Genomic DNA, 72,089 nt, shown 5'->3' with positions numbered 1-72,089 from the left:
TTAACAACTGAGACTGGTTAATATAAAGCAGAACGCTCTGGGTCTTTGTCCTGTTTCAATATAAATGCAACAAGGGCAATTCTCTTTTTGGAAAATTCTTCAAAAAATTTTTTCTTCACATTTCTTCCAAATTTCTACTGATAAGCAAACAGCTCCTGGGGATTTACCAGAAATATTTCTGGCTAATTCATCATTCACCTTCCTCCTATTGAATGAGGGCTGTTAACTGCTCCATCTGTTTATCAACATAAACAAATCTACCTTGCTCAAGTAATTTCTTGTCTATTCTAATAAACAATGTGTATCCAAATATGAAGCATAAAGTCATACATAATACTCTCTAAAAGGATCTAAAACATCTCTTGGATTTATCACAAATTTCTGTTGGCAGAGTGTCTAAAAGTAGTAGTCATATAGCTAGTTATTTGCTCTCTTAACCTGACTGTTAGAAACTTTGGAGCAGATAGAGAGCTGGAAAAGAAATTTATGATGCAATACTCTACGCAAGAGCCAACTCCCTGTTGAGAGACTAGAACAGTATTTAGGGAAGGATGCAATATTTGCCAGACTCTCAAGAGCTAGAGAGTCTAATGGAACAGAAAGGGATGTATAAGCTCCCTGTCTGTTCTATTAACCTCTTCAGCTCTTCAGAGTTAAACTAACATAGTACTTTTCACTAATTGTTATGTAATTTGGGGTACTATTAACGGTCTTAACTTATTTTCTAATGGTACAAATCTCCTTTGTGCTTTCCTTTGTCTATTCATATCATAGCACTGGATTGGTAGTTTTAACAACTCCTTCCACTTATCCAGTCTAATAGATGCCTCATCACAGATTCATGCCGATCCATCAAAGGCAGTTTCGATGTAAACAGATAAACTGAGACCAGTTCACCAAAATTGCCTTTAGCGAACATTGAAACAATTTTTATTTTTGCAGGGGGATAGCAACTCCAAGGTCACACAAATTTAGAAAAAAGGCAATCTCTACTTTCATTGAAGTCGGTTTTGGTAAACTGGCTTTGGTTTCTTTGTTTGCTGAAATCGCCTTTAACAGATTGATATGCTCTCCCTCATCACTATTCCCCCTTTAGAACTCAGCAATTATGGTTATATTATTTCTGATGCCAGCAATCAAAACCATCTCCTTTACAGTAAGACAAATGCAACCCACACCACTTGGAGAACAGTGTTTGAGTAGGTCTCAAATTAACATTTAATGGAACATGATAAAACTATTATACTGTCTGAAAATTCCCAACCGTATGCATAAATTCTTTGCTTACAAATATTGTATTTATTCTAGAGAGGCTGTTGAAGCAATATGAGAAACTGGTTTAACCAGGGTCTCCACCTTGTTTCATATAATTTAAATCCACAAACTTCAAAGTGATTAAGTATCTAAATAAAAAATAAAACAAAAATGCCAAAGGGGACAGTTTAGGGCCTGAATGAACGTCTCCTAGATATATAATTGTATTCCAATCCCCTGCTGAGACTGAACATCCTTTTGTAAATGCTATTCAGTCTCCCACCCGGGGGAGGGTGTATAAAACTTCCCTTTTGATGCCAGGCAGTTGTAAACAAAAGGACTTTAAAATTTAAAGCATTCAAGTCAGCCTTTACAAAATATATAATTACACTGTTTATCTGCTACAACCACATGAATGAAATATACTAAGTCCTTTCTAATGAGAATGCATACCCCTCAATGTTTCCTGTACTGCAACAAGCATTGTAAATTTCACTATGATCGTATTAAAGCAGTTTGATATGTACAGAGATCTCCTGTAGACGGCAAACATTATGTCTAAAACATTTTACCTTACCAAATATATTAGTCTTCTTCACTGTAGAGCTTAATCCACTTACGGTCCAAGAAGACACCCTACAGCTTCCTTTTTGTTCTTTCATCTTATATAGTGATATAAATCACGAGGAATCTACAATCCAGAAACAGCAGAAAATCTTACAGTTTTATTAACAAGACCAAAAAACAACCTACTCAGCTGACAAACATAAAAAACAGCAATTATCCAAACATTTAAATCCAAGCATATTTAAACTACACCAGTTCATGACCACATAATTTCTAGTGATACTTGGAGCAATCACTTCATTAACACTCAGTTTCACAGAAGAAAACATTCCCATCTAGATAAAGTTCCATTCCAGACAAACTCCAGCTTACACTGACATTTAAACCAGTTAATGCAATAATTTGACAAACACTTGTTTGACAAACACGTGGAATATCTCTCAGATAAAACAATTAGCAAAAACAAAAGTAATCTAGAGTACAGTTAAGTATGCTGACAAGCTATACTCACTCTATGAACGAAAAATACCACCAATGATATGGTGTATCCCATGGCATCTTATTGAAAAACCTAGCTGACAGCAGCACAATTATTGCTAATAGCAATCTGTTAGCTCAGTCAATAATGTACATGAAGCTGTTACAGCACCCCCTAACCATACCTCTTTGTTTAAGAAATCTGGACAACCCCTAAAACAATAGGGGGAACAAAGGCCCAAAAATTGGGACAGATTTTAAAAATTCCTCTTACAAATTTAGAAAGTTGCTAGAATATCAGGATTTGTCTTAGCATGAATTTTCTGGAAGACAGGAAGCCTGAAACTCAAATGTATGCAATTTTTAGTGACATAAGTCCTCAGTGATTTACCAGAAAACCACAGATTTTATGAAGAGCAGTCCAAACATATGAGGCAAATAATCTGGACATCCTGCAAAAATCTGTAAAGTTGAAAGTTATACCCTAAGTCCGAACTTTTAAGTCCTGCTCAGTGGAATTTCTAACAATAGTACAATTCTGTAAGTTGAACTTACCATGACAGTAGATGTTCGAATAATCACTGCTGCAGTAGTCCTAGCTATATGGGTTATACCCTGCCATGGATATATCAGCTGGTCAGCTTCTAAAGTTTCAGAGCACCTTCATGCACCCAAACTTTCAAGTAGCTCAAGCTGAACTAACTTAAAGACAAGTTTGGGTGCATAGCCCTTTAGAACTTTCCGGCCAGCACAGAGAGGGAGGCTGAGTCCTGAAAGGATAAGACTAGAAATAACAAAGAATAACTGTCCATAGCCTGGCATAAAAAAACACACCAAGAAACAAAGGGGATGGCGGGAGGAAATGACTACTGAATTAGTGATCATTCAAATATCTACTGTTATTGTAAGTTCATCTTAAACAACCTTATTATATTCTTCATATTGATCACTGCTGCAGTAGCCTTAGGTATATGGGTAGATTACCATACCTAACTATATTTGGGAGGTGGAAGAAGAAGGGTCCATGAGCCCCTAGAGAATGGTCCTAGCAACGTGTGATCTAGACCTAGAGAAGGAATCAAGTTTGTAGTGTTTATTAAAGTATGTACAGAGAACCAAGTAGCAGCTTCTAGAATACTTCTAGAATCCAACCCTTGTCAAAAAGTCATAGAAGAAGCCAAGGCCCTCATAGCGTGGGCCTTGACCCTGCCTGGAATAGATTTGTCATGGTGAGTATAACAAAAAGTAATAGCCTTAAACAACCATTTGGAAATAGTCTGTTTTGACATTGGTTGTTCCTTCTTCTTGTCAACCTCCAACAATTCATGTAAGTAAGGCCGGGTGCATGGCAAAAAGACCAGTTAATATACACCAACACAGAAGCTAGCACTTCTCACACTGTGGTGCATAGATCGTTAATAAATAGCAAAATTCCTTACTAAGTAAACATAACTTTATTCTGCCATAGCAGCATACCGGCTTTGGCTTAAATAGCCTTCATCAGTGCTTCATTACCAACAAACAATGTTACAAGGCTTAAATACATACCCTTTGCAAATGATTGGTCTCTTACAAATTCTCATTAATTCCAGGAGGGAACAAGGCTCCCAGCCTGATAATCCAACCTTTCTCTTAATTATTTAACATAGTGTGACAGCCTCCTTTGTTATCTCTGTTTAACACAATCTTATCAATAATAACAAAATGAAACATTGCAGTTTTGTGCTGTAAAGTATGTTTATATAAAAAAATGAGATCCTTTGACACATCTAATGTCACTAAGATGTTCAGAAATCCTGAGTTTCAATGAACGTGAAGTTGTCCAACATAGAATGCTGAACACCTGCATGTGGCCAAACATATAACCCAGTCTGTATTACAATTCCCAAAAATATTAATTTGATACACCTTTGATGTATTAATAGATGAAAAGCATGCAGCCTTAGGAATATATTTAAAAAAACTACAATGACAAGGATGGCAACCTTTCACTACTGCATTAATTCACTTTTTTATAGTGATTAACCCATTGACCCAAAGTCTTGACCCTTCTAAAAGAATCACCCCATTCTATTATTAGGAAAAATAACTTAATTAAGGTGGAATGGTAGGCTATGAAAAATGTGGCTTCTATCAAACAAGTTTTTATTAATAAGGCAGATAAAGAGGGTACTGTAGTTGTATGGGATTGGGCCATGTACTATACAGAAGCCAAAAACAGTTAACAGGCCATCAATATTATCAAAGAATGTACCTGGATCCAATTTCAACATTTAAGAATTTTTTGAGGTTAGCTGTAGAGGAGGGTATTATCTCCAGAGAAATATTTTTTTCAGTTGACAGTACAGGATCCTATGAGATAATATCTGTATCTTTTACCTAAGATTCACAAGAATCCAAATTGTCCACCTGGTAGGCCCATTGTTTCTGGTAAGGGGTCTTTGACAGAACCATTAACTGTATTCCTTATGTATTATTTAAAACCTTTGTTGAAAATGGTACGATCTAGGATTCAAGATACTATTGAATTTTTGAACATTACTGAACATATGCAATTAGATCATGGTTGGTTATTGTACACATTGGATGTAAAAGCTCTGTATACCAACATTCCTCACTGGGCAGGCTTGTTGGCCTTAGAATATTGGTTGAATAGGGCCTTAATATATAGCCTGGGTTTTAACACATTCTTATTATGTTTGCTGAACATGTTTTAACAAAAAGTGTGTTTTATTTTAGAGAGGAATGTTATTTATAACTTAGGGGTACAGCTATGGGTGCATCATTTGCGCCCATTTATGTTGGCGCCTTTATGGTTTTTTTTGAAGAACAGATCATTTATGATGATTCCCACAATTGAAAAACAGATAATTTATGATGAGTCCCACAATATTTATTTAGGATCTATGGACATATGGAGATGTTATTTGGATGACTGTTGGTTGGTCTGGAGGTCTAAGGTTACATATTTGTTGGAGTTTGCGGAATACCTTAATGATAATAAATGGGGTGTCCAATTCAGTATACATCATGATCCCAGACAGATCACATTCCTGGATGTCTTAGTTACTATTGAAGAAGATGGGACTTTGAGTAGTCATATCTTTAGGAAGTTTTCGCAGGTAAATACTCTTTTGCGAGTGAGTAGTTGTCAACCCCCCACCCCCACCCCCCACACACACATAAGAAATACAACAGAATCTCAGTTTAGGAGATTAAAAAGAACATGTTCTTCTGACTAGGTATATAATACTGAAATGCAGGACATGGTGATGAGGTTTTGTGACAAGGGATTTAAGCAATCCGATATACAGAATGTCTGCGACTCAATAAAGAAAGTTGGTAGAGAGCAATTATTACAATACCAGTCAAGAAAAGATTTGATTGGACCTCCTACTCTTATCACAAATTTTGGTTGTAATACTAGTTTTTTTATAGATCTGGTTCAAAAATACTGGTACATTCTATTCACAGGTTGGTACTAGACTATCAGCCCTAGGGCCTATACAAGCCTAGCCATAACAATTCCCTGGCTATTTCTTCACACACTATTTACTTCCCTGGACACCTATCTAGTAGGGCAACTGACGTGATCCCCGGGGTGAATTTCCTTTCTCCCATCCAATCATCAAGGTTCCTTTTGAAGAGGGCCAAGGAGGCTCTCTGCTTGACATGTATGGGTAGTCTATTCCAGAGTTTGTGGAGTCTCTGGGTCAGGAACCTATCCCTCCAGCATGTTTTGTTTATTGTGATGACAAAGTTTAGATCCCTGGAGCGTGTGGCTCTGAGGGATTGGGATTTCTTTAAGTGTAGCATGTCCAACAGCTCTGGGTTTGACATGGCCTTGTATGTTAAGCAAAGATTGCCTCTGAGTAGACGATATGCAACAGAGTATAGCTGGAATTTTTTTAGATGGTCAACATAGGGTATCTGCTTTAGGGCTGTGATTCTTTTAGTGAGGTATTTCTGCAGCCTTTCCTGTTGTTGCAGATGTGTTGAGAGGTACATACCAAATGGGGCATTGTATTCTATAATGGGTCTAATGAGGGATGAGTACAGTGGGCCAATTACCTCCTTTTTTCTGGATGAAAAGCCCTTAGTGATGAGGTGTGCCACACAGAAGGATTTCCTGACTGTTGTGGCGATGTGGTTATTGAAGGTGAGACCACTGTCCACCTGTGTCCCTAAGTCTCTTATCACACTTTTGGTGTTTAGTGTACTGCCACCTATGTGGTAATTCACAGGTACATGTTTTTTTTCCCAAAGGGGATAACTATACATTTCTTGGCATTGAGCTTGAGCCCATGGCTCTGGCACCAAGCATCTGTTTCTGTAAGGCCCTTTTGTAGAATATCCACATCATTTGGGAATTCAATAATGGCTCCCAGTTTGCAGTCATCTGTGAACTTTGTTAGCCAGAGTCCCTTAGTGTTAGCCTGTACTTCAGAGAAGTAGATGCCAAACAAGAGCAGTCCCAGGACTGAACCCTGAGGTACTCCACTTGTCACTTGTCTGGAGCTGGATTTGGAGTCCGCTACTTTTACAGTGTGGGTTCTGTCAGTAATGCAGTTGGCTTACGAGTGACGTAGGGATTAATGCCCAGCTTAGTAAGTTTATCTATGATTCCAGAGTGGGGGATGGCGGCAAAGGCCTTGGCGAGGTCCAGATAGGCTGTGTGGACTGCCTTATGGCAGTTCACACACTGATGGATGACCGTTTAAAAAACTTATTACCTGGCCGATGACTTTTTTCTTTCAGAAGGGGCAAGACTTTGAGTGAAAGGTGAATTAGCTAAACTATCTTTGGGACAGTTGACTTTTAGGGCCGTAGTAGTGAAAGGTTGCCATCCCTGTGGTCATTGCAGTTTTTGTAAAAATGTTCCTAAGGCTGCATGATTTTCATCTTCTAATACATCAAAGGTGTATCAAATTAATATTTTTAGGAATTGTGATACAGTGGGTTATATATATTTGGCCACATGCAGCTGTTCAGCATTCTATGTTGGACAAACATCATTTTCATTGAAACTCAGAATTTCTGAACATCTTAGTGACATTAGATGTGTCAGAGGAACTAATTTTTTTATATAAACATACTTTACAGCACAAAACTGCAATGTTTCATCTTATTATTGATAAGATTGTGTTAAACAGGAATAACAAAGGAGGCTGGCTCACTATGTTAAATAATAAAGATAAAGGTTGGATTATCAAGCTGGCAGCCTTGTTCCTTCCTGGACTTGATGAGAATTTGTAAAAGACCAATTATTTGCAAGTATGTATTTAAGTCTTGTAACATTGTTTGTTGGTAATGAAGCACTGATGAAGGCTAATTAAGCCGAAACCGGTATGCTGTTATGGCAGAATAAAGTTATGTTTACTTAGTAAGAAATTGTGCTATTTATTACCTATCTATTCACCATAGTGTGAGGAGTGCTGGCTTTTGTGTTGGTGTATAGTAATTGTTCCTTCTTCTTACATTCACAAGAAATAAGCAAATTATCCGATGATCTGAAAGATTTAGTTCTGTCAAGATAGTACCTGAGTTGTCTGTGGACATCCAAGGTATGGAGTATTCTTTCTCCCTCTTTTAGGTTCAGGAAAGAAAACAGTGAGATAGATAGTTTGACTTAAAGTAAACTTGGCTAACACTTCAGGCATGAAAGAAGGGTTAGTTCTCAAAGAAACCCTGTTCTTGTGGAAAATGAGGTAGGGTGGGTAGGGTTGAGTCACCATAACAGCTTGCAATTCATATACCCTTCTTGCAGAGATCAGAGCAATCAGTAACACTGTTTTCCATGTTAAGAACTTCAAGTGAGCCAGATTAGTTAGTTCAAATGGAACAAGTGTTAGTTTCTCTAACACAAAATTAAGATCCAAAGGAGGGGTCATCGGTTTACTTGGAGGCCTCTTATGCAAAACCCCTTTCAAGAACATTTTGACATGCAACTGCCTTTAAAGAGGAAAATACATGGGCAGACATGTTGAAAAGGCTGATAAATGAACTTTGATAGAGGAATAAGAAAGGCCATAGGATAGTAATTCAGCCAAATGTTGTAAAAACAGAGAACAACTGGCTCTGCATGGGTGCTGGTTATGTTGTTGGCACCAACTACAAAACCTTCTCTATTAGCTAATATATGATTTTCTAGTAGCAGGCTTTCTTACCTCCATTAGTACCTAATTCAATTCATCAGAAAATGGGTGCCTAAAAGGAATTAAGACCTTGTCATCCAGGAAGGCAATTGAGGATGATTGATGCTGGGGTGTATCATACACCCCTGTTCTTGTGTGAGTAGACTCATTCTGTGAGGAAGCTTGTGGTAACTGCCCATGGCTATTTTCAAAAGAAGGAAGAACCACATTGCCTGGGTCAGAAGAGAGACAACACAATGATCTTGGAGGGATTCCTTCTAACTCTTCAGAAGTACCCTGGATATTAGTGGAAGGGGTGGAAAGGCATACAGGGACATTCCTTTCCAAAGAAAAGGCACCTGTTTTCCAAGCCTTCTTGCATGGAGTCCTTGATCAGGATTTTGCCAGTTGAGGAAGTCTCAACAGATGCCTTGGTCCTACTCAGTTTGTCTGCCCCACAATTTTGTTCTGATGGAATGTAGGATGCCTGTAGAGTGAGACTGTACTGTGAAGCTGTATTCCAAGCTAACATGGCTAGTCTGCAAAGGAGGTATAACCTGGTTACCCCTTGTTTGTTGATGTATCACATCACTATGGTATTGTCTAGATCACTTGAAAGGGTCTCAGGGACCAAAGATGGTTCAGAGAATTGACAGCCTTGATCATGGTAGCATCTCTTTGATATTTATGTGCTTGCATCTGTTCTTAGTGTCCCACATTCTCTGCAATTTTATCCCTCCTGAAACTGATCCCCAAGCAAAGCCTGAAGCATCTGTGATGACTGACTGTTTTGGAGCATGGAGGGAGAAGGGGAAACTTTGATTTAAGGATATATGTTGGCTTTACCAAGTGATTTCTTTTCTGACAAACCCCAGAACTGGGATCTGAAAAGATAAAGGGTGTTGATGCTGGGAACAAAGAGATTTCAGATACCACTTTATTTTTCATATGTGGAGTCTTGCCAGGAGTATCATGAGAATCACTGATGCCATGAGACCCAAAATCCCTGAGGTCTTTCTTCACAGTGATTGAAATCTGAGTGGAAAATTTTAGAAGCAGATCTAAGTAAGGATCTATTTTCTCTTGTGCAAGAAAAGCTGTTTAAACTGAGGTGTCTAGTTGACATTCCAGGAGCACAATCCTGTGCGAGGGAGTCAAGAAAGATTTTTGAATGTTCTCTTGGAATCCTAGCTTGTGAAAGAGATCTCTCACCCAAGAGAGAGAGTCCTGACATTTTGCAAAAGAGATTACAAAGATAAGCAAGTCATCTAAATACAGAAATATGTGGATACCCTGTAGCCTGCAATGAGTTATAACTGGAGCTAGACACATTGTACTGCACCAAGAGTGTACACATAGTCCAAAGGGTAAGGCAAAGAATTGAGAATGTGATCCAGACACTCAAAACCTTAAAAAACACCTGAAGTTTGGATGAATAAGAATGTGATAAACATCTTTTAAATCTAGTGTTACTAGGAAATTTGAAAGATCAAGAAGAGGCAATAAGGTGTGAAGTGACATCATTTTGAATTTGGGCACTATCACAAACAGCTTTAGGAAAAAAAGATCCAGAACTGATCTCCACACGTTTTCTTTCTTTGGGACTAGGAACATCCTTGAATAAAACCCCTTCCCCACCTGGGAAGGAAGAACTGGTTTTAACACTCCTTGGAATAGCATGTGATGAAAAACAGGAGGAAACAATACAGTCTTATGTGGAGGATGAAGAATGATGCCCTGGAAAGGAGGAATTTCCTCCCACTGCCATCTGTAACCCTGATGAATGATTTTCAGAAACAATTAATCTGAAACAATGTGTTGCCAAAAAGAAAAATGTAGATTCCAACTTTCTGGAAGAGACAGAGGGCCGGGGTGGGAGGGAGTCACAAGATCGCTTGAATAGTCATTCAGACTTCTTGGAATGTCTATGGTTTTGGGTGGTTTGAGACTTCTTTTTGGAACCTCCTTGCCACTTTTTTTAAAACATGTGTTCACCTGAATTCTTTTGAGACTGAGTATTCTGTTTTTTGCTAAAACTGGATGACGAGAGAGAATATCCCTTGGACAATTTGGAAAAGCAGGGCTATAAAATCTCAGAGATTCCCTGGATAAGCTTGCCCCTTTCATAACTCCTTTTGATCACCTGTGCAGTAGAAGGGCCAAACACTAAATCTCTATCCAAGGGAGACTTTAAAATCTAATTTTTAATATCATCTGGAAGGTACTGAGAATGCAGCCAAGCAAACCTCCTTAAAACCGTACCAGGAGCCATAGAATTACTAGCAAAATCTTGCACCTGCAACATGGAAGTGTTCATATTTCCAACCTGAAATGTCAAAAATCAAATCTACAAACATAAACATGACCGAATGAGGTATATCAGAAAAGTCGACATCTCAGGACTGTTGACTTTACAGAAAATACACTTCTGGTCATGCGTAATGAACATTTTTGCAGGGGGGCAAGCCCCCCTGCTACTTATATATTCAAACTCCAAGATCACACGACAGTGAGGGAAAGGGTACATTTCCTGATCCCCACTATAGTGCGGTCTGCATTCAAAATGTTGAATCCACAACAGTGACTGCTAGGTTGCATTCACTGTTGTGAGTTCAACATTTTTTTTCCGTTATTTTCAAATGTTGAACTAGGGCATTCGGTGTTTCCAGTACTAACGTAGTCCGATCGCCCTTTTGATAGTAACCAGAGCCATAGCCCTGGAAGAAGAATCAACAGAGTGATACACACACTGCAAACAATGTGTAGCGACCTGTGCAATAAAAGAAACTAGTTATTTAAAACAGATTTTTCTTCACAAGAAGAAACTGTAGATAAAATATTCCTCATACTTCCACAATATGTCAGAATAAATTTTAACATATGAGCCTGACAATTTAAGATTCTGAAATTCAAAGTTGCAGAAATATGCACTTTTTCCCCCGTATCTGTCAATAATTTTCCCATCCTTATTAGAAAGAGTAGGATAGCAATTAACCAAGTACTTAGCGGAGTCAACTAAGGCTATAGCTGCTGGGTCAGGTTTGGGAATAGTATATAAAAATTTAAAAGACTGAAAAACTTCATATGCATCCTATCTGACTGTCAGGAAAATTGCAGGCATTAAGACATACATCCTCTAAAGCAGACAGGACAGGAGGAATGGGTGTAGGTTCTGGAAAATCTTTCTGTAACAACTCAGTATGTTTTGAGGGCCTGAGAAACATCAGTATTCTTACACTGAAAACACTGGGACATTCTAGCAGTAATCTCAGAGAAAGAGAAACCCCCACATGAAGAATCAGAAAGAAAGCTCTCCTCTGAGTCTGAATCAGAAATCTGAGGACAAAACTCTGAATCCATCCATGCATCTTCCTGTTCAGATTCAGAATCTTGAATCTCTTCAGCAAAGGTAGCATCCCCTCTTTCTTTTACCAGAAAATGCTCTATAAGGAGGATCAAAAGCCTGAATCAAACCCTGAGGCAGTCCCAATAAACTACTCCTATCCAAAGAAATTTGAGGAGGAGTAGATACATGCTTGGATTTCTGTTTCTTTTTAACAGGAAAAATGGGGTCAACCATGCTATTAATGACAGCTGCTCCTTCCCCAAGGACGGGCACAGCATTTTGACAGAATAGGGAAACCTCCTCTATTCCCTCTTCCAGGACCAACAACAGTGATTCTCCCCTGTCCACTGAGGGGGCCCCAACAGCCACAGAGGACATGGCTAACCCCCTGTCCATAGTGGCTGTAGATGCTACACCAGAGGGATTTGGGGTAAAAGATGAGTGGTCTAAAGTACAACAAATGGCCACAGCAGTCACCCACCTGTGGCTGAGGCAACTTGCTCTCCTGCTGTGGTGACAAAGTCTGTTTGCTTAACTTTTTCTTTTTGTGGGTGAAAGGACAGACCATGGGAGTGAAAATCTGTTCCATGATCAAGCTAAAAATTATGCTTCTATCCCGGGAAAAACAATGGCAGCAACACCAGTAAAGCTAACAGTCTCCAAAATGTATTTTTTTTTACAGAAAGAACACAGTAAAATGCATTTTCAAACACTATGGCAGCCCCACAACCTTAAAATAATTATAATGTTTCCACAGGAAAAAAGTTAATCAGTTAGATAACACTAATTTTAAACTAACAGAAGCAACGAGTGCTCCATTTAAAAGTATGTTACAGTCTCGAGACAATCTGTTAAAACACAACACTCCTAACTTTAAAATAACTTTCCTGAAGAGGAAAGTAATAAAACATTAGTAAAAATAAGAAAATGGAAGTTTTTACCCAAAGGGAACTTATCTGCCAAGTTAATGAAAGCAGAAGCCAACCGTCAATCCTCAAATGCCTCAGAGGAGCTTACTCTTTGGCATCAGTAAAGCTCTGAAGGGCTTCGGACCCAAACTTGTCTTTTAGTTATCTCAGCTCGAGGTGCTTGACAGCTTGGGTGTATGGAAGGTGCCCTGAAGCTTTGGAAGTTGGACCACTGTTATATCCTTGGCAGGATATGACCCATATAGCTAAGGCTACTGCAGCAGTGATCAATATGGAGAACATCATATTTTACATTAAGTCTTATCACTTAAGTATTTATTGTCCATGCCTCAAATTCTAAAGAACCTCCACTATAAAAAATGGCAACTAAGCCAGCTATTTCTCATGGTAAGTTTGAGTAATTTAATTTATGTTCTATAACAATGGCTTTAAAAATCAAGATGAAGTATTTATATCCTTCAAAATTACTGTCATTCTTACCATATTCCCTGCCGTAGTGGAGGGTTCTGCTTTCTCCCATTGTCTAATTCTATATTTAAGCACTGGAAAGGGTTTGAGAAGTCTCGATGGTTCCCTTGAAAAAGGTTTTTATACGCAGCTGATGTCCATTATCATTAGGGTGACTGCTAGTCAAACACTCTGCTTATGCTATGCTGATGAGGTCATAACAAGGCCGAAATATGCATATCCATAGCTAGTGGGATTTTGCTTTATTGGCCTGAAATTGTCCATTAAAACGACTTCAAATGTAAAAGTCATGGGCAATCAGAATCGCCATATAGCTGAAACACCTGATGTTCATAAGGGTCATTTGCATATATCCCATGTGCCTCTGTTGCAGGAGGTTTGGGAGGTCACTCATTGGAAGTTCTAGCTTGGCTGGAGTTTTCATTTAGTTTTTTTCTGATTGGTTTTTCAGTGTGACCTTCTAACTCTTTGTTTTAATTTGAAAAAAGGTTTTTGGCAAGGCTTGTAATGGTCTGCAGACTGATTGCCTAGTACTTACTAATGAAACTTTCACTGATGTATATTCTGGGTCCTGAGTCTGTGAGGCTTGCTGCAACTTTGCCTGATCCATGTCATGATCTCCCAATGCACGTTTTATATGTTTATAAATTCATAGATGTGTACTAGACTAACGACCACAAGGGTCTTTTTAAGCCTAGCCATGCATCCCAAATCTCTGACAAGTTCTGGTACCCTTGATAAATGTTAAACATGGGCCTGGGAGATGAACAATTTTACAGGTTACCTGTGTCTATTAGAGATATAGGTGCCAAACCAGGGATGAATTTCCGGTATCCCATCCAATAGTCCAAGTTGCATTTGAATTGGTTCAGGGAGGAGTTCTGCTTCACATGGATGGGGAGCTTGTTCCATAGATACGTAGTCTCTGGGATACATACTTATCTCTCCAACAGGTCCTATTTATATCACAGGCAAGGTTTAAGTCTTTAGAATGTGTAATTATGGTGCTGCTTGTTTTGTGGATATACAGGAGGTCCATCAGAGTGGGGTCTGGCAATGCCCTGTATTATGCCAGGCATAGATCTCCCCTTAAAAGCCTATAGGAGACACAATACAGGAATAGTGCCTTGAGGTGGTCTGCACAGGACATTTTACTTATGCCCTGTATTCTTTTAGTGAGGAACCTCTGTGGATGTTCCAGTTGTTTAATATGCCTGGTTAGGTACATACCAAAGGGGGCATTATACTCAATGATAGGTCTGATGAATGCCAAATACAGTGGAACAATGGCTTCATTGGACTTGGATGCCATACCTTTGTTTATAAGTTGCGCAATATAGAATGATTTCCTCACCACTGTAGACACATGATGATCAAAGGCTAGATTACTATCTGTGTGTGTCCCTAAGTCCCTGACTACTGGGTCAACTCTTAGGTGTGTTGTCAATATGATAGTTATCAGGGATGGATGACTTCCCAAAGGATACTATTATGCATTTTTTGGCATTTAGTTTTAGTCCATGGCTCTGACACTAGTTGTTTGTCTGTCAGCCCCATCTGGAGAACATTTGTGTCAGTGTGAGATTCAATGATAGCTTTAAAAGAAGGACGGCTTCCTCCAGATCCATAAATGTTACTGTACCTCCTGTTAATGCTACTCTTAGTAATGCTGGGTAGAGCAGCCCGAATTTAACTTTTACCTGCCTGCAGATCTGAATTTAGCGGAGAAAAGAAGCCCTTTGTTTTTTTCAGTCAAGCTCTGTAATCACTATCACACAAGACATAAGAATTCTCCACTCTCACAGTATTCCCAGAGATCTACATTGCAGTTAAAACGTGCACTGGATGAGAGGAAAGATCAACTGTCAGTTATTTTTGTTAGTTCCACCATTATTAATTCAAAATTACTTCTCGTTAAAGACTGAGAAGCCTTCTGGGCCACAGGCTACTTTCCTCAAATTGCTATTAAAGGTTTCATGGGCCAGCTACATGAACTTGCCAAAACATTCTCATTCACATTCTTTAAGTTATTTTTTTGCTTGGAGGCATGAAAAAAGGACTTCCAAATGCATTCATTCACTCACCATAAAACACCTTTGACTGCTGGGCTTACTAAAATGTATTAAATTTATATATTTTTGGGCCAGAGCTTCAGCATCTGAGACACTAATCCATCCCATCCTGACCAGAAGTCTGAAAAGAATGTAATTTTACACAGGTTTTATTACCAAAGAGTCAGTCCTATCTATGTTTAATTTACCAGAGACATAACTACTAAGCACTATATTTCTTCACAAAGAGACTTTTATTCAGTTTCGTAACAGTGTACTCAGTCAGAGCTGAAATCATATCTATCAGTTCAGGACAGCAATACCAAACCCATTACATCACTTCACATTTCTGAGTGTAGTTGTTGTTGTCTTTCAGCTTTTCCTGGTTAGGGGTCGGTCGCCACAGCAGAACTCCAGTCCGTTAATGATTGGCAGTAGATTTTCATGGTGCCGAGTTGCCAGCTCGACGCCCAACCTTCAACGAAGGCACGCCCATTCACGCATGTCTTTCGGAACGCCACTCGACCCACAGGGAGGACATGCAGACTCCACACAGAAGGCACTCCCCGCACACTAGCTGAGAATCGAACGGGAGAACCTCTTGCTGTGAGGCAACAACACTACCACTGCACCACTGCGGAATACATTTCTGAGTGTAGTACACTGTTTATTCAGTTTATCACAAACACATAAGCAATCAAAACATGCAGCTGGAAGATCTGAAACGAGTCATTCTGTTAAGTGCACCTGATAGCAGAAATAAAGGTGAGAAAATAACAAAGATTTCCTTATTCCTCAATCTGATATGTAATAGCAAGGAAAAAAAAATGATGGAAAGCTTAAATGAGGTTTCCTCATTTTTTACTCTTGGTGTGGAAGAGCTTCTTTAATAGACAGTTATGTAATTCCTCCAACATGAATACATAAACATCATGTATGTAAGTTTTGTTTCCTAATAGAGAGAGTTCTTCATAAAATACAAGATGGTACTTTTACATTTTATTCTTTTTGTTTAAATTCTTGTTATTACATTACTAGTGAAACTTGCCTTTTTGATAGAAAACAATTTTGAGCATTATCTATGAGAAAGGTATGTATATTTGGTCATGTTTCATCTCAGGAATCTTTCAAGTGCTGCTATGGACTTTTTTTTTCTGTATCTCTGTATCTGAAAATAAACATATTTTCTTGTTGTTTGAGATAATATGTGTACTTATATGTTATCTACCTGTTGTTCTGTCTATCTAATCTATTTGCTGCAGGAGACTTTGTTTTTAAGTAGAATAAAATGGCATAATAAGAACCCTTTCCAAGTGTGCACCCCCCTACATGGGGTGTACAACATTCTCCTACAGACTACTCCTCATATTCCTTTGCTTGCATGTAACACACACGTCAGACATGTCAGAGCATGATTTTGGCACTGGTTATGGTGATGATTCTATGTTAATGTTCTCTGGTAATTTCCTTGCAGCAGTAGACCAGATCTAGCTGGCTGGAACAGCATTCTTTAAGTTATCCAAAGTGTTACCTATTCATATTTTCCTTGACAAACTTCCAAATCTGCAAAGCAACCTCTATACTTGAAAGTGCTTTCACAGCAATGTGCCATATTGTTGGTGGAGAAGAATGACATAACTGTGTCTGTTTCCCTCTGTCATTCTATTCCATTTAGGGCACGGGTATCCCAGATATTGTACTGGGTCATTCCCAGTTTTCAGTCTTTCTAAATGATATTTGGTTAAAGTATTAGAAAAAGTGATACAAAGTCAATTGTTACAATGGGTTTAGTATCATAATGTTGAATGGCAAAATGTATTTTACTCATAACATCGACTTTGTCGAATTTGGTAATACCAATAAGGTGGAATGTCAAAAATGGAAATTGTAATGGTCGACATTCGCAATAATTCGGAACTACCATAAAGCAGTGAAAGTGTAACCAATGACTCCTGCACTTCAGTTAAACTTACTCTTCATCTGTACTCACGTCTGTAAGGTTTATGTTAGATGTTCGATTGTCCAGACACTCGAACATCAAACAAAGACAAACACAAACACAAAAATCTACATTGGATTATGTTTTTACAGGGGTCAAGCCCCCTGCACCCCCCATGTGGGGGCTCACACTACTCTGAGCTCAAAATACAGTGATGAAACGGGTAAATTTCCTGATCCACACTGTACCCCCCAACCCCCCCCCTGCAAATTATATATACAAACTCTGAGCTCACACTACAGTGAGGAAAAGGGTAAATTTCCCAGTCCTCACTGTACTGCGATCTCCATTCATAACGTCAACTTCATATTAGTGAATGGAGACTTACTTTCATTAACATGAGGTTGGAATATTTCATTTTGGCATTACGAAATGTTCAAACAATGCATTCGACCAAACCATGTTCAATTAACTGCCATTCCACATTATGATAGTAAACTGTTACAATGTGCAGATAATGGGATATTGCTCTCTTTCCCTTCATGAGTGTAGCTTACAGATACATTTGCGACTTCAGACAGATATTTTACTCCTACTCTTATCCAGAAGACAGACAATAGTTACCTGCCATGCTCATGTACAGCCAAAGGTATCCTGTTTGGTTTACATGTTTTGAACTATTTCAAGGCCAGCTTATGGCATGCTTCTCTTTCTATACACTTGTATAGTTTATGTGACTTTAGAGTTAAAGAGTTATTGATAGCAGATATTATGAAAGTATATCATTTAATATAAATCTTCCTAAAATCAATTTCTTACATCTCCTGTTCTCCTATTAACAAGTATAAAAAGTAAATTTCTTCTGCTATTTGATTAGGGCTATTATCATTACATCGTCTGTTTTAGAAAAAGAAGAAAAAGTTAAATTTTTTTGCAAAGAATGGCAGTCGTTACTTAAATTAATACTGTACAAACTATTTAGATAACTATCCGATAAGGAAGACAGTACTATACTGCTTAAAAATACTAATACAATGGAATGTGCTCAAAAATGCTAACATATACAACCACAAATTATCTGCATGTAAAAAGTCGAACATAGATACCTCAGTAAACAAAGATAAATAAATACATACATGTATTGCAGTTATCTAGAGCAGACAACAGCTAGTACCATTAGATAAAAACAAATATGATCATAGAAATTTCATGAAATTTCAATATGAAACCAGTATTTATCCTCTATCCCAACTCCATCAAAGTATTAATCCCCTTCTGTCTAATTCCCAGTTTGTTTGAAAGGACAAAGATGGAAGAAATTCAGCTGCAGTCATTTGTAAATAAATAAAAAGACTTGTACATGAAGGACATTTATCATCTGCTTTATAATTGCAGCATGTTGTTTGGTAAATTTACTTCTTCATGACTACTGTCAGTATTTATTTAACATTTGTTTACTGGGAAAGTCCGACTTGGAACAAAGCAAATTTTCAGGGGACGCCCAGGGAGAAATGCTACAGATGCATGTCTTTGTGACGTGGGACAAAACCGGAGCACCAGGAGGAAACCCACATGAATGCAGGGAGGATATGCAGACTCCACACAGAAGGCACCTTTGAATAGTTCAGGAGATTGCTTGCCAAAGAGGAACTTATTGTTCAGGAGAGCATCCAAAATCTTGTTCTTGAAGTCATCGGGTAGGGGTTGAAGTCTGAGCCAGGAATACCTGAGTAATATAAAAGCATATGTAGCGATCTGGCTGAGGCTTCAGCAGCATCGTATCTACATTTTATGAAATGCCTGGCTACCTGTGCTGCTAAGGAAAGCTTAGAGGCAACTTGGGGCTTTGTAGGGGAATCAAGCATGGAAGAGAAGGACATCTATGGTTATGGTAAGATTTTATACAACTAATCTTTTTTGCATATTATTTGTAGTGTCTACTAACATCTTGGAATGTATGACTAACCTGAACCAAAGTGAATTCATATTTGAATTAATAATAAATGTGTTGAATTAAAAGGGAATGGATTTTTAATTGTGTCTTTAGGAGGAAAAAGAATGTTTTTATTGTTTAAGGGAAAGAAAAGAGAAAAACACTATTTCAGGTATTTTATTACATATGTGCATATCCAAGTTATTTGTTTGTCTTTTCTGCTTTTCCAGGTTAGGGGTCGCCACAGCAAACTTCGGTCCGCTAATGATTGGCAGTCGATTTTTATGGTGCCAAGTTGCCAGTCCGAAGCCCAACATTCACCGAAGGCACTCCCATTTATGCATGTCTTTCGGAAGCCACTCCACTGCAGGGAGGACATGCAGACTCCACACAGAAGGCACTCCAGCCGAGAATTGAACAGGAGAACCTCTTGCTGTGAGGTAACAAAGCTGCATATCCAAGTTATTGATCAACCAAATCTTACTGCCTCTCTTCCTAAAGGTGAACTTATATAAGCCAGAACGTGTTCCTCTGATACGAACTTTGAACATGCATCAAAAGAAATTGCAGAAGATAATCAGTAACTGATTACAGTGTGATTAAGTCAGAAAATTATATATACAGAAAGGGTAATATGAAAGTCACAGAGAAGTTATTTATTAAATCTAGGCAATTTTCATAAATTCATAAAGACCACAAGAGGAAGAATAAACGCAACCACTCTTCAGATGCTATTTTGTTTTGCTACCCAAGCATACCTCTCAACCTGCAGACATGGGAAATAGCAACAAAGGCCCTTAAAAAAGAAGAACATTCAGCTAAAAATCTGGACATCTCATTAGCAAAAAACTTGAATACCAAATAGCACATAACCTTTCCTGCTTCCAGTAGGAATGTGGGATACTACACAGAAACAAGTTTAAAAAAACAGAATGACAAAAATGTTGGAAGAAAATACAAGAACATTATCAAAGAAACTGTATAAAATGTGTGGACTTTAATGAACTCTGTCAACATTCAACCACAAAAAAATCACTTACTTTTCCTTCAAAATAAGGGAATTGTATGATGTGTGTCCTTTTCCTTTATGTTATTATTGGTTATGTAGTGTGTTTTTTGTGTACTACACATCTTCAAAAATCACATGTGATGAGAGGGACTCAGTAAATTATGTGAAGGGGTAAATCATGCCCCAAAATAAGGGCATATCTCCAAAAATAGGGACATCCTAAATCCACCTCTAACAGCAGACCTGTAACTAGTTGTGTTCCACAGGGATCAGTCCTGGGACCTCTACTTTTTGGAATCTATTTCTCCGAAGTACAAGAAAAAACTAAAGGTCTGTGGCTGACAAAGTTTACTGATGACTGTAAACTGGGAACTTTCATAGAATCTCCAAATGATGTAAACATCCTACAAGAGGGTCTTACACAAACAAATGACTGGTGCCAAAGTCATGGCCTGAAACCCAATGTGCAAAAATATCATTAATTTCGGTAAGAGCAATGTTCCTGCTAACTACCACATCAATAGCAACTCCCTAAGTGTGCACTCAGTGGTGAGAGACTTGGGCACACAGGTTGACAGCAATGTTACTTTTCATCACCATGTTTCCACAGTGGTAAGAAGGGCATTCTATATTGCTCAGCTCAAAAGTAAGGTCATTGCCTCTAGACAAAAGGAAGTTATAACTGCCCTGCACTCTTCCCTCATCAGGCCAATAATTGAGTACAATTCCCTTTTTGGTATGTATCTTTCCAGGCACCTGCCCAACTGGACAAAGCACAAAGGTTCCTCACAAGGAAAATTCAAGGTCTTTAGCATCTGTACTGTGTGGATCGCCTGAAATCACTGTCACTTTATTCTGTTTCATATAGACTACTCAGAGGCAATCTCTGCCTTGCATATAAGGCAATCTTTGACCCTGCTTTATTGGAAATGCTGCATATCTGCAAGTCAAATGATGCATGGGATACTCAGTCTAAAGACTTTAATCTGGTATGCAACATTAATAGAAGACCTACTAGAGGGACAGGTTTGTCTCCCAGAGGTTACCACACCTTTGGAACAGATTCCCACTTCATGTCAAACAGAGCACCTCATTGGTCCTCTTCAAATGCAATCTGGATGATTGGATGGGTAACTGTAATTTCACCCCGGGGGTTTCACCTGTGTGCATCCTGGACACAGGCATTAGGTGCTGACTGCGGAAATAAGGGTAGAACTTGGCTAGGCTTGTAAGGGCCCTAATGCCACTAGCCTAATAACTTCCTATGATTCTAAATCAGGCCTTGAAAATAGAAGTTATGTACTTACCATAACGTTCCATGTGGAGTGTTCATCTCGCCTTTGTTCTTACACATGGGTTCGGAGCCGATCCTCGGCTCCGTGCCGGCCTCTTGCAAGCTCTGCATCGAGAAGAAGCTCAAGACAATCTAATACCCACAATCCCCCTCTGCCTTTACCTCAGATCTAGTTTGCAAGCAAACCAATCTATATAACAGCACATTCATGCCCTACATCTATACACACATAAACAGACACATATAAGTATATGTGTATACCAACTATGTACAGAGAATAATGACAGTAGCAAAAATGCTTCTGGCCAGGCATCAAAGAACGTTCTTCCTAAGGGTGGGAGGGTGGGACTGTAAGAACAAAGGCGAGATGAACACTCCACATGGAACGTTATGGTAAGTACATAACTTCTATATGTGATAGTGTTCAATCTTGCCGTTTGTTCTTACACATGGGTAGCGTCCCTAGCTCCTAAATCCTGAGGAACTCACGGGAGGACGTTCTTGAGCACAGTGGAACCAAAGGTTGCCCTGTCCCTAGAAACCTTATCTACTTTATAATGAGAAATAAATGTATGTGGCTTAGACCAGGTAGCAGCCGCACAAATAGCATCCAGAGGTAGGCGAGCTGCATGAGCCAAAGACGTAGATATTGATCTTGTGGAATGTCCCTTGGGTTTGTTTAGAAGGGGTTGATTTGCAGAATTGTATACATAGATTATACAATCCGTTAACCACTTTGAAAGAGTTCTTTTGGTAACTGCAAGTCCTTTCCTGCTATCAGCAAAAGCCACAAAGAGTTGATCTGTTTTCCTGTGATCTTTTGTTCTATCCAAATAAAACCTTAGCTGTCTGTGAACATCCAATTTGTGTAACATATACTCCATTTTGTTGGAGTGGTTTTTGAAGAAAGTGGGTAATTCAATGGACTGATTAATGTTGTTAATAGAACACACTTTAGGGAGGAAGGATGAATTAGTTCAAGAGAAACTCTGTCAGAGTGAAAGATCAGATAAGGGTGCTTGATGGAGAGAGCCTGAAGTTCAGACACTCGTCTAGCAGAAGTAATGGCTACCAGAAAGAGAGTTTTCCAGGACAAAAATTTTAATGGGCAAGAAGAGGCAGGTTCAAAGGGGCAACATTAATTTAGATAGCAACAAGTTTAGACTCCAAGGTGACGTAGGAGATCTGACCGGAGGTCTAATATGAAAAACTCCTTTTAAAAAGGCTTTACAAAGTCTGTGAGCCATGATAGGAGCTCCACATTCTTCCACATGGAAATTCGAAATGGCAGCCAATTGAACTCTTAGAGTAGCAGGAGAAGCACCCTGATGAAATAAGTCTGTTAAGAACTCTAAAATCTTATTCAAAGGAGCTGTAAAGGGATCAACGTGGTGTGTATTCGCCCAGAATACAAACCGTTTCCACTTGCTAGTATATGTTATAGTAGTGGAAGCCTTATGCGAAGCCACTAATATATTCTGGACTGCTGGTGACAAGAGATCAGACCTGGCTAAGTTAGAATTGGAGCAGCCAAGCTGCTAGATGGAGTGACAGAAGCGCGGGATGGGGAACCCCTGACGAGTGAGTCAACAGATCCGGCTCTGGGTCCAGAATCCAGGGTCCCCGAATGCAGTGAATTTTCAGGGAGGGAAACCAAATTTGATGAGGCCAGAATGGAGCAATGAGAATTATCGTCCTGTGAAGGTTCCTGGCTTTCTGGAGAAATTTCGGTATCAGAGGAAATGGAGGAAATGCGTACAGGAGTCCCGGGGCCAATCAGAAACCAGTGCGTCCTGGGGACTTCCCTGGAGGGGTAATAGGGCAAAGTAGCTCCTGCATTTGGCTCACTGGAGACGCAAACAGGTCGCAGGAAGGCTGGCCCCATGTGCGAAAGATCCTTTTCGCCACTGACTGTTTTAGAGACCACTCGTGCGGTAGCAGAATTGCTCTGCTCAGCCTGTCGGCTATGACGTTGGATGACCCCGGGATGTGCGTTGCTATTAGAAAGCGACCCGTGGACTCTGCCCACTGCCAAATTCTCATGGCCTCTCTGCATAGTTGATAGGACTTGGTTCCCCCTTGTTTGTTTATGTACCAGACTACCGACATGTTGTCCGTCTGAACTGCAATAGTCCCTAGAGGAAGAAGGGGAGCAAAGTGTTGCAACGCTAGAAACACTGCCCTCAACTCTAGAACATTGATGTGCAGATTGTACTCCAAATTGGTCCATTCGCCTTGGACTGTCTGTCCCTGAAAGATGCCCCCCCCACCCTATCAGGGAAGCGTCCGTGGTCACCGTAACTGTGGGCGTGGGTAGCACAAACGGCCTCCCCTGGGAAAGGTTGCACGCTTGGAGCCACCAGTTTAGATCTGTTTTGCAAGTCTTTGTTATGAGAATCTCGTGTGTTAGAGGTAGTTGTTGAAATGACCATTGAGCAAACAGTAGCCATTGTAGAACTCTCATGTGCAGCCTTCCCAGGGGAATTGCAATAAGGGAGGCTGACATGAGGCCCAACACCTTCAGTACTAGTTTTGCAGGAGATTTCCTTGACAAGAGTAGAAGACGTATGTGAGTCTGCAGTGATAATATCCTTTCTGGGGGAAGCCTCAGAATTAATTGACGTGTGTTTAACTCTGCTCCTATGAACAAGATATTTTGTGATGGCTGAAGTAAGGATTTTCCGAAATTTACGGAGATCCCTAGGTGAACACACAGTTGAAGAACATAGTCTCTGGCCTGCAGCAGTTGACGCCGGGTGGTGGCTGAAAGGAGCCAGTCGTCCAGATACGGAAACACCTGGAATCCCTGACGTCTCAAGTGAGACGCTACCACTGCCATGCATTTGGTGAAGACCCTGGGGGCTGAGGTCAGACCAAAGGGCAGGGCTCGAAATTGAAAGTGACTGGCTCCCAGCCGGAAGCGCAAATGATCTCTGGATGCTCTGGCCATTTTGATGTGGTAGTATGCATCCTCTAGATCTATTGAGCACATCCACTCGTCCTTCTGTAGAAATGGAAGGATCGATTGAAGCGTGACCATTCGGAACTTTTCTTTCTTGACGAAAGTATTGAGGTAACTCAGGTCTAGAATGGGCCTCCTGGTTGGGGTGGAAAAACGGACTCCGACAGCAGACAGAGTCTTTCCCTCTTGTTCACACCGGGTAAGGGTCTCCTTTACCTTGGGGCCAAAAAGAGTGGCACCGTCAAATGGGGCGTTTGTAAAGGAAGACTTGAAGGCTTCCGCAAAGGAGCATAGGCACATCCAGGATTGTCTACGAAGAGCAATCGCTGAAGCTGCTGCCCTACTCGAACCTTCGCCGCGAGGGAAATCAGCCTCATGGACGAGTTAACAATCGATGTTAGGGTATTAAGTTGCGCTGTCACTTTCTCTGAGACAGCTGCATCTGTGGTACCCTGGAGGGTATCTCCCAACTCTTTGACTAGATCCCTCTGCAGACGTGTAAAATGGGTCAAATAGTTCAGGGACCGCATGGAAAAAGCCGCTGAACTAAAAATGCGCTTCCCATATCTATCCATCGTCCTAGAATCTTTATTAGGCGGATGGACAGACGAAGAAGACTCCGACATCTCCTTTTTCATGGCTGCAGCCACCACCATAGCATCTACTGGAACTCCTTTAGTAAGGTAGGACTTATCCTGAGATGCTGTGATGTACTTGTTCGGTTTCCTAGGAACAGGTTCCACTGTGTCAGGAGCCTCCCACGCCCTTCGAGCAATAAGTTCCATTAGTTCATCGAAGGGCGGAGTGACCCAGGAGGAGGAAGGGCGAGCACCAAATGCCTTCAGCAGAACTGACTCATCCTCAGAAGGGGGAAGGGACTGCCAGTCACCTCTCTGTTTCAGGATCTCCAAAATGTCTGAAAAAGAGACATCTTCTGAAGGTGACTTAGGGGACCCCTCTGACTCATCTAAGTCAGTATCAGATGTTATGGATTCCTGTGGAGAATCCAAGTGTCTCCTCTTACACAGTCTCTTCCTAGGGACTTCCTCGTGGAGAGCATCCGAAGAAGCCTCGGAGGAAGAGGGGCACCTCCAGGGGTGGCTGAGACACTGGTGCCCGACGCTTGGATGTGGCCGTGGGTGCAGATGAAGACAAAGGCCCTTTATGGGAGGAGAAACTGCTTCCACTGATGTGGTTGTCTGGGTAGACAACACCTTCCTCATCAGGTCGAACGCCCCGGTCCCGCATCAAGAGTCTCCGGCTCAAGAAATGGGAAGAATCCCGACATGGGCACCAAGGCATCGACCCGAGGACGGAGCCGAATCGATCCGTGCCGAGGCCCGAGGGAGAGTCGGAACCGACACGCCGGTTCGACTCGCCCCGAACCAAGAACAGACCGTCGGCTCCGAGACTCCGGTACCGGGTCCGACGGAGTCGAGGTGAGGGGAACAGACCGAGAAAAGGACGGTTCTGGACCCGAGGGCTCCACAATCAGCAGATCAGCCTCTTCCGGCTCCAAGGACTGAATCGGTCTCGGAGGAGGAATGGATGGAGATACAGGAAGGCCTTCAAGTTTCGACACCAGCTGGGTGGAAACCGAAATAAGTTTAGAGAGGGCCGAATGCTCCAGTAGCTTCTGCACCACACGATCCACATCGACATCCGAAAGTTTAGAGGAAGAACGGGTCGAAGGAACCAAGACGGAGCCGACCTCAATATGGCGAAGGAGGGAGCTCCATCACCGGTTCCAAGACTCGAGGCTCAGGAACCGACACCAGTTGAACACTCGGCCCCGAAGTCTGTGGAACCGGTGATCTAACCTTTGAAGAAGAGCTCGGAGCCGATGACTTGGGCTCCGATGTCTTCGATTCCTTAGAGGACTTCGATGCCTGGTCAGAAGCATCCAAAGCCTCTTGGAAAGCTGGTTTCAAAAGACCCCTGTCCATTAGTTTCCTGCGCCTATCTGTCATGACCCTCCCACTGAAAGAGTGACAGATGGAGCAATCCTCTTGTAAGTGGAGAGGGCCAAGGCAGTAGACACAGGAACTATGGTTGTCAGTGACCGACATTTTTTGGCCACACTGACAACGCTTGAAACCAGACTTTGCCTTCTCAGGTAAATGTCAAATCCGGTATAAATTTGTCTCAATATAGTAGTAAATGGAACGGGTGTAGGCCCCGGTACAAAAATACCGATAAAAAGGTTAACGGTACCAAAGAATTACGGAACCACAACACAATCACACTAGGTAATACTGACAATATCAAGTTAAATAGAATTCTCAATAAAATACAACAAAAAGTTATATCTTAGCTTAGAAAACCCTCGAGCTAGCTCCCAACGATGCGAATGCAGCAGTGGCAAACTAGATCTGAGGTAAAGGCAGAGGGGGATTGTGGGTATTAGATTGTCTCGAGCTTCTTCTCGATGCAGAGCTTGCAAGAGGCCGGCACGGAGCCGAGGATCGGCTCCGAACCCATGTGTAAGAACAAACGGCGAGATTGAACACTATCACATTAGGCACATTCCCTCACAATAGGGACAGTTGAGAGGTCTGAACCCAGGTCTAGTACATTCTGAATTTTGAATCAGGTTTGGAAAACGTAGTTCGTGTCAGACAAATAACTTCTTATAGCAGAAGCAGAAATTTAAGACCCAAATTTGATCACAGTCACTTTATGTTACCAGCACCTCCTAAGTAAGATTTGTTGACAGGCTCAGTACCTTCTAGTGTTCACAGCTCTGGTTCTGTTATCAGACTGTGGATACATTCACTGAGGGAAAAGTGAACCACCCAAAAAACTATTTCTTTATGTATGCCTTTGTGAATGCAGCCTCTCTCTCTCTGTTTCTCTCACACATAGTGCATTGGAATTATAAATAATTTGTTTTTCCTACAGACAGACAACAGTGCTGGTATTGCTTTGAATTTCAAGTGACTGCCCACACTGTAGGCATCTGCTGATGGTTCTAGTGTTTCTGCCTTCTGTGATAACCTGGTGCAACACCAAGCACCTATAGCCAATGCAAAATCCCCAACCCTCCTGCAAAAAAAAAAAAAAAAGAGCTGTGTGGCTACTCAGTACCATGCCCCCCCCCCCGCCCCCCCACACACACACCTTCTAAATAACCTTGTCACTAGTGTTTCTTATAAGTAAAAAGAAAAGGAGAAGCCTTTTTATTTGAAGCAATCCACCACTGTATTCCTCTAAGTATTTTACAGATGGACAGCTAACCACAACAGACTATACACTTTCTCAAAACCAATCAAAACTTGAAACAATCCTTCTTTGAGCTATAAATTAGCTGGTTTATTCAAAGTAATGAGCACTTTCATCTCTCAGATATCATCAGATACAATATTTCTTCCTGCTTTCATACAGGAACACTCCCTTTGTATAATAAGGCATACTATTTAAGTGATTTTTTAGAACCAGACTGCAAAACTTTGAGTAGTACATGCCACGCTAAAGGATAATGCTGCCCAAGATGCAGAAACCTTTACAAATGCACTCTATGAGCACCTACGAGGATGCATGGATCATTCCATCCCTAGCAAAACCAAGACTCACTCCTCTAAGAGAAGGAAACCAGTCTAGTGGACCCCTGCCATAAACAGGGTATACAATAGAAGGAGGAAACTAGTTCAGAAAAAAAGCAAATCCCAAGAAGGAAAGACATCCCTGATCAGTATCAGTAAGAAACTAAGGTCCCTCATAAAATCATCCAAGGCTAACTTCGAAAGAAAAATAGCCAAGGATTCAAAAGAAAACCACAAAGCCTTCTTTAGCTATGTTAAGAATCTAAGTGGCAACTCTCAGATATGCACTGAACTAGTGCAAAATAGCACAAAATATACTGAACCTACTGATATTGCCAACATCCTGGCAGATAGATTCAGTGCAAACTTCACCCCCCTCTCACACCCAAAAGGGCACACAATAATACTGGAAAAGTGTAGTGTCCCAGAAATCACAGACGCACAGGTGAAAATAGCCCTTGCAAAAGCCAAAAACACAGTGTCAATGGGGCCAGATGGTGTCCCAGGCTGCATCTTGCACGACCTACAGAATGAACTAACTCCCCACCTAAACACACTGTTCAACCTCAGCCTCTCCACAGGCTACGTGTCCATAGAATGGGGCACAGCAATGGTTATTCCACTCCACAAAGGAGGGGCCACAACTGACCCTGGTAACTATCGCCCCATAAGCCTGACTAGCCTGGTCTGCAATGCTATGGAGCGCATCATCATGGAACTCATTAACAAAGATATTGGGAACCTCCAAACACTTGACCCGACCCAGTTCGGCTTTGTTAAGGGCAGATCATGCCTACTAAACCTGGTTGACTTCTTCGAGACAGTCACCAAGGCCATAGACAAGGGAAAGGTTATTCACACAGCCTACCTTGACCTCGCCAAGGCTTTCGACACCATTCCCCACTTGGGTATTACAGAAAAACCCACCAGCCTGAACATAAACCCCTACGTCACGAGATGGGTTGCCAACTGGCTTACAGACAGAACTCACACGGTAAGAATAGCGGGCTCCAGGTCTGACTCTAAACCAGTCACAAATGGTGTCCCACAAGGCTCGGTCCTGGGACCCCTACTGTTCAGCATATACTTCTCAGAAGTACAGGCAAACACAGGAGGTCTATGGCTAACCAAGTTCGCCGATGACTGCAAACTGGGAGCCATAATTGACTCTCCGGCTGACATGGACATCCTCCAAAAGGGCCTTACTGAGACTGACACCTGGTGTCAAAGTCATGACCTCAAGCTAAATGCCAAAAAATGCATAGTCATCCCGTTTGGGAAAAACAAAACACCCACGAATTACCACATAGGTGGCAGCCCCCTTAATACCGAAGAGGTAATAAGAGATCTGGGGACCCAGGTAGATAGTAATCTCTCCTTTGACAATTATATTGCCAAAGTAGTTAGGAAATCCTTCTATGTGGCCCATCTAATTACTAAAGGGTTCGCATCTAGAAATAAAGAGGTTATAGTGCCCCTCTACTCGTCACTCATCAGACCCATCATAGAGTACAATAACCCATTTGGGATGTACCTCACAGGACACTTCCAACAGCTGGAGAGAGCACAAAAGTACCTCACCAAGAGGATTACTGGCCTCAAACATGTGTCCTATGCAGCCCGACTGAAAAAGCTCCGGCTGTACTCAGTGGCATATCGCTTACTCAGAGGTGATCTCTGCCTGACTTACAAAGCCATGTCCAACTCAGAATTGATGGACATGCTCCACCTAAAGAAATCCAAGTCACTGCGAGCCATGCGCTCTAATGAGCTAAACCTCACCACAACAATAAATAGAACATGCTGGAGGGATAGATTCCTGTCACAGAGACTCCCCATGCTTTGGAACAAAATTCCAAACTACATTAGGCAAAGCCCCTCACTAACACTCTTCAAGAGAAACCTTGACGAATGGATGGGTAACAGAAAATACACCCCTGGGATCACTTCATTGGCTCTGCTTGACAGAGGATCAGTTAATTAATCAACGGGGCAGCGAAAGCCGACACACTCTGGCTAGACTTATAAATGCCCTCGGGCAGATAGCCAAGTACCTACCTATGAACCTATAAGTCCACTAACATGAAAAAAAAAGCTGATCCTTTAATATATGCATGTTTGTAAATTAGTATTTTCAAATTTAATGAGGACTTTCAGAAGAAAAATGGAAAAAAAAAAGAAATGGTTTGGTATGGGCTGTCAAGTCCCAGTCAATCAATGGTCCATTTCACAGAAAATAATTTAATCAAAAAATAAGTTTGTGGCCAAGGTATATAGCATTGTTTAAGGCTACTTTAGGGGGGAAGTTTGAAATGTTCATTGAAATGCTCAGTCAACCAAACAGGACTCAACAGACCATAAAAAGTCCAAGAGAAACACACCAGATATTCTTTCATAATGCATTCTAACTAGCACAAATGAACACCTAAATTCCAAATGATCTGGGACAGTTTTGCAGTGTCTCCACCAAGGAACAACTGTTGTGTGAATCCAGCAGCATTCACATACAACCCCAAATACAGATGAGCCAAGAGGTTTACCCAATGTGGACAGCATGTAATGATTCAGCATGCGTTCACTTCTTTGACCTAGGGCACAATGTCGAAGAAGGTCTAGTGGATAGAAACTGTGGGAAAAACTGTCTGCATAGAAAGGTTGTGTAACCAAAAAAGACTATTCAGTGAAGAAATGATGTACAAAAATTAAAGGAATGAAGGACGAAAACGGTAGAGTTACATAGAAAAGTAACAGAAGACAGACATCAGATAAAAAAAGTAAACAAACTGGGAAACAAACAGCATCCCAAAAATAAGCAAGGCACAAACTAGGAAAGAAGATGACTAAAAACCTTGTATCAGTATTTGGAGCGACCATGTGTGGCACACCAGGAACACTGCCAAAACAAAAATAAACTAGGTGGCAGCCACTGTACCCTATAATATATAACAGCATGTTTTATAACTGTATGTGTGTGCAACTGGCATCTTATATCCTTGCCACCTTTTTTACATTGTGAGTGTCAGGGTACACATCATAACATGGCTTTCACAGACTGGACACATTTGAAATTTCTGGTGTGCTCCCCACCTTCACAAATGTAATCCAACTAATACTTCCTCAGAACTGTGAGCGGTAATCCACCAATTTTTAAATTATTTAGTGTGTTCACAGTGTCACCTATGAGTACTTGTACTATTCCCCATTTTCCTATATGAAACGTAGAATTGTGGAACTAGTAATTTGGAACTACCTGTTTTCAAAGTCTACTCACAAGCTCAGTATAACACCTTATTACACTGAGCATTAATTGTTTTGAACTGGAAGTCCATGGGCCAGATTCATGAACACTTACACTAAGTGTATACAATCTGTATGCAGGAACATCTTTACCAAATTTTTCTGCTGTCTATTCACTCAGAAAGATTATACTAAGTGCACATGTAGTCTACACTTTGGGGTAACCTTTGTGAATCCCCTCAATGTGTAAAGCTTCAAGAAAATCAGGAGGAAAGCTACAATTAGAAGGAAAAGGTGGGAGCTATGCTTGTGTTCATACCTCTCTACCTTGATGTGCACAAATTCTGGACAACGCTTAAAATAATGGGGGTCAAAACGCCAAAAACAGGGACAGATTTTAAATATTGCTCTTAACAACTTAAAAAGTTGACAGAATAACACGATTTGTCTTAGCCTGCAATACAAAGTCTGAAACTCAAATGTATGTCATGATTTAGCAACTTTAATCATCAGTAATTTTCCAAAAAAACACAAATTTTATGAGGAACAGAAAAAAAAAATAGGAGACCAAAATGTGGACATTTTGCAAAAATCTAGACGGCTGAGAGGTATACTTGTGTTGTCTATTCACTCAGTATGGTGTACACTAAGTGTAAGTGTTCATGAATCCAGTTCCTTGTTATAAACTGAATTAAAATATACAAAAGTATTTGTTGAAGTTTTGGAATGACTTTTTTGTTTACTCAGTTATTTAGTTTACTTATAATTTTGGTTATTCAGGACCGAATTATAGGGGCAAGTAATTAATGTGTTTGGGACTGGCGCATATCACAACCTGTGTGTTCTGTATTTTTTATGCATTTAGTATTTGATTTATTTATGGAAACCTGAACTGTATTGTGATTCTATAGTGTCCTATGGTATTTAGTCACATTATGTATGCAGGTCACAGCCAGCAACAGCTGAGCAGGGACCTGGGACATCATGATGGAGAAGGTCTAATGGATAGAAATTGTGGAAAGAACTGACTGCATAGAAAGATTGTGAGTAGAGGGCAGCCGAGTCTCTTCTGTGCTAAATATTCACTCAAAAAACATAACAGTGTGCTGCTGTGATTGGCCAGAGGGCTATTTTGATTTATTGATTTTCTCTGCCTGTATTAAGTCATCACACTTGACTCATTTACAGATATTTCAGCAACTCTTGGTGATCATGCCATTTGAAAGTGTTTTTGCCGATTTCCAGCCTCATCCAAACCAAATAAGTATTTTATTTATTGCATTGCACTTGTTCTTGATACTGCAAACTACTGTCAATATTTTACAGTTTTTAGCTTCTTTACATGATCTAAAAGTTGGAAAAGTTTGGTCTGTACTCTACTGCATGTAGAGGGCGGCCTTTTCTCTTCTGTGCTTAAGATTTATTGAAGAAACCTAAGCGTATGATGCTGTGAATGGCTAGAGGACTATTTTGCTTTATTGATTTTCTCTGCTTGTATAAAGATGTCATGTTTGTTTAATGCTTGTCATTGCACAGTGATGGCTGGCAGTGCCTTGTATAGATGCAAGTACTTAGAATCTCAATTTTCCCTAAAAAGACTAATGTCTGAATTTTCCTCAGTACTTACGTGTGTGACAAGCAATTATTTTCCACATAAAGGATTACTGCCTCACAAGTTTAGACTTAAATTGTAATCTTTACCTATATAGCACCCATGCAAGTCAGTTGTAAGCCTTTCCTGTACCCCCTTGTAGATCATGCAAGAAGCATATGGAACCATGGATATCCACTTTCCTACTATCTCTGTAGCCAGCTTTGTGGAAATGGGCACCTGAGACAGTGAAGCAAGTCTCATGTATACTGACAACCACCTAATTCTTAAGCAAACTGTTACAGTGTGTGACAGATGTAGTTACATAATACCACTAGGGGCAAGGCTCTCACAGACACTACTAAAATCAAACAGGTTGTCAGAAATACACAATACCACACTACACCCACCACACACAATACAGATCAGATACACAGTCCAACATATGCTGAGGCTCTGGAATGCAATCTATCTAAACCACAAAGGTCTCCCAGATGCAAAAATAGCAACCAGCACCCCCAGCAACCTTAAAAACACTCAACTCGGCACCACATCATCATGAAGCAAGCTCCTATAACTAACAATACCTCAGCTTGTAAATCCATAAGGCAAACCTCCACAGAACCAAATGTCCTAGTCATAGGAGATTCCACTGTGATACAGAATGATGTAGCACTCCCAAGAGGTCACTGTCAGCTGCCTATCAGCAGCCAGTAATGCATCCACTCAAGTCCTTGCATCACAAGTACACATATGATTTGGTCATAGTAAACATGGGATTAAATGGCCTGAGGCATGCCTCCCTGGACTATATGAAGAGACATAATGAAGCTCTCAGAATTTGTGTCCAAGTAAGGCATGAACAAAGCCCTAGGCAGCATTTGACCTTCTACTAGAATGATACAAGAACTTGAACAAGAATGACTGACTTAACTATTGGCTTAGCCTCTGGTGCCACTTGAAAGGAGTACAGTCTGCCATGGAGGACATGCTAGAAAGTCCTAACCTTATTGCTAGAGATGGCTTGCACTTGTTTCCCCCATCCCTATGTGCCTGACATACAAGGCCATGTCCAACCCGGAATTAATGGACATGCTCCACCTCAAAAAATCCAAATCCACCAAAACCACTAGAGCAAGCAACTTAAACCTTAGCACGGATATAAATAGGACGTGCTGGAGGGATAGATTTATCACTCAGAGACTCCCTATGCTGTGGAATAAAATCCCAGTCCATGTGAGGCAGAGCACCTCGCTGACTCTGTTCAACAGAAATCTAGACCTGTGGATGGGAGATCGTAGGTTTATCCTGGGAATCATCTCTGTGACACTGCTGGACAGAGGCACAACAAACTAATGGGCACAGTATTTTTTCATATAAGGGGTGGCGTAAGCCACAAAAATTTGGGCTAGGCTTATAAATGCCTTAGGGCAGATAGCCTAGTATAAACCTATGAACCTATGAATTTTGTACATTGGAAATAACCTTACCTAACTACATAGTACCTTTTTTTTAGTAACGTCAGTCTAGAAAAGCTTTCAACAAAGCAAAATAAAATTTGGAAAACATGAAGATATTACTGCTCAATGCTGGGAGCCTAAACAGAAAACTATACTCCCTACAGGCACTCTTTACCCGATAATGCATTCATATATGCATAATCACTAAGATCTGGTTCAAGAATATGGACAGCACCCCAAGATTTCAATACCTACCATGTATTCAGACATACTGTACTAGATGAGGGAACTTAAGGTGATGGTGTCTTTAATTCATAAAAAAGAAATACACCTCCAGACATGTAAAGCAGGGTAATGATCTGCTACTTCTCCATGTCCAAATTACTATTAACAACATCATACTGGAGCCAACTATAGGATTCCTCCATGACCCCCTTAGCCCATGACTCCCACCTAATGTGGAAGCTCTAAGCATTTAGCCAAACACCATTCTCTTAGGGGACTTCAACTAACCCTCCATTAACTGGGAAACATATATATACCCCCAAACATGAATACTTGGTGATTTCCGGACTTCATAAATACAAATTCACTGGACCAGCTAGTCTGTACAACACTGAGAGGAGACAAAATCTTGGACTTGGTCTGTACCAACATGGGGCAGCTGTGGTCCTCTTCACACACTCTGCCATTACTCCCTAGTCAAATCAGACCATAAATCAATCATATTCACCATAAGACTGAAGCTGGAAGCATCCTCCAATAATTTGTAGTCAGAGATTAGGCCAAGGCAAATCTATTAAAGCTGAGTGATAACCTGGCAAAATTCAATTTTCCCTTCCACCCTGATAACCCTGCTACAAATGCAAAATCCTTCACTGCAATTTCTTTGCACATGTAAAGAAACTACATATTGCATCTGTCTCTATACAATGCTAAGTTTTAAAAAAAAAATCTGCATGGTGGAACCCTAATATGAAAAGTTCTACAACAAAAGGAAAAAGCACATTATAAAAGCAAATCTAAATCTGCAAATGCCAAAAATGCTCTTGCTAAGGTTAACATTGAAATTCTGACCCCAATTAAATTAACCAAAGCTAGATATGAGGTAAAGGATAATCACAACGCCTTTTTAATTATGTCAGAAATAATGTTCAAAATTGCATAATAAATGATACCATGTACTCCATGCCCGAAGACATAGTCAATCTACTAGCAGATAAAAGTATCTTCAATACCCCCCATGTACTGACCTCTTATTAGAGTTTGCAACTCCCTCTAGGATCTGATCTGGGCAACTATAGGCTAATAAGCCTGACCAGCCTCATCTGCAAGGATAAGGAAAGGATCATTAAGGAATAAATAAAGACACAGTTAATCCACAAACTATTGACCTAAACTAGTTCATTTTTTCCAAGGCAAATCCTGCTTACTCTACCTGGTTGATTTCTTCGAAAAGGTCACTGGAGTAATGGATGGGGGAAAAGCTGTACACACTGCAAACCTGTACCTCACAAAGGCATTCAGCACTGCCTCTCATTCAGGCATAGTTAATAAACTCATCCAGCTAAATATAAATCCATTTGTAACTCATTGGATAGATAATGGCTCACAAATAAAACCCAAGAAATTAGGTTGGTCCGATTTACTTCCACCAATAGACCTGTCAATGACAGAGTACACCAGGGCTTAGCTCTTGGGACACTCCTTTTTGGTATCTAGTTATAGCCGGGAAAGTTTGCTGATGACTGCAAAATCAGTGCCATCACAAACTCTCCAGAAGACACAAGATTCTTCAAGAAGACCTGTTACAAACAGTTACAGTAGACTCTGTCTTATCAGGCCTCTCTTTAACCTGGCCATCAAATTTCTGCTGTAGTCCTAGCAAAAGACAACAGAGAACAACACTTCCGCCTCCTCTGGACTAAGTAATGACAGACATCATTGAACATAACTCCCCATTCGTCAAGTACCTGTACAAAGCACCTGACTCAACTTGAGTGACCACAATGTTTTCTCACCAAGAAAATTAAAGGACTGAATCACAAAAGCTACTCTGACCAACTCAAAGTCCTATCCCTCTCCTCAGTGTCCTACAGGATGCTAATGAGATATCTCTACCTCACAATATGAGCCTCTACTGACCCCATCCTTTCAGACAGTCTACATATCAGTAAGTCCAACAGTGGAAAAACCACCTGCCCTCAAGACCTTAATCTCTATTGCAACTTACATAGAACATGCTGGAGGGATAGATATGTCTCAAAGGGAATACCACTTTTCTGGAGCCACCTTCCTCGCCATTTGAAATTAAGTACTTATCTTACATTTTTCAAACACAACCTGGATGCATGGATGGAGAAACCATAGCTTCACCTCTGGTTTTGTCACCCTTGTTATTTATGGATATGGTGAAGTACACCTGTGTAAGTATACTTGCCATAACAGTAGATGTTTGATCACTGCTGCAGTACCCTTAGCTATACAGGTTATATCCCACACAGGATACAACAGCTGCCAGCTTCAAAAGCTTCCAAGGTACATTCCATGCACCCAAACCATAGCTTGAGTTGAGCTGACTTAAAGTCAGGTTTGGGTGTTAAGCCCTTCACAGCTTTTATGGCAACAGATACAGGAAGGCCACTGCCCTGAGAGGGCAAAGGCAGGAATATAAAAATAAAAAGTCCACCTCCTGGCATAAAAAATACAAAAAATAAAGGGGATGGAGGGAAAATGTGGCCACTGCAGTACTGATCATTTAAACATCTACTATTATGGTCAGTTTACTTACACAGCTGTAGTATGTTCTTCATTTAATTGCTGCTGAAGTAGCCTTAGCTATATGGACAGATTGTCATAGCGTAAATTCACTGGGAGGAGAACGGATGAGGGCCCAGAAGCCCCCCGAGAATGGTCCTAGCAAAGCCTGTCTTAGACCTGGAGAAAAGCTTGTTTATAGTACTTTGTAAAAGTTTGTTTATAGTGGTTTGTAAAAGTCTGCACAGAGGAACAAGTTGCTGCTTCTAGAATACTTCTAACAACCAACCCTTTCCAAAAAGCCACAGATGAAGCCAAGGCCCTGGTAAAGTGAGTCTTGACCGGTAATCCAGACAATGACAAAATGAACAGCACCAAACATAAAAAGAGAAACTGGCATCCAATAAAGGTTGTCTCTCCAAATGTTCCTCTTTTCAGAGGAACAACTAGTCAAAAACACTTCCACCAAACGCACACAGATAAATCCAAAACATAGATGTTTATTCCACACAACAAAATACAATTAAAGAAAATAAATATATAAAATGAATGGATTAAGCGCTTTCATCTCCCTTCAGGAGATTTCATCAGAATCAACTTCTACAAGTGCTTTACCCATTTATATCACTCAACAATACATGTCATTGGTCAAGCCATTAAGTACACCAACATAATAACTATTAAAGAGCTAATGCATACAAGTGCAATTTATAAGTTATACTACCAAGTTCCTACTTTTCTTTATAAAACAGTATATATTGTAACTAATCCTGTTCAAAATGCTTTATATAAAATTTATATATATGTATAAATAAGAAATACATATAAAAAAATTAAAAATATATATATATAAAAAATATATATATATATATATATATATATATATATATATATATATATATATATACCTATGTGCAATTAATGTTGAAGTTCACTAAAACTATTGTAAGAGCCCTAAATTATTAAAGCAGCAACAGTAATAATACATTCTGTAAAAACATTCTATATAACAATGTAAAAACAATATAAAAACATACTCTTAATAATATATAAATATGTAAGTATATGGTTGTCTTTCAGCTTTTCCCGGTTAGGGGTCGCCACAGCGGAACTCCAGTTTGCTAATGATTGGCAGTGGATTTTTATGGTGCCGAGTTGCCAGCTCGATGTCCAACCTTCAAAGAAGGCACACCCATTCATGCATGCACCTACCTGGATATCTTTAACGTCACTCAACTGCAGGAAGGACATGCAGACCCCACACAGAAGGCACTCCAGCCGAGCTCATCATGCAAAATCAGCTATTTAAATATGTAAGTATATAAATAGATAAACAGAATATAAGGTGGATGTATACATATAATTTATGTTAATAGTTTGCACTTTTGGGATTGGATGCTAATATTTTAAGGGTTGAAGATATAGATATGTGATCTTCAACCCTGGACTATTACATGAATCCAACCTTAACTGCCAAACCATTTCCCTAAATTCTAATCTAGTTTCCCAATCGGCCCCCCCCCCTCTCATTCTGCTTTAATTCCTCCAATACCCAGAATTTATAATCAGCCATTTTACATGTTAACAAATGTCTGTACAGAGCATTATTTTAATTTTTCCTATTAATATTGTACATATGCTCATATATATGTACTCTCAAATTGCATTCTGTCTTCCCAATGTAGTATGCCCAGCATACTTTACAGTAGGCTAAATACACCACTCCTTTAGTGTAGCAACTGGAGTATGACTTACTGCTAACTCTACAAGAAATACTGGGTATGTCTAGGTCTTTCATTCCTGCTATAAAGGGACACTGGGAACGCCTACCACATTTAAAGGTACCAAGTTTTGGACATGCCCCTTCCCTATTGTCTCCCCTTTTTTTTTCTAGTATGTTCTTTAGATTATAGTTCCTTTTGAAACTGTATCTAAGGGGTGTCTGAAAAAAATCCACCTTAGTGGGCATCCTACTAAACATATCCCAGGTGTTGTTGATACATTACTTCACCCACCCAATATTGGTATAGTGTGTCAGTGTCAAATATGGTAGTTGTGGTGTAACTTGTTCTGTCCCCACTAAACTCTTTCTGACACCATGTATATCCCCACTGGTCTACAATGGTAGGTACATAAATCCCCACCCTTGTACTATACTGCTTTTAATGGGATTAAGTGGTCCGGGTACCCTCTTTCACTAAACAGGATATGTACATATTCAATTTCATTCATGAAATCTGTTTTGTCAGATGTCATTCTTGCTATTCTAACCGTTTGTCCTTTTACAATATTACGTTTAAGGGTATGTGGGTGATCACTGTCATAATGCAGGTACGAGTTAGAAGTACACTCGCTCCTATATATGCCAGACCTAAATGCTTTATTGGTGTAGTCTTTGGATAACTTAACATCTAGATAATGGGTTTCATCCAAACCTATTTGTGTGTAAACTGTAGAAACCCCGTTGTGTGGTTCAGGTATTCCATAAAAACCTGGAATCAACTCATCAGTTCCTTGCCATAAAATAAATATATCATCCAAAAATCAATAATAACCAGTGATATATTTATCATACTCTGAATTAAATACAAATTGTTTTTCCCAGTGTAGCATAATAATGTTCACATATATGGGGGCACAGGAGGACCTCATGGCAACCACATCTGCCTGATGATACAGTTCTCCTTGAAAATAGATGTAGTTATATTTCAGTACCATCTCCATGATCTCTAAAACTAATCTGAACTCGTCTGGTGTTAGGAACCCAAATTCCACTAATATCTCCTCAAACCACGTTAAACCTATTGTACGGGGTATCACCGAAAACAAATATTTTACATCAATAGTCAAACATATGATATTATCTTTGTATTCAATGATTCTGATTTTGTTTAGAAACTCCTATGAATCAATGAGAATGTGTAGGCATCTAGAATAAAATTTAATTTTATGTCCACGTAAATTGCTAGTGGCTGTGTTTTTGATCACCGAGAGGTGATGATAGGTCTCGGTGATGGGTTGTCCACCCCCTTTTGTATTTTGGGATCCCAAAAATGGCCGGAATAACTGGCCTTGGTACCCTCAAAAACTGATATAACTGCATATCTATCAATCCCTGCATTAAATTGTTCTCCAGGGTTAAATCAATTTTCTTATAAGATATATTAAGTTAATTTCTAGATACCAATAACCAAAAATAAAGTGGTGTAAACTGCCCAAAATGACCAAAAACTCCAAAAGCAAGGTGCAGAAATGGAGATGATGTACAATCCACTATAGAGCTTTATTCAACCACCAAATCCACAAACAGTACGAAACAGAACGAAAAACGAACACTTGAAAATACATAACGCCTTAGATATTCCACCATGCGTTTTCATCTCATACATAGACTTCATCAGATGACCAGCCTGTTTCAGGAGGACCAATATATTAAATACAACCAATTAATCAGTTTATTATACAATTAAGTAATCTACCAATAAGTTATAAAAGTACTTAAGACCATAATTATACCCATACTTCAAAAAAGCTTGCTAAAATTTATCAAATCAACATTATAGTTCTTTATTCTTCTCAAATTAAAACCCATTAAATAATATTATTATAAAATCTTCAAAAAGTCATTATTTAAAAAAGTCATTTTTTAAAAAAAGTAGTTTCTAATATAAAAGTATAAATAAAATACAGGATATTCATTTTGTGCAGATCTGCGCCCTCTAGTGGCTATGTTTAGGTTATATTTCATATCCCTTTAGAGCTTAACAGATCTTAGCTTTAACAAAGGTTTAATAGAGATATAGTCGTTTAAACCTGGGGGGGGGTCACTTGCTTCTAGGGTTATCTGCCACCATAGCTCCCTGTATTCTATTTTATCTTCCCAAGGACCCCCCCCCCTCCAATATCATTTTTAATTTGTTCTGAGACCATAAAACCAAAACTAGCATCTGAACAGGTCCTAGTATGTTTAAAAAGAGCATTAGTTTCCTTTCCCACTGAAATTTCATAACTATATTCATAGATCCTTCTTTTTAATTTCCTTTCTGTCTTTCCCACACAGAAGGACCCACATGTCCTGCAAATAGCTAAATATATAATTCCCTTAGTCTCACAATTGTAATATTCAGAGCTATTTATCCACTTTTTTCTACTTTCCAGGTAGTAATTTTCTAAATTTAAAATATATATACATTGGGTACAATGGCCACATTTAGGTTCATAGGTTCATAGGTTCATACTAGGCTATCTGCCCAAGGGCATTTATATGTTCCCTTCTTACCCCTGTTATTACTACCTACTTGTTTGTTCTCTAAAATAGTTCTGATACAATGGGAATTCTTATAGATCACCTTTTATGGTATATATTTGGACATTGAGGTATATAAAGTAGGTACAAATTTTGAAACTAAAATATATAGAAAACCAACTTTCTGCAATTCCTTCTTGCATTTTGAAAGTGCACACCCTTTACATTGTAAGAAAAACATTGTGAAGGGACAATTTCTAAGGGGTTGCCGTATGACAAGTTCGGAAAGTGATTTTCTTAAGGAGTGTGAGTTACTACAGAAAATGTTTTTAGAGAGGGGCTACCCTCTGAATTTCATTACCCAAATAAAGGAAGAAGTGGAAAAAGGGAGAATTGACAAATTTAAACCCATACTAGGATGTAAAGAATACAGTAATATTTTTATCAAAGAAAAGTCTAGAGAGGATTTTAATCAGGCCTTAATACTAGGATACAATGTTTTAAATAGTAATGTTAAAAAGATTTTTTTAAGGGAATGGGACAGATTTGTTTCCCTCTCGGACATAGAAGATTTGTCAAATATACCACAAAAGGTGATCTATAAGAATTCCCATTGTATCAGAACTATTTTAGAGAACAAACAAGTAGGTAGTAATAACAGGGGTAAGAAGGGAACATATAAATGTGGCCATTGTACCCAATGTATATATATTTTAAATTTAGAAAATGACTACCTGGAAAGTAGAAAAAAGTGGATAAATAGCTCTGAATATTACAATTGTGAGACTAAGGGAATTATATATTTAGCTATTTGCAGGACATGTGGGTCCTTCTATGTGGAAAAGACAGAAAGGAAATTAAAAAGAAGGATCTATGAACATAGTTATGAAATTTCAGTGGGAAGGGAAACTAATGCTATTTTTAAACATACTAGGACCTGTTCAGATGCTAGTTTTGGTTTTATGGTCTTAGAACAAATTAAAAATGATATTGGGGGGGTACTTGGGAAGATAAAATAGAATACAGGGAGCTATGGTGGCAGATAACCCTAGAAGCAAGTGACCCCCCCCCCCCCAGGTTTAAATGACTATATCTCTATTAAACCTTTGTTAAAGCTAAGATTTGCTAAGCTCTAAAGGGATATGAAATATAACCTAAACATAGCCACTAGAGGGCACAGGTCTGCACAAAATGAATATCCTGTATTTTATTTATACTTTTCATAGGTTCATAGGTTCATACTAGGCTTTCTGCCCTAGGGCATTTATAAGCCTAGCCCAGAATGTGTTTGGCTTTCTCCACCCATTTTAAATTTATTTTGCTATGCCCATTTTCGAGGTTAGTATACTGTGCCTCTGTCTAACAGTGACACAGAAGTGATACCCGGGGTAAACCTACGATCTCCCATCCACTCATCAAGATTCCTCTTGAAGAGAGTCAATGAGGCACTCTGCCTAACCTGGACTGGGATTTTATTCCAGAGTGAAGGGAGCCTCTGGGTTATGAATCTGTCCCTCCAGCATGTCCTATTTATTTCAGTGCTGAGGTTCAAGTCTCTCGAGCGCTTAGCTCGATGGGATTTGGATTTTCTGAGGTGCAGCATGTCAATTAATTCTGGGTTGGACATGGCTTTATACGTCAGGCACAGATCGCCTCTGAACAGGCAGTATGCCACTGAGTAGAGCTGGAGTTTCTTTAACCGGGCAGCATATGGCATCTGTTTGAGCCCTTTGATCCTCTTGGTGAGGTACTTTTGGGGTCTTTCCAGTTGCTGCAGGTGTCTGGTAAGGTACATCCCAAAAGGGGCATTGTACTCAATTATGGGCCTGATGAGGGATGAGTAAAGAGGCACGATGACCTCCCCTGCTCTAGATGTGAATCCCTTCATGATTAGGTGGGCTATATAAAATGTTTTTCTAACCACTTTGACCACGTGGTTGTCAAATGAGAGATTGCTATCAACTTGGGTCCCCAGGTCCCTAATTACTTCTTCTGTACTTAATGGGTTACCACCTATGTGGTAATTTGTGGGCACTTTGTTTTTGCCAAAGGGGATGACTATACACTTTTTGGCATTTATCTTGAGGCCATGGCTCTGGCACCAGTTGTCTGTTTCTATGAGGCCCTTTTGGAGGATGCTTGTGTCGGCTGGAGAGTCGATTATGGTGCCCAGTTTGCAGTCATCTGCGAACTTGGTCAGCCACAGTCCTTCCATGTTGGCCTGTACCTCCGAGAAATATATACCGAACAAGAGAGGTCCCAGGACTGAGCCTTGTGGGACACCACTTGTAACTGGTTTGGAGTCTGACATGGCTCCAGCAATTCTAACCATGTGGATTCTGTCCTTGAGCCAGTTTGCAATCCATCTAGTGACATAGGGGTTTATATTTAAGCTGGTGAGCTTATCTATAATGTCCGAGTGGGGTATTGTATTGAAGGCTTTTGCGAGGTCCAGGTAGGCTGTGTGGACCACCTTCCCCTCGTCAATGGCCTTGGTGACTGTTTCAAAGAAATCAACCAGGTTTAAGAGGCAGGATCTGCCCTTAACAAAGCTGAACTGGGTAGGATCCAGTGTCTGTAGGTCCCCAATATCTTTATTTATGAGGTCCATGATGATCCTTTCCATAGCTTTGCAGACCAAGCTAGTCGGGCTTATGGGGCGATAGTTTCCAGGATCCGTTGAGGCACCACCTTTATGGAGAGGGACCACTGTTGCTGTACGCCACTCTTTGGGCACATATCCTGTAGTAAGGCTGAGATTGAACAGTAGTTTTATGTTTGGGTTTAGCTCTTCTTGGAGTTCATGTAGGATGCAGCCCGGGACACCGTCTGGTCCCAATGATGCTGTGTTTTTTGCTTTGGAGAGGGCGGCTCTTACCTGAGCATCTGAGATGTCAGGGGGGCAGCACTCTGCTGGGATAGATATTTGCCCTTTTGGTGGGGGGGGGGGGTTGCGCTAAACCTGTCAGCTAGGATGTTAGCAATGTCTGTGGGTTCAGTGTATTTTTTTTCATTTTGGACTAATTCTGAGCATATCTGGGAATTACCACCCAGGTTCCTAACATAACTAAAGAAAGCCTTGTGATTATCCTTAGTGTCCTGTGCAATTTTTCTCTCGAAGCTGGCCTTAGACAATTTTATGAGTGCCCGTAGTTTTTTGCTAATACTGATCAGTGATGCCTTCCCTTTTTGGGATTTTGCTCTATCATTTAGTAGCTTCCTCCTTCTAGTGTATAGTTTGTTTATGGCTGGGGTCCACCACACAGGACGTCTGCCTTTGGAGGATTGGGTCTTGGTTTTATTTGGGATCGCATGATCCATGCATTCCTGAAGGTGTTCATAGAATGCATTTATAAAGGATTCTGCGGTCTGGGCCGTATTTTCCACAGGCCGGGGCTTTGAAGGATCCCACCTCAGTTTTGAGGAGTGTGAAATTTGCTTTAGAGAAGTTTTTCACTGTGGTTTTCTGGGCAGGGGGTGGGGTCGGGATGTGAATATCCAGTGAGATTAGTTTATGGTCTGATCTTACCAGTGAGGGATACACTTCTGGTCTGGAGCATAGAGTCCCCATGTTGGTGATGATCAGGTCCAGTATGTTTTCCCCTCTTGTGGGAGTGGTAACAAGTTGTTCCATAGCATTTGAGTTTATAAATTCTAGGAACCTTTGGGCTAGGGTGTTGGAGCTAGAGTAATGCTCCCAGTCTATGTTTGGGTAGTTGAAGTCACCCAATATAATGGTGTTTGGAGAGACCTTCATATTTTCCAGTGTTCTCAGGAAGGCCGAGTGGGGTTCCTGGGTTTGGGAGGGTGGTCCGTAGCAGGCTATAAACTGGAAGGCAGTTTTACCCACTGTTAGTTGCACATGGATAGTCTCTGATGCTTCGTGCTTTGCCACCAACCTGGAGGTGTGGGTATCTTTGATGAATATCGATACTCCCCCTCCTTTTGTGGTTCGGTCCACGTTTTGGGGCCAAAAAGCATGGTATGAGGTATAACCTGGTAGTGCTGGGGTGCTCTTGGGACCCCTGAACCAGGTTTCTGTTACTGCACAGATATTGATGTTCTCCATGCTAAGGAGAGTTTCGAGTGCATGCATCTTGAGGTTTAGACTTCTGGCGTTGAGTAGCATTACTCTTAGTTTCTTATCCCTTGTGATAGCTATGGAGGTGGGTTTGTCTTTTGAGCCTTGCCTAAAAAAGGCACTATGGGAGTAGCAAGAGCCTTTGCCAATATCCGAAAGCCCAGGGGTGACAGGTGCAAGCCGTCCCTAGTGAAGCATCGTGGCTTGTCGGGCATATCATCCCAAGCTGACAGGCATTGGATCCCCTTTGAATGACACCAGTACTTAAGCCAATTGTTGAAATTGATAATCTTGTCTTCATATTGTGGCATCATTCTTGGTGAGGGTAAGATGCTACTCAAGGTCAGGGTCATACCGGCCTGGGCTACATGCTCAGAGAGCTCCTTTATGTCTTTTTTCATGTAGTCCAGGGAGGTACGTCTCAGGTCATTCACACCAGCATGGACAATGACTGAGTCATATTTGTACTTGCCTTGGAGTGACCTGAGTGCTTGTGTTATGTGGTGGATCCTAGCGCCCGACAGGCTGCTCACCGTGACCCTCTCCTTGTTCAGCCTGGTGAGCGGGACGTCAGTGTGCCTGACGATAGAGTCACCTATTACAAGTGTATCAGGTGTGTTGTTTAGTCTTAAGGGCTGTGACTGTTCGGCACACTGGCTTTGTGAGATATGTGTTGCACGTGTTTTGTTTTGGGGTAGCGGTTGCTTGGGTGTCTGCTTTGGAGGTCTCTGCTGCTTAGGCAGATCTTTATTTAGAGCCTCCGAGTATGTTTTTGTGTGATTATGTGGTTGGTTTGCTGTCGTGGTAGGTCTATGTGAGACTGGAATTGCAGTGAGTGTGGTTTCCTTCTCCTCCTGACTGGTTATGCCAGTACTGAGTTGAGAGAGCTTAGCCTCCAATTTGGCTATATGGTTGCATCTCTCACATGTGTTGGAATTTGTTGGGAGGAGGAGAGGGTTGTCTGTGTACATGAGGCAGTTGTATCATTGCCTCAAGATTCCCAGATTCACCAGCTGGACCGGAGAGGAGATTGACAACTGACCTTTGGACATGCTAGAATAATATTGGGAATTCCTTAATAATTGAAAACAAGGGCCAGTGGGGAGTGAGGGTGTAGTGCTTTTAATTTTAGTGCTGACTTATATAATTGCTTTAGTGAGCAAGTGCCAGGTAACTTAAGTGCAATGTGTTACAGGTAACTTAAATGCAAAAATGACAAACAGTAACTTTCTTTCAAGTGAAACAAGGAAATAAGTACAGTAAACAATGCAGATATCACTAGTGATCCACAGAAGCGCTGAGAAGCTGCGTATTAGGTGGAATTAGCGTTCCAGGGAAATAACAAGCAAACAAACAACAAGCATATAAACAAAGCTAGATTCAGCAGGCCTGGATCTAGTCTATGCTACAGCACACAAGGTGTACCAATTTCAGTAAGATACAGTTCAAATATTCAGGCACTATAAACCTTTAACCAGAAATTCCCAGCTCAGAAGGGCAGAGTCCAGCCTCTTCTCCCACAAGAGTGCAGACCACGAACCTTCTTAATGTAAAATAACTGGCCTGAAGCCCAAGTGCTTAAACCAGAACTAATACTCTTTAAGAATAACAGACACTGGGCTCTCAATCAGCAGTTCCCAACTTAGAAGGATGAAAGCTACCTGTCCTGCCACCACAGTGCATGCCACAAACCTTCCTAATGTAAAACAACTGGTCTGAAGCCCAAGTGCTTAATCCAAAAGACTTAGAATGATAGCTACACTTTAATCAAGTTACTACCAAGCAGTAATAAATACAATTGAATACTTTAGAGAATGCCTGGATTAGTGCTCAAGTTACACAAACAAAGCTATATCCAGCAGGCCCGAATCCAGTCTATGCCACAGCAAACAAGGCGCACCAACTTCAGTAAGAAGCAGTTCAGATATGCATGCACTATAAGTCTTTAACCAGAAATTCCCAGCTCAAAAGGGCAGAGTCCAGCCTCTCCTCCCACAAGAGTGCAGACCACGAACCCTCTTAATGTAAAATAACTGGCCTGAAAGCCCAAGTGCTTAAACCAGAATGAATACACTTTTAGAATAACAGACACTGAGCCCTCAATCAGCAGTTCCCAACCTAGAAGGATGTAAGCTACCTGTTCTGCCACTACAGTGCAGACCACAAACCCTCTCAGTGCAAAACAACTGGTCCGAAGCCCAAGTGTTTAAACCAAAAGGCTTAGAATGAGTTACACCAAGCAGTAATAAATACAACTGAGTACTTTTAAGATGATGCAAAAGTAAAATAAAGTAGGTAGAAACACAAGTACAGTAAAAGCAGATGAATTTTTTTTTTTCTGAACAAGTGCTGAGATCAAAGAAACAGATTTGAGTGCTGAAACTAGAAAACTGGCTAGTTATAAGAAAAAAATAAGCTAGAAGGCTTCCCTCCAACACAGAAGGGCTTGGGGGCTCAGAAGCCTACAAATAGTCTATACCACTTAAAAGGAAAGGCAGGAAACAAGCTTAAATTTTTTTTCCTGTTTCCCAGATGCTCTCTTTGTACACAGTAGGAGTGCCTGAAATCAGAATATGATCTCACTGCACTCAGTTGAGTGAGCAAATGAGATGGGCCCAGAAGGAGTATCCAAACACAAATTTACAAGAGGGGCGGGCAGTTTCAAGACCACTAAGATTAACACCAAAACAAAAACAGGGAGGGTGGCTGGGACTAACTGAAGAGCAGAGTCAAAATTTCCAGTTCAGTTAATATTCCTGCAACACAGTTAAAATCAATTTAAATACTGTATTTTTTGAAAAAAAGTGCAGATAAAGGTACTTAAATTCTCTTATACGTCCAGTTGAATACAGCTAGTTCTTAGCCGGCCAAAGCTGAGGTTTTTAAGCAGAAAATATTTCACACTGTACCACTTAAATAGGCAAGGACAGGAAATCAAAGAATGTGGCTACCCCCACACCTGTAATTACTAGCAAATAACAAAATTCAGCATACACTGACTAACTTCCAGTTCAGTTAATATTCCTGCAACACAGTTAAAATCAATTTAAATACTGTATTTTTTGAAAAAAAAAGTGCAGATAAAGGTACTTAAATTCTCTTATATGTCCAGTTGAATACAGCTAGTTCTTAGCCGGCCAAAGCTGAGGTTTTAAGCAGAAAATATTTCACACTGTACCACTTAAATAGGCAAGGACAGGAAATCAAAGAATGTGGCTACCCCCACACCTGGAATTACTAGCAAATAACAAAATTCAGCAAACACTGACTAACTTCCAGTTCAGTTAATATTCCTGCAACACAGTTAAAATCAGTTTAAATACTGTATTTTTTGAAAAAAAAGTGCAGATAAAGGTACTTAAATTCTCTTATACGTCCAGTTGAATACAGCAAGTTCTTAGCCGGCCAAAGCTGAGGTTTTTAAGCAGAAAATATTTCACACTGTACCACTTAAATAGGCAAGGACAGGAAATCAAAGAATGTGGCTACCCCCACACCTGGAATTACTAGCAAATAACAAAATTCAGCAAACACTGACTAACTTCCAGTTCAGTTAATATTCCTGCAACACAGTTAAAATCAGTTTAAATACTGTATTTGTTTTAAAAAAAAAAGTGCACATTAAGGTACTTAAATTCTCTTATACGTCCAGTTGAATACAGCAAGTTCTTAGCCGGCCAAAGCTGAGGTTTTTAAGCAGAAAATATTTCACACTGTACCACTTAAATAGGCAAGGACAGGAAATCAAAGAATGTGGCTACCCCCACACCTGTAATTACTAGCAAATAACAAAATTCAGCAAACACTGACTAACTTCCAGTTCAGTTAATATTCCTGCAACACAGTTAAAATCAATTTAAATACTGTATTTTTTGAAAAAAAGTGCAGATAAAGGTACTTAAATTCTCTTATACGTCCAGTTGAATACAGCAAGTTCTTAGCCAGCCAAAGCTGAGGTTTTTAAGCCTATTAGAAACTACTTTTTTTAAAAAATGACTTTTTTAAATAATGACTTTTTGAAGATTTTATAATAATATTATTTAATGGGTTTTAATTTGAGAAGAATAAAGAACTATAATGTTGATTTGATAAATTTTAGCAAGTTTTTTTGAAGTATGGGTATAATTATGGTCTTAAGTACTTTTATAACTTATTGGTAGATTACTTAATTGTATAATAAACTGATTAATTGGTTGTATTTAATATATTGGTCCTCCTGAAACAGGCTGGTCATCTGATGAAGTCTATGTATGAGACGAAAACGCATGGTGGAATATCTAAGGCGTTTATGTATTTTCAAGTGTTTGTTTTTCGTTCTGTTTCATACTGTTTGTGGATTTGGTGGTTGAATAAAGCTCTATAGTGGATTGTACATCATCTCCATTTCTGCACCTTGCTTTTGGAGTTTTTGGTCATTTCTAGATACCACTACATACCTGTTGTCAGAATTCAATATGTCCAGCATTTTGGCCGTGTAATCCCATTGTTCCATTAAAATTACCCCACCCACTTTGTCTGGTTTTGTAACTCGAATTTTATCATTTGCACTCAACTCCTAAGTAACTTTCTTTCGATAGGTTAGAACAAACATCCTTATTTTTCCCATATCCATTTCTAATCAAACTGGCTATACACATTTCAAAATTTTGTAAATCCTGTTGTAACGGTGGGTTAAATGTACTTCTCTTTGTCAACTTGGTACCTTTAATAGTGTTAACACTACCTTTAAATATATATTCCAAATTAAATGTTCTTGTAAATAATTTTACATCCAAGATTATATCCTCTAATCTTGGTTCCATAACTGGTACAAAAGTGAAACCTTTTAAAAAAATGTGAAAAATAACTCATCCATAGGTAGGTCTGTATAATGATATATATTAAAATTCCTTTGCATGTGAATAACCTTCCCAGAATTATGCTTCTCAGAATTGACCTCAAGTTCCATATTTGGGGTCAGATCTAATTCATCCCCATATATGTTTCCAAGACTCATTTGGGTAATAGTACATGGAGGGGGATAACACCATTACATCCTATACCTGGTTTTCTCATACTGGTGTGGGTGGTAATTCCCAGTTACGTCCGCATATGATGGTTGGTGTGATAGGTTTCTTATTCTCTCTGACCTCCTGGGCCATCCACCCCTAAAGGGCTACCCATTCTATTGTTGGTTTCCTCATACTCTTGATAGGGAACATTGTTGTCAGTGTATGTAATATTCCCCCTCTCCCCATGTAATCTTCCTCATCCCAGGGTCCATGGTTAATTTTCTCATTATACCTGGAATAACATCCTAGTCCCTCTTCCATAATTAGTGTTGTTGTCACAATAATAGGCTCTACCCTGCTCGTATTCCTACAGGTCTCTTTCTAGTTTGGTGACCTTCCTTTTGTAGTTTTATGCATCAACTTATTGACATCTTGTAACACCCTATAATAATCATTTTATACTCTGCAACATTAAATAACAAATCAGCACTTATTTCTCTATTAAGCATGTCAATATTTGTCTTACATTGTTCCATTAAAATCTCATTATTGTGTACCATAGCTTTTAATATTGAAATGCCACAATCTTTTAAAATACTCATCACAGTTTTAAAAAATTCAGAGTTCTTTACAGTGTTATTAGGAAACTTGTTTAACCTCAACCCTTTCAGTACATTTTTTGATCTATACACCTTTTAAGATACCAATTGTCCAGTGCTAACATTTTATATTTAGATAGATGTGTTTTTAAAGTCTTACATTTTTCCTTGTAAGTAGATGTAGACTTCCGATTCTTCAAATCATCAGTTCCCGTTTGCAAAAACAATTTGTCCAGCCATTGGTAAAAATCCAATTGAGCATAGTCATTTAATTGTCCGGACACCTTTTCCCCTTCTTTCTCTTGGCTAAAGTTCTTCTGTGAATGGTAATTAGGGCCGTTGGTGGTTTGCGACCTCAGCTGGGCTCCATTTTTCCCCATAGACATAGATGGCTTTTCCTCACTGGTGTCTAACATGATCACAACCTCTGGCATCCGCTTAGGACTGCTTTGTGCACATGCAAGTGTAGCTCCAGAATCGGATATCTGCATATAAGCCTGCAAATGGCTTTGAATAACCCTTATGAGTTCACTCAAAAGCAAACTGTTTTCCATATCTCTGGGGGACTCCTCGGCAGCCACACAATAACAAATAACCAGTAATCCAGACAATGGCAAAACGAACAGCAACAAACACAAAATGAGAAACAGGCTTCCAATAAAGGCTGTCCCTCTAAATGTTCCTCTTTTCAGAGGAACAACTAGTCAAAAGCACTTCACCCAAGCACACACGGATAAATTCAAAACGTAGATGTTTATTCCACACAACAAAATACAATTAAAGAAAATAAATATATAAAATGAATGGATTAAGTGCTTTCACTCCCTTCAGGAGACTTCATCAGAATAAACTTCTACAAGTGCTTTACTCGTTTATATCACTCAACAATACATATCATTGGTCAAGCCATATATTTATTTTCTTTAATTGTATTTTGTTGTGTGGAATAAACATCTACATTTTGGATTTATCCATGTGCATTTGGTGGAAATGTTTTTGACTAGTTGTTTCTCTGAAAAGAGGAACATTTGGAGGAGTTGCCTTTATTGGAAGCCAGTTTCTCATTTTGTGTAAAGTGAGTCTTGACCTTGCCTGGAACTGTTTTGTAATTGTGGGTATAACAAAAAGTGACAGCATGAGGCAACCATTTTGAAATAGTCTGCTTTGGCATATGTTGCCCTTTTTTCTTACCTTCACAAGAAATGAACAACTGATCAGACATCCTGAAAGAATTTTTGTGTTGAGATAGAACCTGACTTGTCTGTGGATATCGAAGGCATGGAGTATCCTATCTCCGTCATTTTAAGTTCTGGAATGAAGACAGGGAGATAGATAGGTTGGCTCAAAGTAAACTCTGAAAACAATTTAAGCATAAATAAAGGAACAGTTCTTAAGGAAACCCCATCTTTGTGTAAAATGAGACAAGGGTTGACCCACAATGAGAGCTTGCAACTCAAGATACTCTTCCTGCAGAGGTCAGACCAATTACTAAGACTGTTTTCCATGTTAAGAACCATAAGTCAGCCTGATGAGTTGTTCAAACGAAGCAACATTTAAAACTTTCTAACACAAAATTAGAATCCCAAGGAGGGATCAAATGTTTCCTAGGAAGCTTCTTCTGCAACACCCCTTTCCAAAACAGTTTGACATGAGGTTGCATTGAAAGAGGGAGATTCATGGGTAGACACACTGAAATGGCTAAGTGAACCTTGATTAAGGAGTAAGACAGTCCACAGGATAGTAACTCACACAAATACCTTAGAACCAGAGAAACACTTGCCCTAAATCGGTACTTTTCTGTTTGCTAATATATAATTTTCTAGTAGTAGACTTTCTTGCTTCCATTAATACCCACTGCCCATCCTCGGGGAAAAAAAGGTAATCGAAAGCTAATACAATTCTACTATTCAAGCAATTAGTTGTAGTTGTTTGGGGTCAGGATGTATCAAACTTCCCTGATATCATGTGGGTAAATCCAATCTGTAAGGAAACTTATGTTAATTGTCCCTGGCCATTGTTAAAAGGAGAACCACTGTTGCCTGGGCCAGAAGTGAGTCACCACAGTTATCTTTGGAATAGTTCTTCTGAATCTTCAGAATGACCTTGGATAATAGTATTAAGGGTAGAACAGCATACATGAACATTCCTGTCCAAGGAAAAGAAAATGCATCTATTTTCCAGGCCTTCTTGTATGAAGTCTTGGAGCAGAATTTTGCCAACTGATAGATGTGAGTGCAGGCAAATAGATCTGTTTGAGGTGTTCTCACAATTACTCGAACATCCTGATTCAATTTCTATTCAGGAGATTCTGTCCTGGTCCTACACAACCTGCTTATCAAACAATTTTGCTCATTTGACATGTGACTCCAGTAGATTGAGATTGTGCTGAAAAGCTACATCCTAGGTTTCCATAGCTGATCTTCAAAGAGGATATGATCTGGTTCCCTTGCCTGTTTAAGTACCATATTACTATGTTGTCTGTAAACACTAGAATATGTCCAAAAGACCACAGATGGTTGAGAGAAACTAGAGTATTTATTAAGAACCGTTTCGTTTATGCTTATGTGCTTTAGTCTTTTGTTCCAAAGACCCTGCACTTTTATCACCATTGACACTGCTCCCCAGTTAAAGTCACAGACATTGGTTGTGACTGTGCTGAAGCAGGAAGAGAGAACAAGAAACAGGAATCTTTGAAATTTGGTGTCTCCACCACAAAATTTTCATTTTTACAAATTCCAAAACTGGAATTTGGAATATCGGGGGATGTTGATACTGGAGCAAAAGAGATTTCAGTTACCACTAGATTTTTATCATGTGGAGTTTTGCAAGAGGTATCATAACTATCACAGATGACATAAGACCAAGAATCCTGAGGAATTTCATAGCAGAGACAGTAGTCTGAGAATAAAAACTCAGGAATAAATCTAAATACAGATCTACTTTTGTTTTCCTATGGTAGAAAAGCTATTTGAAATGAGATGGCCAGGAGACACCCAAGGAAAACAATCCTGTGAGAAGGAGTCAGACAAGACATCTGTAGGTCCTCTTGCCTTTGTAGGAGATTCCATGAAAATTTCCTGACACTAAAAAGACTCTGCAAAGATAAGAAAGTTGTCTAAATATGGAAAAATGTGAACGCTTTGCAGTCTGCAGTTGGCTGTCACAGCAGCCATATACCTTGTGTACACTACTGGAGAAGTAGATATACCAAAGAGTAATGCAGAGGACAGATAATGTGATCCAGACACAGAAAATCTTAAGAAACATCTAAAAATCTGTATCTGCAGGAATGTGATGATATGCATCACTTAAACTAAATGTCACCAGAAAACTCAAATGGGGAATAAGAGGTAACAAGTTGTGAAGAGACAGCATTTTGAACTAGAGAACTATCACAAATTGATTCAGAAAAGAACTTGTTGCCAAGAAATTCCTTTCTTTGTCACCAAGAACAACTTGAAATAAAACAATTCCCTTAATTGAAGAGGAGGGAAAGTTTCTACCGCCCCACGAGCATGCATAAGCAGAATAACAGAAGGGAAAAGAAAGAACAGTCTGGTATAGTGGATGAGGAGGAATATGCCAAAAAGGAAAGAGAGATTCCCACTGCCATCAATAATTTTGGTGGATAACTCTAAGAACCAATCTGTCTAGTTGAAAACAAATATGGTGGAAAATAGGAAAAACTGGAGGTTAAGTGCTTCTGGGAGGACTAAAGGATTGTCAGGGTGAGGGGGGACAGGAAATCCTTTATATAGTCATTCAGACTTATTAGACTATCCTTTGCGCTGGGGAGTTCCTGTTTTCTTTTGGAACACATTTAAACACTTCATAGGTTCATAGGTGTTTATTAGGCTAATGACCACAGGGGACATTTTAAGCCTATCCATGCATTCCAAATATCTGACAAGCTCTGATACCATTGATAAGTGTGAGCAGGGGATTGGGAGATGAAACATTTACAAGCAGGGGCCTGGCAGATGAAATATTTACAGGTTGCCTGTGTCCATTAGGCACACAGGTGCCAAACCAGGGATGAATTTCCTGTTCCCCATCCAATGCCCAAGTTGCACTTGAATTAGGTTAGGGAGGAACTCTGCTTCACATGGATGGGGAGCCTGTTCCAGAGACAGGGTAGTCTTTGGGATACATACATGTCTCTCCAGCAGGTCCTACATATAAAGCAGGCAAGGTTTAAGTCTTTAGAACTGGTAATTCTGGTGTTGTTTGTTCTATGGATATGCAGGAGGTCCATCAGAGTGGGGTCTGACAGTGCCCTGTATGCCAGCCATAGGTCTCCCCTCAAAAGCCTGCAGGTGACAGAATACAGGGATAGGGCCTTGAGGCATTCTGCATAGGACATTTTACTTACACCCTGTATTCTTTTAGTGAGGTACCTCTGTGGATGTTCCAATTGCTGGATAAGCCTGGTTAGGTACATACCAAAGGGGGCACTGTACTCAATGATAGGTCTGATGAATGCCTAATATAGTAAAACAATGTCTTCCTTGGACTTAGATGCCATATCTTTGTTTATAAGTTGCACAACACAGAATGATTTCTTCACTACTGTAGACATGTGATGGTCAAAGGCTACATTACTGTCAGTGTGTGTCCCTATGTCCCTGACTGCTAGGTCAACTCTAAGGGGTGTGTTCTTAATATGATAGTTACCAGGGGTGGATGACTTCCTGAAGGATATTATTATGCACGTCTTGGCATTTAGTTTTAGTCCATGGCTCTGACACCAGTTGTTTGTGTGTGTCAGCCCCTCCTGGAGAACATTTGTCAGTGTGGGATTCAATAGCAGCTCCCAATCTGCAATCATCTGCAAATTTAGTCATCCAGAGACCACTGACATTGGCCTTGACTTCAGAAAAGTAAATGCCAAAAAGGAGTGGTCCAAAGACTAATCCCTGAGGGACTCCACTTGTGACTGGCCTCTTTGTAGAGGAGGACTCCCCACTTCTAACTTCCTGGGTCCTGTCTGTGAGCCAGTTGGCTATCCACCGGGTGACATACAGGTTTATACCTAACCTCTTGAGTTGTCAACAATGCTCCAGTAGGATATTGTGTCAAATGTCTTGGCCAGGTCAAGTTAAGCAGTGTGAACCAGTTTGCCCTCATCCATTGCTTTGGCCACCTTCTCAAAGATATCCACCAGGTTGAGTCAGCAAGACTTGCCCTTGACGAAAACAAACTGGGTTGGGTTCAGTGTCTGGAGGTTTACTATATCAATACTGATAATTTCCATGATAATTCCTTCCATGGCTTTACATATAAGACTAATGAGACTTATAGGTCTGTAGATGGCTACCTTTGTGCAGAGGGATGACTGTTGCTGTTCTCTATTCATGAGGCACAAAGTCTGTTTGGAGGCTACAGTTAAATAGCAATTCCAGAGGGCCTGATAGGTCATGTTTCATGCTATTTAGAAAGCATACTGGGATATTTTCTGGGCTCACTGATGCAGAATTCTTCACCTTAAGGAGAGCATTAAGGCCCTTTTCCCTAGTGATAGTGGGGAGAGTTATACTTGATGCTATTTCCTGAAGCAAGGTTGAGGGGAACAGAGGAGTAAAGATGGAGCTGAATTTATTGGTCGGTAGGTTTATTATATATATTCTGACTCAGTATGGTTGACTCCATTTACGATGAGCTCTGCAGACAACTGTGTATTGCCTTTGAGACTGCAGACATAGCTATTTCAAAGTTGGCTTTGGTAGACTTTATTTGTCCTGTGAGTTATTTGTTTAGTTTGATAAGAGTGCTTTTATCCTGCTTGGTGCTGCACCTCCTAAGTTTTGCCATGATTTTCTTCCTTCTGTTATACAGCCTTAGTTCTGTACTTCTTACTGGTGAGTACAGCTGCCTCTATGCAGCTATTAACATGCTCATACAGGGTTTCTGTGAATAACTCTGCATATGCAGCAGTGTTTTCATGGTTCACGAGGGCTTGAAATTTTGCCAGGTTATCACTTAATAGCTGGAAGTTAGCCTTAGAGTAGTTCCTAAATATTCCAGGTTTAGCTGGGGGTCCAGGCTTTGTTTTTACTTCAAAGGAGACCATTTTGTGGTCTGACCTTACCTGGGAAGACATTACAGTAGGGGACTGCAGCACTCTCCCATATTAGTGTGGACCAGAACCAGTATGGTTGCACTCCTGGTTGGTGCACTGACAATCTGGTCCAGGGAGTTTGTGTTTACAAAATCCAGTAATCTCTGTGCCTGTTTGATGTCGTATATGATTCCCAGTTAAAAGTAGGGTAATTACAGTAACCCATATATATTGTATTAGGTTGGCTGGTGAGTGTTTCCAATAAGTTTAAATACATGGTGTGGGTTTCCTGGGTCATAAAGGGGGACCTAAAGCTTGAAAGTAAATAGTATTGGATTTTGCCTACTGTGACTTGAATGCAGAGCAGCTCCAGTGCATTGTCCTGTTTGACCAGCCTTGAGGTATATTTATTTTTTACGTAAACTGAGACACCTCCACTTTTAGTCCCCGTCTGTGTAATAGCTGGTCTAAATGTGTGAAAGGCATTATAACATTGCACTGTCAGTGTGCTCTCCATGGTTTTAAATCATGTCTCAGTGACCGCACAGACATCAGCATTTTCTAGGGTGAAGACAGCTTCTAGGGTGTGCCCCCCCACCAAAGATGTGTCCTACCAACTGATACTTTCTCAGAACTTATTTATTTATTTATTTATTTTATTTTACATTTGTTAACCGGGCTGGTCTAACTGGATACATATCCGTTTTCAGTAGAGGCCCGAGGAGAAAAGCTCCAATACACAATAGAAGTACATATTTAAATTGCAAGATTCAAAGTATTGTTACAACAAGAGAATACAGCTTACATATGCAGGAATGAAAATTTACATAGATGTTATATAAGACTAAAGGACAGACAGGAAATTATACACAGAACATTGATTTCGTTAAAGATACTGAAAAATAGACTGAAATCAGAGATTTTCCTTATTACTAAAAGGAAAGAGAAATTTTAGAGATCTGCAGTTAGGAAATGGGCTAGGGAAGTGGACCTAGAAGTAAAGAGATATGTAGTTAGTCAGGTTCTCGACATGGGCATGTCCATTGTGTGGAGAGATATTCTTTAAGGTTAGCTTTGAAATGATAGAGCAAGAAGTAAGTCTAAGGTTGTTTGGCAGGGAGTTCCACTGCTTGCCAATGGAATTTGCATAAAGGGCATCCCCACCTGAGTTTTTGCTTTAATGGTTAGGATCTGGATGCTGTTTGATGATCGGAGACTATTGAGGTTAGTATATGGAGTTAGAATTTTGCACAGTGAGGGAGTTCTATCAGGATGGTTGATAATTTTATAAGCTTCGGCGAGTTGGCTAAGTTTGAGGAGATTTGGCAGTTCCAACCAGCCAAGTCTTCACAGATTAAGGCAATGATGGGTTCGATAAGGGGAACCTGTAATAAATCTGGCAATGTGGTTATAGGCAAGAGAGAGCATGTTAAGTTCACGTTTATTGAGAAAAGAGAGGATCCGCGAAGCATAGAGGAGGGAAGAGAGGAGATGGGTACGAGCAATAGTTAATTTGGTAGTGGGAGTTAGGAAGTTTTTAATTCTGTACATAGATCCTAGTTTTTTGTTAACAGACTTTACTGTTTGGGTAATGTGTATGTCAAATTTGAGCTTATGATCAATAGTGACACCTAGCAGTTTGGTACTGGTGACAGGGGTTATGAGGGTCCCATTAGTGGATTTAATATGAAAGGTTGTGTTGTTAGTGTTTGGGAGTTCTTTACCTAGAGGTGAGAAGACGTTGGGGAAGAAAAGTAATAGTTTGGTTTTAGATGGGTTAAGTAGAAGTTTTAAGTCAGTGAACCATTTTTCAACTAGTGCAAAACAATGTTGTGTGGTCATTTGGAGATTCGAGAGGGAGACGTCGGAGCAGATTAAGGTGGAGTCGGCGTATTGTATACAGGTGGATTTAGGGATGATTGATTGAAGGTCATTTATGAAGATGGAAAACAGAAGTGGGCCCAGTATTGAGCCCTGAGGAACGCCTATGGTATTCGGGAGCAGTCCCGATATTCTGTTTTGCCATAGGACAGCTTGTTGCCTACCAGTGAGGTAGGAATTGAACCAGTTTAGTGCTGGAGTGTCCAGACGTAGGGTTTCAAGGATGTTGAGAAGGAATTGATGATTGACCATATCGAATGCTTTTGATAGGTCCAGAAAGAGGGCAGATGATATGAGTTTGTTATTGCGATTGTTGTTGATTGAGTCAATAAAGGAAAGGAGGGCAGTAGTTGTACTATGGTGCGGACGAAAACCATGCTGGGCATTGGACAAGAGATTATTAGAGGTCAGATAGTGAAGAAGTTGTTTGTGGATGCATCTTTCCATGATTTTCGCTATGGGGACAGGATGGCTATTGGTCTATAATTTGACATTTCCAGGAGGTACCTCCTTTGTGAAGTGGAATGATATAGGAAGTCTTCCAGATTGAGGGAATGTTCATCTCAGTTATAGATCTGTTTATTAGGATTGATATGGGGTAGGCTATTTCATCAGATGCAATTTGTAAGAATTCCAGGAAGGTGGTCAGCCGCTAGGGTAGTTGGTTTGAGTTTTTAGGAGGAGCGTACATAGGAGGAAGAGACTGGCTTTAAATTAAAGGGGTAGGGTTGTCACGTCGCAGTTTAGCAGCAGGTGGGGAAGTGGAGGTAAGGTGACTGGCTAAGGTTTGGATAGTCTCAGTGAAGAAGGAGTTAAAGGTGTTGGCTACTTCTTCTTGGCCTTTCTCTAAGAGTTTCTCAGGGGTTGGGGTGGAAGTTTTGCCTGGGTGCAGAAGGTTGTTAAAACCTGCCCAGAATTTCTTTGGGTTGTTCTGGTGTTTTTGCTGGAGGCTGCAGAAGTATTGTTTTTTGTCTTGGGTTATGGCAGTTTTCGTGGCATTTCTTAGTTGTTGAAATTTACAACGGTCTTGGGGGGGTTTTGTGGCTCTCCATTTTTCCCAGGCTTGGTCGCGAAGTTTGATTTTGGATTTAGTATCAGTAGTGAGCCAAGGTGCTATGCGAGTTTTGGTTCTAATTTGTCTATGTGGAGCATGTGAGTCAAGTATCTTAAGGAACGTGTCATTGAAGTGGGACACACTCTCTTCTAGTGGAAGAGTCTTTAATATGGTCCAGTTGCAGAATTTCAGGTCAGCAAGAAATAATTGAGGGACGAATTTTTTTTTGTTTCTGATTAATCTATATAGCCGGGTGTTAGAAGTTGGGCATTTATGTTTAATGATATAAGTTATTAGGTGATCGCTGAGGTCACAGGGAAGGGTGCCAGTGGTGTAGTTATTAGAGTCTCTATTAGTAAGGATCCAGTCAATTATACTTTCTTTTTGAAGTGAGTTGCCTATTCTGGTTGGGGATAGGATATTTTGGGAGAAACCATATAGGTTAATAGGTTGTGGAGTTATATGGGTAGAATAGAGAGACCAGTCAATGTTGACGTCTCCAAGAACTATGGTTTCTTGTGGGTAGTTGATGGCTAGCCAGCTCAGGGATTGCTCCAGGTTTTTTGTGTTCTTCCCTGGCGGGATATAGGTTACAATAAGGTTGATGCGTTTTTGAGTTTTTGAGAACTATGAGCAATGTACCTACCAATTCTAACATAAATTAGTTTGTGTATAGTGCCACCTGTGAGGATTTGTACTTTTCATCATTTTTCATGTAAGAAATGTCGACTTGTAGAATTAGATTTTTGGAACTGCTATTTTCAAAGTTTACTCAAAACACAATATAACATGCACTAGTAGAGTTTTAGTAAAATCTAGAACAGAAGCTGCTGTTAAAAAAAATAACTAGTAGAGCATATAAAATATTGCATGATAACAATAAGAATCAATCAGAGGAGGTTAGAAAGGATTGGGAAGAGAGACTGGATAAGTAATTTACAAAGAACAATGGGGAATACTTATTTATTTGTATATATTTACAGGGGTAGTCCATTGGGCTGTTATGCACCCATTTTCAGTGGAAGTCTGGGAAGAAAAGCTCCACAAATAACAAAAAACATACACATACACACACATATGTGTATGTCTATATATATATATATATATATATATATATATATATATATATATATAGTTGTTTCAAAATGTCAAAAACTCATAACATCTAATTTCAAAACAGCGAGACCATAACAGTGAAAATTCAAAACATCTAAAACTCATAACATTGAATTTCACATCGAAAAATACAAAGAAATAGAAATAACATCCCACCTATACCACCACCAAATGAACAAATACACTTTTTACTATGTTTCTGCAGGGGGGAAGCCCCTCTGCACCCCCCCCCATGTAAATATACCAACTCTGAGATCACACTACAGTGGGAAAAAGTTAATTTCCTAACCCCACTGTATCACGATCACCATACAGAATGTACACATAATGTCTAAATCACTTACCTGTAAGGCCTAAAAACACGTACAAGGTGGCATAATAAACACTATATAAAGGTTAACAGAATAAACTATAACATTTACATGTTTGATAATACACTACTCAATTTTATACATTTTTGATGTTGTGAAATGTGATGTTATGAGTTTTAGATGTTTTGAATTTTTGATGTTATGGTCTCACTGTTTTGAAATTAGATGTTATGAGTTTTGATGTTTTGAAGTAGAACCATATATATAGAGAGGGAATACATATGAAATTATTAAAATTTCTAGAGTATATACAGTAAAGGTAACATACGAAAAGAGTTCATTGCACGTGTTTGTGTACACATTTAAACAATTTGGTTGTATTACTGGTATACCGGCAAACTGACAAATATAAGGAATCAACAAAGGCAAAGAGATGGACTTTACATAGATATTTTTAACAGTAGAAATACCAAGGCTAATACTTGGCATTAATACATAGTACATTTTGAAGATCAGTGCCAGCAAATGTAGTGGCAGTTAGGTTTTGAGAAAAGGAGACAAGGTGCAGGTGCAATTCCAGATAGAAGATAAGTAGTTTCTTAGGGAGAGTTTGAAAGCATAAGGATTCTGGATGGTGCTAATACTTAATGGTGGTGCAGTCCATGCGTTGGCTACCGCACAAGAATATAGAAGCCGGTCAGCTGTAAGGTTTGTTTTTTATACCAGTAAAAACTGCTGATTCTTGGATCTGAGAGGCCTTCTAGGATTGAGGAAACTGAATATCATGCTAAGAGCAGGACGGTCTGACGGTTTAAAGATTTTGTGTGCAATTGTTAGTTGCAGGTAGGAGAGGTAATTCAAGTCAGTTGAGACAGTGAAGAGCGGTACAGTGATGGGTATACTGTTTGATGTTAGTTGCAGATTTGGCAATTTTGTTATAACAAGTGTCAAATTTAGCTTTTTGAGGAGGAGTGGAGATTAATAAGTAGAGGTATGTCTCCCAAATATGCAACAAAGTCTAGAAAATTTAGGATCTTAGCTTGGAAGTGTTTACATAGGTATTTTTATACCCCACGTAGCCTCCAAAGAATTTTTCCTCAGGTAGACAACAAATGTTGGAGGTGTAATGGGGAAAGAAAGAGGCAATTAGGAACATATTTTCAGAGGTGAACATAATGAGTTGGCAGACTTTAAAAATTCCCTGCAGACAACTCTATCAGAAACACTGGATGAACAAATCGGTATAAGTAAGGGAATTTTTTTTCATCTATGATACAGAATTGGAACTACCTAGACATAGTAAGGCCTTGCTGAGTGTAATTATGGTGGCTGTCAAAAAAGTAATTATTAGAAAATGGAACTCAAAGTCTAAACTAACTGTACTAGAAGTATATACTAACAGAGCTAAACCAACTGGAAATGAGACTTTTAGAAAATGGTAGGAGCAAATTAAACAAAAAAAAAGGGGAATTGTGGGAACAATTCATGCAGAGGAATGAGGTTTAAAAGAAAGCAGGATTTGAATAAGCTATTTAATGTCTGACTGACAGTAACTGGATAGATTACAAGTGATGTATAATGTTTGTAACTAAAATTATGCCAATATGGTTCGTTTTCATTTATATAAATGTATTATTGCCAATGTCATGTGATAATTGAATAAAGATGTTTCTAGTTAAAAAAAAAGTCACACACACAAAATAACACCTTACCCGGAGCATAAATTGTTCTGAACTGATCCTGGGTTATAATCTATATTACAATATTCAAAAATATTTGTTGATGTTTTTGAGTAATTTTATTTGCTTACTTTCTTTTTTATTTATATTGTTGGTTATTCAGAATAGATTTACGGGGTCAAGTAATCAATAACATGTTTGTGACCAATACATATCAGTCTGTGCACACTATAATTTTTGTATGCATTTATTTCATAAAAATGCCTTCCGAAAAGGCATGAGTAAGTTTTGATGTAGCTCCAATTAAATATTTATCTATGGTACTATGCAGCTAGCATATTTTCCCTACTGACCTCAGATTAGAGAGTCCACCATTATGGGCTATAGTGGAGTTGCATATCTAATAGGTGTTTAATCCATATCTAGGTACGTTTAAGGATGATCATTTGGATGTGGACAGGACAGCAGTACTTTTTTTCTCGCTCTGTTTGCTGCTATTTTATATATTTTTCTAATTTCTACCATTTGTTACTATTTTCTGTATTGTCTGCCCCAAATGTACCTGTGATATGGCAGCTGTCATCACTCCACTGTTCCACCCCTATATCTCCCATCAACTTACTACCTGCCTCTATGTTGTGTGATGCAAGTCCTATGTCAGGGAGTGACCTGGAGGTGTCCCCAGTATCCCCTGGAAGTCACTGGGGAGTGCTGTAGTTCTTCCTAGTGATACTATCAGACAGTCATGGGTCATTACCTCTCATGAGCTGGAGGAGGTACTGGGGAAGTTTGCAGACCAGTGGCTTGATTCCAACACTGTACGTGTGTGAATAGCATAGTCACACTGCTGCGTGGCACTCACTGCCTTGTGTCATCTAAGGCAAGGCTCAATAGTGTTCTCCTTCTTTGTTCTCCGGTCCTACCCTTTACTGCTTGTTTTCCCTCTGAAGTGTGTGTGTGTATATATATATATATATATATATATATATAAAACATCCAAACCAAAGGGTAAAAACGTCACACAGATGAACTGTTCAGTAAAAAAAACTTTAAGAAAACTCCAGCCAACCTAGAGATTTTACAGCATGATACTTTAAATCTCCTGTAATGGAGGCCCATGGGATATATGCAATGACCCCTTAAGGACATCAAGTGTTTCAACTACATGGTTTCTGAATGTTCATGGCATTTTTTACTTTTTAAATCTGTATGGTTACATTCAGACCAATAAAGTAAAATCCCACAAGCTGTGGGCATAAATGTTTCAGCCTTTTTACTGGCCTCACCAACACAGCCCTTTGGTTTGGATGTTAGTCAGGATATTTTGCAGGCACCTTAATCTTTATGGGCATTTGACATTTTTGAGAAGGCAATTGGGGTTTTAAGATCTGCTAGAAAAATGAAACGGCAAAGTGTATACACAGCAGTTTGAAGTAATGTAATGTTCACAGTTGTTTGGTGAGATGATAGATAATGATAAGCACTTTTTAGTTGTAATTTACCACATTTTTGAGAAAAAAAAATCACAGATTTTATGAGGGACAGAGCAAAAATATGAACCAGAATCACGAGCAGTTGAGAGGCATAGTGGAATGCAGTGTTCTGGCTCAGAAAGACTTTTCTGAAACAATTACGTCAGTTTAGCAAAATCAGAGTACTACAGATTTAGTACTCTCTCTTTCAAAGCTTTTGAGAAGTGTTAGGTTTCTCATGTTCCATTTTAAATTCTTCTTTTTGGGGGGGGGGGTCATGAAAATCATTTACCTTTGTATCGAAGGACTTACTATATTTCTTTAAATTAGCATTTTACACAGCATGAGAACATTAATCTGAAAGCTCACAAAATCCTTCTGGAAACATCAAAACGATTAACACAACATTAAGCATTCTAAACATAAATGAAAGGCACAGACTTAGCCAAAAATACATTTCATTGAGCCTATCGAACAATTATTACACAAGGGTTTTAAAAGTATAAAAATCTTGGATTTCAATCACCACTTTTTTTTTTTTTTTACATAAAATGCTGCATATAACAATAATTACACATAAAACAAATCAAAATACATTAAAGCTATAACCCTGAGATGGAATAATATATTTCATAAATCCTATCCTAGCCTTTCTCTCCTGTCACAAAACAGTGTAGCAGTATATAAAATTTAGTAATCAAAAGGACCGATTTTAAAGACCAAATGCAAAGGCTCTAAACAGAATCTGGAACTGAAATTCCTTTCAACCTCTGTGCACTAATTAGTCCCTGAGAAGACAAGATATGTGAACTCCTTTTTCACTGATCCAACATGAAACCATTTAAAAAAAAAAACTTCTAAGAGTTCTGAAGTTATCTGCAACCTTCTAGCCTTGTCTATCATGTCTATGTACAAGGCATGTTCTCAGGCAACATGACCTTATTGCTGGCTCCCAGTCCTTTGTTTAGGCCCAGTTCTAGGTGCTCACTGATTGAAGGAGTGCTGTGTACATTCACAATTAACATACAGTCACGGGCATTATTTGCATTGAAGAGGTCCCTGCATTCTTTCTGTTAATCATTTATTTACTTTATGTAGCACATTTACTCTGGTGAAACAGCTAACCGCATTTCACTTACTAACCATTTTAAAGGACACACCGTTTTGATGCTGTTTCACAGGAAATCACTTTTGCCTTAAAAGAACAAACACTTGTCTGTGAATGAAGGTGCAGAAACTCCAATAATTAAGTAAACACTTAGCTCCACTGTAATAGAAGGATAAAACCATTCAGATGACCACACTTCAATTAGCAGCTTGGATGATTGCTGAGTTGGCAGAGGGAAGGAAGCAGTCACTCCACATTGTTAGCTTGCAACTCTTAGAGAAAGGAGTGGGGCAAATGCCAGGGGTGCATAGTCCCAAAGTACAGAGTCCACAATGGAGTGGTAACTCAGAAGGCAGGACAGTCTTGAGGGATTTTATCCCATGCACAAACCTGGAGTGTGTTAGTGTGTATGCTATATGAGGAATAAAAAATAAAACCAGTGACAATTGCTAAAATGACAGCCATTCTTGGTCTGTTAAGGGGAACAAATAGGCTACTGGCCAAAAGGGGCTTCAAGCTGAGGAGAAAAATACAACATAAAAAAAATATAAGTTAAGGAAACAAAGTACTGCAACAATGTCACAGTCAACACACCGTTTATTTTTTAAACCCCCATCCCCTGCAGGTCCAAGCCTGATGACTCTACTACCTGTAACCCTTAGTGGCCCATTTGTTCTGTGATCGCAGGAGCCAGGAAGTCCCAGGGAAGGTAGGATCCTTAAGGTCAATTCATTCTGCTTCTGAATTCCCCATGAGATCATCTGCTTGGATTGAGAGTCTGGTGGTAGGGAGCAGAAGTACTTGCTGCTCCTGTGAGGTGGCCTACCCTCTCTCTAAGGCAGAACTCCTCCCGTTCTCTTTGACAGTTCCTCCAAGCTCTGCTATAGCTGCCTTCTGAGAGGCAGCATGCCTTTGCATTCTTCTTGGCTCAAAGTGCAACTTGCACATGGCTGTATGGGTTTGACAGACTCAAGCTCAATGAGGTATACCCCTAGTGGTCCCAATAGGTATCACCCATGTGGTGAAATAGACAGGTCTCCCTCTCCCTTCCCCATTATGGGTGAACTGGTAACGGCCACTCATTTCTATCATCCTCTGCCAGCTCCTACAGGCACCTAAGCCAATATTCAAATTCTGGCCACCTGCAATGTAATTGGGGCTTTATCCTTCTATGCCACAGAGCAGCTTTACGTTTTCACTTCTTTTGTGACTGCACCCACTATGAACTGGAAAACATATTCCACTGCCTGCTTCACACTTGATAAAAAAAAATCACATTAAAAAAACTTTTACTTTTATTTAACTGCATTTTGTGATAAAATACTACCACATTTCTCTAAAAGAATTTTCATACAATGGAGGCAGTGCAATGCAAAGCCAGGACAAAAGGTCAGTTAAGCATTTGCAGATGATCTTTAAACCAAAACATGTCAAAAGTGTGGAAGTTTCAGAATTAAAAAACAGCAGTTCTCATAAAGCAGTTCACTGATCACAGAATTCTGAAGCGGCTTTAGATTTTCACATTCTTGGCATCAGCTAGTGCTTTTCTACAACAAGCTAGTCACAGTGACATACTACTGCATAGGGGTGAATAAAGGCTCATTAGGTGCAAGAGTTCTTGTAGAGGCCTCTCAATCCTTACTGAATAGCTAGCAATAGCACGGGAAAATGAAGAAAGCAGATTTCTAGGTCTTAGTCTGATCAATGAGATATGCCCCAGGTACTCAAAGGTCCACCACACATGAAAAAACTAGCTAGGCATGTGCACGAGAAACTGTTTCTACTTCCAAAAAGAATGTACCAAGGAGGCACTTCTCCAGAATTATTTGCAAGTATCCATAGATGATAGAGGTGTTAGCTTAATTCCATTCAAATATGGATAGACATTGCCTGCAAGGTCCATGAGGCTATAAGTGGGGTAGCAAACGGGCAGACTGAAGCTTTGGCCACAGCTTACTCTCCTGCTCCCTTATCTCAGGGTTCTCATGCCCCTGCATGCAGCTGTGGAAATGAACACTGGGCTGAAACTTTTTCCTGCCACCCATCACCACTGTCATCACAAATGCTGCGGTAGATGTATAATATCTCCTCTGAATACCAAGCTGATGTTCTGGCACACCCACAGGTTTCCATGTCATGATTCATTACAGGCCACAGAGGCATCATCTGTGGGGACCTGGCTGGTTATCTGACATCCACTAGAACATTTAGCAGTATTTAGTTTTCAAAGCATGTTGGAGCTTTCCAGTAATGCATTTCAGGATGAGATCCAACCTATATGATAACAAGAAATAGGAAACACAGATTTAGATCTGCCCTCATAGTCTGGTGCAAAGGATGGCATGTACTGATGAAAGGCACAGATGTTTTGAAGAATACTAGTATTGTCTAATATCTTGACAGCGTTCCCAAAGGAAAAATGCTCTAGAGGACAGTTGGCAGATAATATTTAGCCAGTCTCAGATGGAAGCACTTTGGCTTTTGCAGTCATAGTTCAAATGAAAGACTCCTTTTTTTCTAGCTGGTCTTCCATATGACATCTGTAGCCTGCCACAAGGATTTATGACACACACAAAAAATGGAAAATAAAATATAGGTGAATGGGTTATATTGCACACAGGGGTAACTAGAATGAATACAGACACTAAATTTCTGAACAGCCACAATGCACAGGCAGAATGTCTCCAATTAGTTGGATCTACTTCACAAGGTTATGAGAAGTATTATCGTACTACTTTAAAACTCAAATCAACTGTAGTTGGAGAAAAGCAAGAATCACTCCTAAATCTGGAAGACTTCTTAAGTAGCATTATGTGCTCCTTAAAATTCACTCATAATAGTCACCATGGTTGACAAAGAGAACACCTTCAAATGCAAGTCATATATTTGGAAACAAAATTGTGGAGGGAGGAATTGTTCTCCCCACTTTTCTCACCAAGGAGATGCAACAATCTTTTTTTTTTTTTTTTTTTTTTTTTTGTAAGCAAGTCTGCAAGGGGATAGCATTTTTATCTTCTGTTCTAAGGGACAATATTTATAGGCACAGCAGTTGAGTGAGATTGTAGCAAAGGCTGCCATAATTTACGTTAAACACTGTAAGAAGCTGAGTCAGATACCTGTAGTACAGATGTTTACACCAATTAAAAAAATAAGCGTAACATTTTTTTTACTCTTGTTGACTAGGAAACAGATACAGGTCTTTAAGTGTCTAACACATTCTCCTAGCCCTCCACATTTCATCTTAAAGGACTGAAAATTGGATGTTATTTAGCTCTACCTAAATAAATTAGACACAAACTTTTCTCCAAAAATTGAATATGCACTCTACATAAAAGAAAAAAAAAATGCTTACAAACTATCATATTGACAGGCTTTGGCTGTTCACCATGCTGGCAACTTTAAGAGGTCTCATTAGAGTTGTTTGTTTCAGTAGGCATATTCAAATACATCATCTTTGGAACTGGAATTGTTTTACTGATGGCATGACTATTCATTTGAACACAGGATTTTATTGCACACCATTAAAAAGTAAATGTACTGAACAGCACTGTGTTTTGCTCTTGAATGGCGTAGTGAGTGGGATACAACTGACTCTTATCTGTGGAAAGAACATACCCTGCACAGCAAACGTCTACAAAATAAATCAATTTATCTGGACTTCTCCAATGGTTTGATTTTTTTTTTTTATTTTAAATTCTAACTTAAACCTCTTTTGTTTCCTATTAAACAATAATAGCTCACTGAGTATTTGAATTCACACGACTAATCTGCATTACAAAAAGCATTTCAATTTTAGCACATATCTTTTTATTGTTTTTATTTACTGGTATAGTCCGTCTGAGCCATGTAAGACTAATTTCTCAGCAGAGGCTTGAGGGAGAAAAGCTTCAGAATAATAATACAAATAAGAAACAAGTTCCACAGTTAAAATAATACAAATAAGAAACAAGTTCCACAGTTAAAAAATCAACATAAAAGACATATTATTGAAGGACCTATAGTAGAACAAACAGATAAGAAAAAAAAATCAGATTGGCAGAAATCTTAGGGCAATTAAAAGTGTAATACAATATTTAATGTTTTAAAATGGGAGTAAAGAGTATTATACTAACTGTACATCTTGATTTTAATATGTTTATTTCCAATGCAGAGAATTCTAAGCCACAATGAGTTGGAGTTTTACTAGGTATACAACCTAGAGCAAGAGAAAAAAGCTGGTATTTACATTGTGCACACTGATTGATAGTACTGTATTGCAGTGGTGGTGCTGCGGTAGCATTGTCGCCTCACATTTAGACGTTGCCTGTTCGATTCTCAGTTAGAGCATCTTCTGTGTGGCAACATGCGTGAACGGGCATTCCTTTGTTGAAGGTTGTGCGTTAGGCCCGGCAAGCCAGCACATAAAACTCTACTGCCAATCATTAGCAGACTGGAGTTCCGCTGTGGCGACCCCTAACCGGGAAAAGCCGAAAGACACAAACAAACACTGATTGATAGTACTAAGAGCAGCACAGTACTTGAGTAAGAATTTACACTGAAGTGAAAAGGGGAAAGAACAGGAACATTTATCAGACAGCAAATAGTGGGAAAAAATGCAAATGAATAGTTGAACTGTAAAACAAGTTATAAAGATAGGGAACAGGCAGAAAGACTGGATAAACATTTGAAATGGAGGATATATGGGAGGGATTCATGCAGGAAGATTGCTACAAGTGACATAACTAGAATTTGAAGAAATTTGGTTTTAGTTTTGTATGAATGCTTTTATTGTTTGCCTGCTGTCTTTGGTCTGAGGGGAGGTCATTTCATGTTTTGGACACATGGACAGAGTATAGGTAATCACTGTGGGATTTGTGGGAATTGTTCTGAGTTGTAAACTACTTATTGGTGGCGCAAAAAAGCCTGGTTGGAGTATACCAGTGTATACTTATTGTCTCCTGTTCATTTTCCCATAACTCAGCAAAGCCTGGCATACTAGCCTGTGTTCCAGAGCTGTTTAACTTGTATACAGTGCCATTCAGTCAAAGCCAATTACTTTTGATTGCTAAATTAGACTTGCTTAAATTATTCTGAGTGATTGCTATTGTTTCCTGCTTTTATTTGTGCATTCCACTGTATTTTTGTAAAAAAAAAAAAAAGGCTGTTCTTTTTACTTAGACTATCTTGACATCTCCTTCAGCAAGGAATTTCCAGTTTGTTGTTTAAATGGTTTGTAGTAGCACTGCACTTGTGGGTTTCTTCTACTGTGTTTTTACATTAGGAGAAATGGGTTTATTCATCTTGTGGCAGGAGATGGTTGCCTGGTCTATCTAAGTTGGGAAACACAGAAAAAGGGCTCATAGTGTAGTCGTTTTATTGGCCAGAGGGCTCATTAATTATAGGTTCATAGGTGTGTACTAGGCTAATGCCCCTGTTGCCTTTACAAGCCTAGTCCATAGGATTACCCTGGCATTGTGCCGCCCGACCTTAGTTACCAGTACCTCTGTTGAGTAGAGCCCCTGGAGTGATCCCAGTGTGAATTTTCTATTTCCCATCCACTCATCAAAATTTCTCTTGAAGAGGGCTAGTGAGGTGCTCTGTCTGGCATGTATGGGAAGTCTATTCCATAGCATGGGCAGTCACTGGGTTATGAACCTCTCTCTCCAGCTTGTTCTGTTGATTGTGGTAATGAGGTTGAGGTCTCTGGAGCATGTGGTGTGGAGGGATTGGGATTTCTTTAGATGCAGCATTTCTAACAGAGCTGGGTCAGACATGGCTTTAAGTCAAGCAGAGATTGCCTCTAAGTAGGTGATATGAGGCAGAAAATAGTTGGAGTTTTTGAGTCTGTCCATACAAGACAAGTGTTTAAGGTGTAGGATCCTCTTTGTGAGGTACTTTTGCGGCCTCTCCAGTTGTTGTAGGTGTCTAGTGAGGTATATGCGAAATGGAGCATTGTACTCGATGATTGGCCTAATGAGGGAAGAGTAGAGGGAGACAATGACCTCTTTCTTCCTGGATGCAAAACCCTTAGTAATGAGATGTGCCACGTAGAAGGACTTTCTGACCACAGTGGCAATGTGGCGGTTAAAAGAGAGGTTGTCATCAACCTGTGTTCCCAGATCTCTTATAACGCCTTCTGTGTTCAGTGGACTACCATCAATGTGGTAATTCATGGGAACTGGGTTTTTCCCAAAGGGGATGACAACACAGTTTTTGGCATTGAACTTAAGGCCATGGTTCTGACACCAGTCATTGGTCTCGGTGAGGCCTTTCTGTAGGATGTCAATGTCACTTGGGGAGTTAATAATAGCTCCCAACTTGCAATCATCTGCAAACTTTGTCAGAGTCCCTTTGCGTTGGCATGGACTTCAGAGAAGTAGATACCAAACAGGAGAGTTCCACTTGTGACTGGTAGGCAGTCTGACTTTGAGTCAGCTACATTCACAATGTGGGTTCTATCTGTAAGCCAGTTTGCAACCCACCTAGTGATATAGGGGTTGATGCCTAGCTTACTGAGTTTTTCTATGATTCCTGAGTGGGGAATGGTATCAAAGGCTTTGGCCA

This window comes from Protopterus annectens, chromosome 2.part0, assembly GCF_019279795.1.
Source record: "Protopterus annectens isolate FY-2018-M chromosome 2.part0, PAN1.0, whole genome shotgun sequence".
Taxonomy (NCBI): domain Eukaryota; kingdom Metazoa; phylum Chordata; order Ceratodontiformes; family Protopteridae; genus Protopterus; species Protopterus annectens.
This window is presented reverse-complemented; position numbering follows the sequence as displayed.